This window comes from Centroberyx affinis, unplaced genomic scaffold, assembly GCF_046629955.1.
Source record: "Centroberyx affinis isolate AG114_WGS23_722 - 3 ecotype Tasmania unplaced genomic scaffold, CSIRO-AGI_Caff_v1 ptg003631l_1, whole genome shotgun sequence".
Taxonomy (NCBI): Eukaryota; Metazoa; Chordata; class Actinopteri; order Beryciformes; family Berycidae; genus Centroberyx; species Centroberyx affinis.
In genome coordinates, this window is record NW_027281542.1 from 37,940 (window position 1) to 110,028 (window position 72,089).

At 38.9% G+C, this 72,089-nt stretch overlaps 2 protein-coding genes and 1 pseudogene across 2 annotated transcripts; all 3 read right to left on the reverse strand.

Annotated features, from left to right (window-relative positions):
- Nucleotides 1-2,406: 2,406 nt before the first annotated feature.
- Nucleotides 2,407-13,108, reverse strand: LOC139661847 (E3 ubiquitin-protein ligase rififylin-like; annotated as a pseudogene).
- A 12,166-nt stretch (nucleotides 13,109-25,274) lies between these two features.
- Nucleotides 25,275-36,912, reverse strand: LOC139661846 (linker for activation of T-cells family member 2). The gene is made up of 12 exons (XM_071540413.1): nucleotides 36,702-36,912; nucleotides 34,056-34,160; nucleotides 32,351-32,393; nucleotides 31,727-31,770; nucleotides 31,540-31,573; nucleotides 30,444-30,478; nucleotides 30,257-30,298; nucleotides 30,100-30,130; nucleotides 28,735-28,793; nucleotides 28,489-28,542; nucleotides 28,278-28,337; nucleotides 25,275-25,586 (listed from the first exon to the last, which is right to left on the reverse strand). The coding sequence occupies exons 2-12, from the start codon at nucleotides 34,156-34,158 to the stop codon at nucleotides 25,546-25,548; spliced, it is 546 nt and encodes a 181-aa protein (XP_071396514.1). The 5' UTR covers nucleotides 34,159-34,160; nucleotides 36,702-36,912; the 3' UTR covers nucleotides 25,275-25,545.
- An 8,353-nt stretch (nucleotides 36,913-45,265) lies between these two features.
- LOC139661844 (myosin regulatory light chain 2B, cardiac muscle isoform-like) lies at nucleotides 45,266-51,897 on the reverse strand. Its single transcript, XM_071540412.1, has 7 exons — nucleotides 51,863-51,897; nucleotides 49,984-50,073; nucleotides 48,664-48,739; nucleotides 47,270-47,374; nucleotides 46,800-46,878; nucleotides 46,457-46,505; nucleotides 45,266-45,470 (listed from the first exon to the last, which is right to left on the reverse strand). The coding sequence occupies exons 1-7, from the start codon at nucleotides 51,863-51,865 to the stop codon at nucleotides 45,366-45,368; spliced, it is 507 nt and encodes a 168-aa protein (XP_071396513.1). The 5' UTR covers nucleotides 51,866-51,897; the 3' UTR covers nucleotides 45,266-45,365.
- Between the last annotated feature and the right edge of the window lie 20,192 nt (nucleotides 51,898-72,089).

Below are 72,089 nucleotides of genomic sequence, written 5' to 3' on the forward strand. Positions count from 1 at the left end.
AACTACTTTATATACAGTTAGCTAGTTTAGTCCAGTGGTTCCCAACCTAGGGGTCGGGCCCCTCCAAAGGGTCACCAGATAAATCTGAGGGGTTGTGAGATGATTAATGGGAGAGGAAAGAAGAAAAAACAAAGTTCTGATACACAAATCTGTTTTCAGTTTTTGGACTTTTTCTCTAATCTTGGATTTTTGCTGAAATATTGGATCATTTGAACATTTATTGACATGAAACCATGTGAGGTTTAGAGGGAAAAATCACTATTTGGTGGAGCTGTTAACAACTCATAGACATCTGAAATGTGACCCGACTACACACTGCTTTTTGTAAGACGTCAAAAGCCAAAAAGGTTGGAAACCACTGGTTTAATCTTTAACAATGTGTTGTATTTTAAAAGCTTGTTATATTATCCATTGTGTCAAATCTCCATCTGAAAAGTAACTAAAGCTGTCAAATAAATGTAGTGGAGTAGAAAGTACTACAGTAGTAGTAGCACAGTACTTGGGTAAATGTACTTAGTTACTTTCCACCACTGCACTACGCTCTGCCAAGGAGCGGCGCCTGGTGCTGCCACCACAAGGCCCTAAGTCTATATCCGGACTCTTCTTCTGTGGTTCCTCGGTGGTGGAACTAGTTACCAAACTCCATTCGATCCGCAGAGTCCCTCTCAATCTTTATGAAAAGGCTAAAGACCCAGCTCTTTAGCGAACACCTTCTCACCTGATGGACTGTGTAATTACAGAGACTGCTGTCATAACCAAAAACCATCCAACGCCTTGTTAATGATAGATGCCAGAGTAGAATGGCAAGACTGGTTCAAGCCAACAGCAAATACCATCTCATTACAACAGTGGTGTGCAGAAGGGCATCTCACAACCACAACTAGCCTAGTCCAATTCCACTCCTGGCAGCAAAAAGATGAAGCTACAGTGGTCACATGATCACCAAAACTAGACCACTGAAGAGTGGAATAACATCGTCTGGTCCGATGAATCCTGGTTTCTGTTGTGACGTGCTAACAGGTTAACATGAATCCTGGTTTCTGATGAGGTTAACAACATGAATCCTGGTTTCTGTTGTGACATGCTAACAGGTTAACATGAATCCTGGTTTCTGTTGTGACATGCTAACAGGTTAACATGAATCCTGGTTTCTGATGAGCTTAACAACATGAATCCTGGTTTCTGTTGTGACATGCTAACAGGTTAACATGAATCCTGGTTTCTGATGAGCTTAACAACATGAATCCTGGTTTCTGATGACGTTAACAACATGAATCCTGGTTTCTGTTGTGACATGCTAACAGGTTAACATGAATCTTGGTTTCTGATGAGGTTAACAACATGAATCCTTGTTTCTGATGTGACATGCTAACAGGTTAACATGAATCCTGGTTTCTGATGAGGTTAACAACATGAATCCTGGTTTCCGATGTGACATGCTAACAGGTTAACAATCCAGGTTTCTGATGAGGTTAACAACATGAATCCTGGTTTCTGATGTGACATGCTAACAGGTTAACATGAATCCTGGTTTCTGTTGTGACATGCTAACAGGTTAACATGAATCCTGGTTTCTGATGAGGTTAACAACATGAATCCTGGTTTCTGATGTGACATGCTAACAGGTTAACAATCCTGGTTTCTGATGAGGTTAACAACATGAATCCTGGTTTCTGATGAGGTTAACAACATGAATCCTGGTTTCTGATGAGGTTAACAACATGAATCCTGGTTTCTGATGAGGTTAACAACATGAATCCTGGTTTCTGATGTGACATGCTGATGGCAGGTTGACAACATGAATCCATCCTCCCTGGTGTCAACAGTACAAACTACTGGTGGTGTAACAGTGTGGCAATTTATTCTATGCTCAGTCACATTATGCCCTTTAGTACCAATGGAGCATCATTTCAACACCACAGCGAACCTAAACATTTTTGCTGATCAGCTGGATCCATTCATGGCCATGGTCTAACCTTTTCAAATAAATCCATCCAGCACACACATTCAGTTCAACTATCCCAAGTGTCTTTGTTAAGCAGAATCGGGAGATATGCATGATCTAAACTAGATGTCATAACTACTACATAATGTAGGTGCATTTCCCCCATTGTGGGCAATTGTATGCTCCTGCACAACCTATTAAACAAAATGGACTAGACTGGATCCGCTTGAGTACTATGCAAGCATGAATTTCATATCATAAATTTAGAAAATTAAAGACTTCTATTTGGTTTATGTCCATAATTTCCTGACAGAAGACGCGATTGAGTAAACTGACCCAAATATCTACCCCAAACACCAAAATACAAGAAATCACGTTATACTTTGCAAATGTCTTCAGTTTTTATATTGACTTGAAACAGTATTTGACAGGATTTGAAAATAGTATCTCACAGAACAAAAAATGTCTCAAAATCAGTGCATGAGGAGAGAGAGATCATTATTTCTCTTCTTCAGTCACATTTTGTGCAGAAATCATTTGATAACTAACAAGATGCTGCAAAGCTTATCAATAAATAATTAATTCAAATCATGACTGTTTAAGCCCCAATCTAGATTTTTTTGTGAATCAATTAGGGGTATGTACACACATTATTGAAGAGCAAGACTTATTGATGGAAAATCTCTTTGAGACTTTCAGATCCCAGTTTGACTCAAAATACAGGTCAATTTTGCTCTAATATCAATACAAATGTAAAAAAAATTACAACTTTTAGAACTTGTTTAGCTGCTGTATACTGTATGTCTTTGTATCAACAAATAAATGTATTACCAAGAGTGAAAAAAAATGTAATTCAATAAATGGAAAATCTTGAACAAAGGCAGTTTTCTAAAGTAATGTACTGGAACTGCAACCCTGGAGAGAAAAGACAATTTACGTTTTCCACATTTTGAAAATGCTAAAAAGGTGTATGATGCTGTGAAATAAATAGAATTGTGGGGTTAAATCATTACTAATTAGTACTGTAGCAATGTTCCAGCAATTATACTGTGGTTGTACTAGAGCTGCAACGATTAATCGATTAATCGATTAGTTGTCAACTATTAAATTAATCACCAACTATTTTGATAATCGATTAATCGGTTTGAGTAATTTTTTAAGAAAAATAAGTCAAAATTCTCTGATTCCAGCTTCTTAAATGTGAATATTTTCTGGTTTCTTTCCTCCTCTATGACAGTAAACTGAATATCTTTGGGTTGTGGACAAAACAAGACATTTGAGGACGTCATCTTGGGCTTTGGGAAACACTGATCCACATTTTTCACCATTTTCTGACATTTTATAGACCAAACAACTAATCGATTAATCGAGAAAATAATCAACAGATTAATCGACAATGAAAATAATCGTTAGTTGCAGCCCTAGGTTGTACAATCGTTTAATGATGATATGTAAAGAACACATTTACATAAAACCATTTTACTAACACCCCATTTAGAGCACAGTGTCACTGTGTCCACTGAGGCCTTACACATCTGTACCAGTACAGAAATCAAAAAGTAATCTACCCATGCATCTAAGTAGAGACACAACGATGGCAACATAAATGATATGGTGCCGACTAAAATGCCACTAAAACAGAATGATCATTTTGCAACCATTAAATGTAACATGATGTTTATCTTCAAATGTTGATGTTAGCATTCCAAAAACTGCTGTAACAAAACAGAATATCAGATATTGTTGATGATGAGGTTTTCTTGCTCAGCAAGCCGGTAAGAGAAACTGAGTATTGGCATGTGAGTGTTTGCTTGAGTCCCGAAAAAAAAAAAAAGGAAACCATCTCTGAGTGACGGTGGTGTCAATGTTTCTTTCTTTATTGTGTCCAAAGGGTCGGTGTTGTTGTGCATCAGGACCTGAAGACATGTACGGCCCTGACTACGTACTGCCTGCAGATGGGCATTCATTCATGCGCTTGCCGCACCTACTGCAGGTGACCATGTGACCGCATTCCAGCAGTACGCAGTCGATAGGGGAGTCCATGCAAATCCGACACAGGTTCTCGTCCAGCTTCTTTGCTGCAGCGGTGTCTGAAATCGGGAAAGAAAGAACTCCGTTTAGGTCAATCCCGCTCGTCGAGTTGGGAGGCTATATGTTTAAGGTATGATTTTTATGTAAAAAGCATGAGCGTGCGATAGACAAAAGAGACAGAAGAGTACCTTCCTAAGAAAATCCTTAATTATTTCCCACATTCACATACAAACCAGTTCCTCATCACTACCTACTTGCATAAATTAGTCAGGGTTCCTACACGGTTTTCATTTTAAAATTCCATATTTTTCCCAGACCCTATGTTCTTGACCGGATTTGATTTTGGTGGGTATTTGATATAATGCATGCTGACAGCGGCTGGGTAATAAGAGCGTCCCTCTATCTGAACATTATTCTTCACATCAACAAAAACTGTGGACTCAAAGTGGCTCTACAACAACATAAAAGCTAGAATTATGTGTGTATCGGACCTGAACCGCAACATTTTCCAGACTTTTCCAGACATTTTTTCAAATTCCCAAACTATTCAAGATCTGGAAATGATCAAATTCATTTTTAATACTTTTCCAGACTTTCCAGACCTGTGTAGGAACCCTGATTAGTGGATGCACAGACCATGTGGTCGACAGGCGAGTTAAATTTGCAATGGAAATAAACAAGAAAACTTCAATTGTAGGCATTAGGTTAGTTATATGCGCATTGTTGCTTTTATTACTTTATAAGTATGTATCCATGTAGATGTTGTTACAATTCTACTATTTTGTACTATTTATGATTTATAAGTAGCAAATTTTCAGTTACAATTGTTCATTATCACAACCTTTCAAATTTAACTGATCTAATTACAGACACTTTATTTGAATTGAGGTGAAGGCAAATTAGCTTTGTGCATGCTCTGGAATGTGATTAGTTAAATCTGAATACCATTACATCCCCCAGTTAGAAGAAGTGTGCACACTTGCACAGCTAAGGTGTCATCCTTTGTTTTTACCTTGATTTTACTGGTTACTGTATCCAAGTTAAAGTAAAAAAAAGTCTGATTTAATTGGTTTTCATTTTACACCTAAGGTAATAAAAAAAAAATAGGAGCATCTGAAAGTGTGTGGATTTTTGATATGCGCTGTATATGCATTGTCAACTATCCAGTTGATATTAAGTTCAATATGGGCATTTACTGCTTTATTATAAGCATGTCTGTTATCACACTAGCTGTATGGCTACAGAATAGTTCACTCAATTCTATGGTGCTTGGCTGTGATACTATTTCTATGTAGGTATACCATCTAACTAAATTATATAAACTTTATCTTGGATCATGCACTTTATTTATTCATTTATTTTTCCCAACTGAATTTTATTCTGTGACGACCATCAAAAATTATGGGTAATGCAAAATATGAGTTATTAATACACAGTGTATGCATCATTTACTGTATATTCCAGTTGACAGATGTGGGCTGGAATGCCACAGTTTGACCTGCAAATCCATAATATTACAAGCAGAGGCCAACAGTGCCCCCCGGTGACAGAAGAGAAAGGATCATTCACAGAAATGTGGATAAAGTGTCGTAGCTGTGATGTTTTTATTAAAGGAATAATTCACCCAAAAATGAAAATGAAAGGGACATCTAAAAAGTTAATGTATTGATGAGGAACACAGATGTGAACTTTTCCTGGCACCAAGATGCCCCTACATATACAAAATATAATGTGGGACGGTTACAGACTCTACCTGACTCCACCTTACCTCTGGTTTTTATTTATATGTAGACAGAAATGTATTATCGACACCAGATCTTGACACTGGAGCTATAGAAACAAATGTTATCTGTGATATCAAATGTGATATGTCACATACGTTTATATTTTTTTCAGCATATGTGTCACGCTATGCCCAATAGGTCTCCACGGAATGACTCTCAACAGTCACTGACTAGAAACAGATGCAAATAAAATGGAAATTGATATTGTCATTATCAGATATGCCATAATAGACATTACAGATTCAGTTTCATTCCAAATTGAGATGGCAACAATCTAGGCTCCTCTCTCCTTTCCATTATTCCTGCTGGTGTCTGCAAACAGTCAGCAGAGTTACAGATTTTCAGGACTCATTTTCCTCTCTGCAGAAGAAACCATTGCTGCCATTCATTTATGATTAAATTATTAAAAACAATTTCACATAGCGAGATAATCCATCACAGTAAACAAGTTTCTGTTTTTACCGTTACTCCATTGTGCCCGAGTTGAGTATTTTCATATCAGCGCAGCATTACGTTACACTCTGTTACTGTCATTCAAACTTTATTGTCACATCCATGTCTTTTTGTTTAGGTCGTCTTTAGTAGCCGGGACAGCAGTTAATTTCAAGCTGGTTTGACACCGTAAAGTTTGTATTTTTACAAACAACCAAAATTATTGGGGAAATGTAAGCTAGACCAGTGATTCTCAACCTTTTCCATATCAAGGACCCCTAATTTAGTCCACATTAGGGCAACGGACCCCCATTTGATGAGATTTTGTCTCTTGACCTAAATCTGAGAATACGTTTTTTTGTTAGATATGATTTTGTCCAGAATGCCATGACTATCTGTATTGTAGGTAGAGAGATAACAGAGAAACTATGATCAAAATAGTCATTCTTCTACATTCTCTAATTGTGTTAACTTCTTGTAAATTAAATAATGCTAAAGTTTAACAATTCAGCAATTTGCTGGGGACCCCCTGGAACCCCCTCAAGGACCCCTGGTGGCCCCTGGACCCCACGTTGAGAACCACTGAGCTAGACAAAGACGTAGTAAATGGGCTACAAAGATTGCTGACACAAGGATAACACTGCCTGTGAGATATCATTGAAATAATTAGCTAATTTAAGATAGCGAACTATTCACAAAATAGTAACATTTGTGATGAGGGAATCATTTGTATATTTTTGAAAGACTGGTAACCTGGTTGGTAACATTCTCTTATTATGGATATCTGGCGTTGGATATCCAATGAATATCTTCATATGGGAGCAGTTGACTCTTGTAAGATGTTTTAAATCTAAGAAACTCTTTGTCTCTATATTTGTTTGCTAATTCAGTGTTATATATCCATAAACTACACTTGACTAGGCAGACTTTTTTAAGGCTGATACTGATAGCCGATAGCCAGTATTTCATGCTGCTATTCAATATCTTTAAAAATTCAATATCAATATCTTAAAATTTTCATGCCAAAAAATTACAAGTATTCAGTGTCTCCCCAGAAAAGCCTCTAAAACAGCATTTAGACAAAATCTTATAGTCATGATTTACTCAAAAGCTATTTGTTCATTTGTGCAACACAAAGATGAGGTCCCAGACAACTATATTTTTTGACATATATTATTCCATAATATATGTAGCACATTAAAATGAAAAAAGGTTTTTGAGCACCTTTTTTTTTTACATTCAGGTCAATAGAGAGGGGCTGCAAGGTCAATGGAAAGTGGAAAGCTCTGGAAAGGTGCTACGCCTGATATCTGTTTAGACGGTGTGAAAGTATCAGGTGCTTTACAAAGCTGACAACAGTTCAACTTTTTAGTGGCGACTACATGACATGGGGGCTTTTTTGTGAGCCAACCAATCACAACAAAGAAGAAGCGGGGTTTCACAGTACGTAGGCCGCTGACAGTTAAGGACGACTCAGCAGAATTAAAATGGATAAAGCACAGTTACAAATGTTGGTATTAGTTCAGTCAGAGAAAGAATTCCGGATCATTTATAGCACAAATGGAGCGGTGGAGGGAGTTTTTGCATTGACTTGGGTCAACGGCAGCAGTGGCATGAATGATCAGCAGATTATAAGGACCGCCTCACTGACATGTTTGAATGTGATTGGTGATTGAGAGTCAGCTGATACTGATCAGCTGATAGCATGCACGACCTCTGTGTTCTGCCTGAACTGACGCGATGCTCCACGTTAAGAGCCAGTTTTGTTTTCGTTTTCAAGACCAATGATGCCACCTAGGTGAAAGGTTGGCAAGACAATATAGGAGCAAATTGCTCGTGGTGCCCCAGCCAATTTATTGAATGAGGTGTGCAAGCAGTAGCTGGAAGGTGCCGTCGAGACACAGTTCCCAACCGCAATAAAGAAAGTAATAGAACATAAACGAAACAAGTGTAAAGAAAGGAGTAATCAGAGAAAAGAACACCATCCAACTCCCAATACTTAGAGACAAGCTCGAGGGGATGGGGGTGGATCCCTCCTTTGTTTCCTGGATCACAGATAACCTGACAGGACGACCACAGTTTGTCAGGCTGGGGAACTGTGTCTCTGGGACAGTACGACTCTGAGTCCTGCCACATCCAGAAATACTCGGATGATACTGCTATTGTGGCGTGTATCGGGAATGGGCAGGAAGGGGAGTACAGGAACCTGACGAAGACCTTCAGCGACTGGAGCGATAAGAACTGCCTCTTACTGAACACCTCCAAGACCAGGGAGATGGTGGTGGATTTTCACAGGTCTAAGCCCTCTTCAGCCAGTCAACATTCAAGGGGTGGACATTGAGGTGGTGCACACTTATAAATACTTCGGTGTGCATCTGGACAACAAGCTGGACTGGTCACTGAACACAGATGCCTTCTACCGAAAGGGGCAGAGACGGCTCTTTTTCCTAAGGAGGCTTAGGTCCTTTGACGTCTGCAGTAAAATGCTGCACATGTTTTATCAGTCGGTGGTGGCAAGTGACCTCTTTTACGCTGCGGTCTGCTGGTGAGGCAGCGTGAAAGACAAGGACACTAGGCGGCTGCACAAGCTGGTGAAAAAGGCTGGCTCAGTGCTTGGCGGGAGGTTGGACTCGCTGGGGACTGTGGTGGAAAGATGCACACAGAGTAAGGTGCAGGCCGTCCTGGACAAGGTCAGTCATCCCCTCCACAACACCCTGGCAGGCCAGAGAAGCAGCTGCAGCGGACGGCTCATCCCGCTGTGCTGCAGGACTGAACGGTTCAGGAGATCCTTTGTCCCCACAGCCATCAGACTTTACAACACCTCAGTCAATGGCAAGGGATCATGACCTTGGCTGCTGTACTTTTTATTGGCACCTTTTATTCATTTATTTATTTCTATGACTCTTTGCTTTTGAGTAATTTTGGTTTTTAACCCTGTGCATGCTGCATTACCTTCTTTTATTGTGTATTGTCTCTAATCTATAGTTATACTGTATGTTAATACAGATTGTGTGAGCTACTGGACACCTGAATTTCCCCAAGGGGATGAATAAAGTATTTATCTATCTATCTCTATTTTTATTTGAGTTTTGCTCCTTTGATTTAATTTGACTTGTAAAGGCCTGTTTTATTTTTATGAATGTATATGAGTTATACTTTGTTTGGAACAAGCCAAGCCAAACCAACAAGAACACATCAAGACCAACAAACTGTGAGTACCTGCGCGTTGGAACTTTACAGCGTATAGTGGCTGGTTGTAGATAAAAGAAGCCACCACACGCCATTTGTTATTCTGTGTTGAAAATGGAGAAAGTATCAGTAATAAAGTTGGTAGTAGTTGGTACTCTGATCATAAAGCGTCAGGATGTGGGAGATTATAAAAGTCGGACAGTTGGACATCAGTATAGTTTGGTGACAGTGGCAGCTGATCCTTGAGGCAGCACATTTTCTACAAAAAATGTAAATGGTGTGAGTGCGTTAATTCTTCTTTCAGAATGGTATTCTGCAGCAAAGTACCGTAGAATAAAGGGCAGAGTTAGCTTCAGGGGTTCCAAAGGAAACTATGCAGAGCCAGTAACCTCACCACAGAGCCTCACACAAGAAGAGGATGAAATGTAATGTTCCTTTTTCACATTTTGCAAAAGTCAGGATGGAGGCATTGTGAAATATATTCAATGAGCAGTTCTGAACGCTGAACTTCAAAATTTAAAAAGATGCTAAAAACGAAACTGAACTATGGGTAGAGGAGGCAATGCAGCTACTAATAATGATGCATGAGACAAAAAGTACAGTACGCATTCTCAAATCCAGAATGACACAAAAACCAACCTTCGCCTTGGTTCTGGAGGTCTTTGTAGTCGTTGTAGAGGCGGGTGACTCTCTCCATTAGCTCCCACTTCTCGCAGCAGCCCTTGAAGTTCACAAAGTTGCGGGCGAGGATTTCTTTGAGCTGGCGGACGCTCAGGCCCTCGATGTCCTCCACCCGGCTCAGGTCCGACAGGGAGGCCCTTCTGCCCGGCATCAGCCCCTCGTCGCTGTCTGAAGACTGTCAGGACAGGACAAGGAATACGAGGGATTTGGGAAGCATCCACTTCAATTTTAAATTTGAGTTAGGTCAGTGGTTCTCAAACTTTTTGAACCAAGTACCACCTCTGATCAAAGCAAACCATCCAAGTACCAATGAGCGGTATGAGCGCATATGTATGCAAAAGAGATGGACATCTCAATGGGATTCACCTGGTTAAGTTAAGGAGAAATAGCCTAAATAAAAATAAAATGTGTCATTCGCGTAGGCAGTGCCAACATAAGTATGTGGTGGTGTGCAGACTGAAACAGTAAAATTGAAAATATGAAAACATTTTAAGTCTATTCAAAATTTTTGATTATGCTGGTAAATCACAAATTAAGAAATTATAAACACTGTGATGGTTTCACAGGGTTCATCGAGTCATCTGGCGTACCACCTGGCAGTGTTCCACGTACCACTGATGGTACTCATACCACAGTTTGAGAACCACTGAGTTAGGTTAAGCTTTAAAGCCTAGCACAAGAGGGGTACATAGTTTATATTTCTGTTCAAGTTGAATGAACTTGGTTTGTTTTTGCTGCCAAATAAAACCCACGGACAGAACCAGAAGGCTGCCTTGCATTCCCAAGTGCTTTGTAATCACAAGTGCTCAATAAATAAATTTCATATTAGAAAAAGTATTTGTATGCAATTTAAATGAGCAAACCATACTTTGTATATTGGATTTTAAAAACTTTGATTTTTGGTTTGTAGTTTGTCTTTAACATTTTCTGACACTGAACGTCCCTTTGAGGCTCATTCCACTTGACATTGATCCAATCAAGTTAGCGACTTTTATGCGACATTTACCTCCCTGTCCTCTTCGTCATTGTCGTCCTCTTCCTCCTCCTCCTCGTCCTCCTCCTCCTCCTCGTCCTCTTCGTTTTCACCTTCATCCGAGACCTGCGGGGATTTGTCCTGCGCTTGGGCCTCGAGTCCCGACTCGTCGGTCTCTCCTGGCTGGGAGTCGGGGCTGGTCGTCTCCCCGGCGGGCGGGAACTCCGGGGAGATCGGACGGTCGTCGCCGCTGTTGCTCGGGGTGTGCTGATCCAGGACCAGATCCACCAGCTCCTCCTTCTCACGACACGTTTGCGTAGGCACCTCGTGAAGGTGGAGGTAGTCGCGAAGTTCCCGCACCTAAAGCGTTTGGAGAGTCATGTCAAGAATCTAAGGCCACATCCACACTAACTCATTTTTGTTTAAGTAAGAATTCTGAGATTAAAGTTAGAACTCCGAATTCTGACTTGAATCTCCGAATTCTGACTTGAATCACAGAATTCTGAGTTTAAAGTCAGAATTCTGAGATTAAAGTTAGAACTCAGAATTCTGACTTGAATCTCCGAATTCTGACTTGAATCACAGAATTCTGACTTGAATCTCCGAATTCTGACTCGAATCACAGAATTCTGACTTGAATCACAGAATTCTGACTTGAATCACAGAATTCTGAGTATAAAGTCAGAATTCTGAGGATAATCTTATCTCAGAATCTCCGAATTCTGACTTGAATCTCCGAATTCTGACTTGAATCACAGAATTCTGACTTGAATCACAGAATTCTGCGGTTAAAGTCAGAATTCCGAGGATAATCTTATCTCCGAATCTTCGAATTCTGACTTTAAACTCAGAACTCAAATACATTTTTCCACATGTGACCCTAATCCTCTTCCGTATATCTTGAGACAGACAACTCGGATCTATTTGAAATCTGACTGGACGACAAAGAAGTAGGGAGGCGGCCCACCTTGAGCCTCATCAGCTGCGTGCGGTTAAACAGTGTGCCATGGAAGCGCCGGCAGGTATGGCAGAGACGGGGGTGTGGCGGCTCCAGCTGCACCGAGCAGCGGCCGCAGAAGTTCTTCTTGCAGTCCACACACACATGCTGCACCCCAGGCAAGCACAGAACACCACGGGTTATGATAAATATTGCATACTAACGCGGTACATTTTAGAAAAAAGTAGGACACGGGCGCACAATAGCAGTAAGTGCTCGCTCAAGGGGTAAGACATTTTTAGTTAACTCAACAAATAAAATGATGAAATGGGGGGAAAGAAAAAGGTACTCCTAGTTATCGGGGACATGCTTTGCCCCCTCATTTTAAAAATTTCACAGGGATTTTATGAACATTCAAGTAATTCCAGTAATTTCTGATCTTATGGCAGCTAAAATTCACCTGTCAAGACCCATTTGTACAAAAAGACCTTCTGATCATTTGGCTTGCATGTTTAATACTGAACATATATATTTTAGATATTTATATTATTTGACAGTGTTTGCTCCACTACGCTCTACACTCATGTCATGTAGACTCATGTTCCTTATAAAGGTCGTCTCAGATTAGCCGGTTTATTTTTTTTGGTTTATTGTTACTTTGATTCTATTCTATTCGTGCAATTCATGCAAGTCATCTTTCTTTCCCAGTACATTTTTTGTAAAGATAAAACATTGTTTGTCTGTCAAATCTAATGGTGTGGTACATTAAACTATAAGGGGTTTATTAGCAAAATAAAATGAGCTCAGGTCTCACTCAGTTACATTACAACTTTAAAAGATGAGGTTGCATTGCTTCTCATTACAGAAATGCCTTGTTTTCAAGCTGGTACATACACTGGCAAGCTGGTTTTTTTTTTGCAAATAAAAAAAAATCTCAAGGATTATTATAGATAGGTCACAGTGCAGACAGTTACAAGGATGATTACTATGGGAGAATTTAAGTTAATTTTAAAGGATTGAGAAAATAATACTCTTGGTCAGTGTAATTGCTCCTAAATTTTCACTGAAATCGTTTTAGAAAATTGTACCTGTTTATGCATCATAACTGGATTTTTGTCCTTGACCTTGTATCGCATATTAACTGGATACTCTCTCGTTTGTAGTGTGTGACAGTTGTATTTGTCTGTTTGCATTGTTTGTGTCTATTGTTGTAACAATGTTTATGCTGCTCTCTTGGCCAGGTCACTCTTGCAAAAGAGATTTTAATCTCAATGAGACTTTTACCTGCTTAAATATCTTTTGAAAGCAGCTCCGAAAATGTGGTTTAATCATTGAGTTCTTCTGAAAATCCACCTGTTAATTATTAAAGACACGGTGTATTCTCAATTATGGAATTATTGAAGTTCGCACACTGTTCTCTGCTTGCCAATTTTTATTTATCGCAGTCTGTTTAAAGATTTGTCAGTCTGTTCAAAAGATGACCATGATTTATTCTCCCTTGCCCTGTTCAAACAAGTGTTGAATGAGCATCATATTCATGTTAGATGCAAAAAAAAAAAAAAATGTTTTGTGGTTGTTTATATTTGATTTAAATTTCAGTGGCATTTCTGGTCTGGTGTTTCTTACCTTCCGTGCTCGGGTGTCAAAATGGCCTCCACAAGCCTTACACAAATGTGTGGGGCAGGTCAAGGAGGGACTGAAGCCCAGATTTGTGCCGGCTTGGTGCCATGAGCTGCCGTTTTCTTCCACTGTGGCGGTGGGGTTCAGACGGGACCAGCTACAACCAGATGCTCATATGCTCCTGCCTGCGCGCACACACACACACACACACACACATACACACACACACACAGGCTTGTTTCATTTCACTTCTCAGACTGCAAGACTTAGATAACATTACATTAGAGGTTCAGGTTATTTACTGAGACAGTGAAAGAGAATTATATACATCATGTGGTTTAGTCACAGCATATTACTATATTCACTATTCCAACATTCTCCACATAATTCCTGCTTTCAAGAGGTTGCAAGGGCTCAGCCATAATGATCTCAAATTTTCCTTGACTCTATAAATAGAAAAGCACACTGTCCCCATGTCACACTATGGATGGAAATGGAAATGAAATGAACCATTTCTTCATGAATTTAAGTCATTTGTTACTATAACATGTTCAGGATATACAATGCAAAAATGACAACAAAGTAAATAATGGATTGAGTGTGAATACATTTAAAATGTGTGATGTAAAATTCCAAAGAATAGATTGGCCCTTGTTGTGCTTATACACAGGACCAAGGACTAGGGCTGAACAATTAATCGAAATTTTATTGAAATCGCAATATGGCCTACTGCAATTTTCAAATCGCAGGAAGCGCAATATTTGTTAAAGGTGAAATGTGTGTCAAAATAGCATTTTAAATGAAATATTGTGGTGCTGCAGAGATGTCCTGGCCTACACATCATATTCTACAGACTTAAGAAAACATCTTTGTTTGGTACAGATCCCCGCAAAAATCACACCATAATCATTTTAATACGTTTTTCAATGAAAATGAGAATAATGATGTAAAAATTATCATTCCCTCTAATATCGCCAATCATATCGCAATTGCAATATCAGTCAAAGATAATCGCAATTAGATATTTGTTCAAAATCGTTCAGCCCTATTTGGAAGTAGAGCCTAACCAGCCACTCAGCTTTATTGTCAAGGGCCCTTTAGCCAAGGTAACAGACCAAGCAGACCAGGGATCTGGTTTTGAAGCATTTCATTCATGAAATGGATTATGGGCTATTCATATCGACTCTGAAACCATTGACATTCCTTGTGAAATTCTTATATAGCAGGGGTAGGGCTGGCCGATATGGACCAAAAATCATATCTCGGTATTTTTAGGCTGAATAGCGATACACAATATGTATCTCGGTATTTTCTACGAAGTGGGCTAAATGTTCAGTTGTAAGTCAAAGCCACATGTGAGATGTCACAAGCACTTTTATTAAAACAAGACTGTGATCAAAATAAAATGCAAAGACAGGGTTTCCTTCCCTGTTTTAGAACAGTCTGGTAAGTTCAGAAAATGACATCACTTTATTGTAATGCAGCCTTTAAAACCAGGAAAAGACACTTATGCCATATCACGATATTACGATATCCAAAATCTAAGACGATATCTAGTCTCATATCACGATATTGATATAATATTGATATATCGCCCAGCCCTAAGCAGGGGGCACTATGACATGATAATAACATCATTTTCCCAGCCATTTGAGCCGAATCAAACTTTATAGTGTTTCATGACAAACCCAGAGAAGCACAACAAAAGTGACAATTCTTTCTTATCTTGCACTAAATGCTGTGGAGTCAACTTTGTAAGCTGCATGTTGGGCAGGGAAAATGGGAACCTATCGGCTTTGTTAAGAAGCAGGTCTAGAAAAGGAGACCGCAACAAACCCGGTCTGCAGCGCTCTCTCTACACCTCCCAGGTTCAGCCTCCCAAAATGCACATATCCAATTTCATACTGAAATTGACCTACATGCAGCGTGCCAAATACTGAGCAGCATGCCTTGAAATATAAGTTATCATAAACCTGTGAGTCGCATATTTCCTTTGCTTTCATGTTGAACTATTATTAATTTGTCTCCGTTACTGGTCAGATGGTTTCTAGGGGACTAGGGGAAGTTTGCGTTGAATTTTGTGTTGTTAGTGCTATTCATTCCCATGCTCTTCATGTTATTAGTGCTATTCATGTTCCTGCTGTACTTTACTGTTATTCATTCCTTCATTCCTATGGGCTGGCAGTTGTCTAGAGCAGTGTTTCCCAACCCAGTCCTCAAGGACCCCTTTTCCTGCAAGTATTGGTTCCAGCTCTACTCTTGCGCACCTGATCCAGTTAAGGTCTTAATGCTGATTGGTAGAGACAGATCTACCTGAACAGAGCAGCATGAAAGTGTGTAGGCCCCATTGGGATCAGGTGTGCAAGAGTAAAGATGAAATAAAAACTTGCAGGACAGGAGGTCCTTGAGGACTGGGTTGGGAACCACTGGTCTAGAGCAGTGATTTTCTCAACCTTTTTCATACCAAGGACCCCTAATCTAGTCCACATTAGGGCCACGGACCCCCATTTGATGAGATTTTGTCTCTCAGACCCAAATCTGAGAATATTTTTATTGTTAAAATATGATTTTGTCCAGAATTCCATGACTGTCTGTAATGTACGTAGAGATATAACAGAGAAACTATGATCAAAATAGTCATTCTTCGACATTTTATAATTGTGTTAACTTCTTGTAAATGAAATAATGCTTATGTTTTGCTGGGGACCCCCTCGAACCCCCTCAAGGACCCCTGGTGGTCCCCGGACCCCACGTTGAGAACCACTGCTCTAGAGGTTAACAAAGGAGGCTTGTGACCAGAGGGTCACCAGAATGCTTTGTGCACTATCTCGAGCTGTCACATTCTTCAAAATGAAGAAATTAATTCCAGCCACTGGCACAAAAAGGATGTGATGTATTATTGGTTGGAACAGCCACTGGTACGCCAAGTAAGCACTAAAATTAAGTTGTTTTCCAGGATGTTGAAGTAAAGCGATTTTGATATAAAAATACAAGAAAATAAAAATGTTGGAAATTGTTGGCATTTATTGTTAAATAGGTTTACCTTATGATATGGAGAATTGGCTAACAAGGTGAAAAGGTCATTCTTAAGTGTGACTTTTACAATGTCATCAAAGAGACTATTTTTCACATATATCTGTTATGTACAAAATCAGTAAGGAAGCCAACACATGAGTCTTCGAGCACCCACTTCTTGCGGCATGGTATGCGCTCATGACTTCCTCTAAGGCAGTGGTTCTCAACGTGGGGTCCGGGGACCACCAGGGGTCCTTGAGGGGCTTCCAGGGGGTCCCCAGCAAGTTGATGAATTGTTAAACTTCAGCATTATTTCCTTTACAAGAAGTTAACTCATTTAGAGAATGTAGAAGAATGACTGTTTTGATCATAGTTTCTCTGTTATCTCTCTACCTACAATACAGATAGTCTTGGGGTTCTGGACAAAATCATAAAAATATTCTCAGATTTGGGTCAGAGAGACAAAATCTCATCAAATGTGGGTCCATGGCTCTAATGTGGACTAAATTAGGGGTTCTTGGTATGAAAAAGGTTGAGAATCACTGCTCTAAGGGTTTGAATGAGTCGCATCAAGAATCAAGACACAAGCAATATCGCTTAGCCACAACTCTAGCTCAATTGATGGAGGTCTGGAGAAATTCTCGTCATAAAACGTGGACTGAGACCTTGCTGAGCCAAAGGCAGCACTGACTGGCTCGGAATTTGAAATACGATTCTTGCACAACCCCACAGAAACTGCACTTGTGGTTTGTTTTTCTGTCCAGGTATAACAAGTTTCCATCACTCGTTCATACAAATTATGCTAGCAATGATAGCCAAGTCAACTTTATTGTTATTGTATTGTTATTGTAGCGCAGTGGTTCTTAACGTGGGGTCCTGGGACCACCAGGGGTCCTTGAGAGGGTACCAGGGGGTCCCCAGCAAATTGATAAATTGTTAAACTTCAACAGTAATTTGTTTACAAGAAGTTAACACAATTAAAAGAATGTAGAAGAATGACTGTTTTGATCATAGTTTCACTGTTATCTCTCTACCTACAATACAGATAGTCATGGAATTCTGGACAAACTCATATCTAACAATAAAAATATTCTCAGATTTGGGTCTGAGAAACAAAATCATATCAAATGGGGGTCTGTGGGGGTCTCTAATGTGGACTAAATTAAGGGTCCTTCATATGAAAAAGGTTGAGAATCACTGTTGTAGCGATCCAACTATTAGGGAAATAACTGTCCACACCAGGGATTAATCAATGCAATAGTCTTCATTGAATGAATAATGTGAATTAATAATTCAGATAGTTTCTTTTCTGGGAATTATCGACCCAAGTTGGCTTCTTGCAGCCACTGGCCGTCAACAGCCAACTGTATTTCCACGCTTGCTTGTTTCCCTACTGATGTGATTTTGTTCTACGAACAATAGTTCCACTTGGCAAATGCAAAACGGGTGAGAAATTGATTACAGCCATTCAAAGCGTGCCAGTTCTCAACAACTTTTATCAAAAAACAATGCGTGAAAAGTTGCATCCATTATTGCGGTCAGTGGTAAGGTTGAAACTAATTTTATTGAGTTTATTCTGATTTTGGATTAAAGTTTACTAGTGATTGCTAGCTAATGTTAGCTATGACAATTTAGGCCTATACAAACGACAGATTATGACAATATGGCAATAGCCTACTAGAGCAGCAAAGATAGGCCTATATGATTTGCCTGTTCAAAACTTTTTAGCTGCACAAGTCCACAACATACTGCAATCAGAACCTCTAGCATTGCAGGCCCATCTACCAGGCAAATTAATATGCTAATTAATTACAGGGATACCTTGAGGCCGTTTGCACTGTATTGGGGCCCAGCAGGTTCCAGAGGAGCCCCTCCTCGGAGAGAAGCCCAGATACCCTGGCAACGCCCCTGTTAACCTCGGCTCGAGCCTGTGCAGCGCGTCCCCTAAACTCCCGAGTCGTTCATTGTTTCACCTCCGCCCGGTTTACTCACCTTTTCGACGGCATGCAGGAGACATTTTTTGAAAAGACCGGTCGTTCGGTGATGCGCTAGCGACCTTACCTGCCTGACTGGTAGCATTTCCTCTCTGTAACAACCATCCCGGTCTTCCCGCTTCAATGTCGCCTCAAAACCGAATCGCACGGACAAACGGGAGAGGTCGAAGCCAGTATTTCGTTGCAGGTTTGGTCCACATCTGTCAATACGAGTCTGCTCCACTGACACCGTAGCTGTACTCTCTCCCTACGTTCCCAGCAGTGCGGTCAGCGGGCAACTGCACATGCGCGGAGCTACAACCGTATTTCCGTTCACAGACACAAGGCAATGTCAAAGCAGCGGCATAATATAAATAGTGGGATTTTGGAAGATGGAAAATGGAAGAAGCAGAGTCCGAACTAACTGAAATATAGCTGAGCAATGATTAAAAAAAAAAAAAAACCGTCAAAACGTTCCACCACAGCGTATGAATTAATAAGCATAATGTGGACAAGATAGGAAACATGGTTGTGCATAGCCTCTGCTCCAGTGTAACCTCTGTTGTTTTTAGGGTGGAGAAATACAGATTTATGAAGCTGAATGAGATTGTTGGCAACGAGGAGACCGTCAGCAGATTGGAAAAGAAAAAAAAAATCCAAAATTTTGAATTTTGTCATAATTGATGCACATAGTAACTAATTGCTCCTCCTTTTAATAATAATAATAATAATAATGCATTTTATTTGGAAGCGCTTTACATAGTACTCAAAGACACTTTACAACAGCTAGGGGAAAATAAATAAATATATAAAATACATAAAAACATTGATACTAAAGTGATGATAATAAATGAAGATGATAAAATCATGACAAAGAGTGTGCATTTCAGTTCTGGAGAGGCAGTGGGAGTTCTGTCCCTGAAGCTGCAGTGCTTGGTCCTGGTGATGGGGGGTCAGGAGGTTGGCATCGGCTGATCTGAGGTCAGGTGGCGGGTGGGGTTGTGGCGATGGAGAAGGTTTGTCAGGTATGAGGGGGTGAGATTATTGAGAGCTTTGTATGTGATGAGGAGGATCTTTAAGTGGATTCGGTGCTGTATTGGGAGCTAGTGAGGGTGTTGTAGGATGGGTATTATGTGTTCTCTGGAGTGGGAGTGGGTGAGCAACCGGGCAGGTGAGTTCTGAACGTATTGTAGATTGTAGTAACATCATTCTTGCAGTAAGTAGCCTACAGTGTTTGAAGAGACCAAACAGTTTAAAACATGGTTCCCAACGGTCATGGAATTCCTTGAATATCATCAGTATACCAGGGAAAGTCAGGGAATTTGATCAATTCTCTGGGGAAGTCAGACTTGTTTAACAGATTCATTACATTAGATGGTTTTCAGTCCAACTGGAGTGGAAACCAGACTGGAACAAGCAAATAGTAAACATGTTGTCCCCCACCAGTGATCAAGGGCATCACTTTGTGTTGAAAAGTGGTGGGGACATATGGGCTCAGATGAAAAAATATTTTTTAAACAGTCTTCAACATATGCGATTTTAGGCAATGTAATGGGGGATCAGTATGAGGTCAGAGTAGATAATTACTTCTTCTATATTTACATTGCATTGTAAGTTTTCTTATTGTGCAAATAAACCTTTCTGAAAGCGTTTTCATTTGTTAGTTAACATTTCTTGGTGCAAGCTATTTTTCAGAACATTTTTTAAAAATTATGCTTTTAAAAAGTGATGGGGACAAAATCGGCCATTTCAAAAAGTGGTGGGGACATGTCCCCAGCATCCCCAGTGTAAATGACACCTATGCCAGTGATGTAGTTCCACCCTTGAGTCAGTCAGTGATTGCTGAGTGTACTTGAAATATGAGTGAAATTGTATAAGCATTTTGGTATGGGACAATGAAAGGACAGATTGACCATATATTTCTGTTGCCTACTCTCCTCAGAATTAAGCTTACAAGTTATATCTTGAAATGTAGTAACTGTAATTGTCCTGTTTTTACTCAATACAGTACAAAATATAAGAACTACAATACGCAATAAATACAATCCGTACATTACACAATGTACACTACAATACAATTTATAATACAATATACAATATAACATACAACACCAGGAGCGTGAGTGTTATGAATACTATAAATGCTAAATGATAAGTGATATATGGTATTGCACAGTAGGTAAGTGGTAATATGATATAAGTAGTCAACACTGACAGCACAGTGGTAGTGCAGTGATGATGCAATAACAGTACAACAGTCCAACAACTGGACAATAACTACAGTGTCTTGTGGTTAGAGGTTTGCCCAAAAATTCTCCATTGACTCTCACTTCAACACATCAACCCAGTCTGATGTCTCCAAGTGTGTAGCGTGTGTAGACTATTATGTTACCTATGATAACTTTAACTGTATTGCTTTACCACTGAGTCCCCATTCATTGTCCCCCACATTGTATGATAACTTTAACTGTATGACCTGCTTTACCACTGAGTCCCCATTCATTGTCAATGCCGCCCCCTAGCGGCACAAAGTCAACATTACAGTGTGACTAACTAACTAACGAACAAACTAACGGACGGAGACCGATCCATAGTCCCCTCTTTGGTGGGGGACAAAAACAAACCACGTGCTTTGTCAGTGAAAAGCATGCTGTGTCATCACCAACACTGACGAGACTTACAAGGTAACCGAGTATTCTCCGTTACCTAACAATTAAATGATCTTTGGTTCTTCAAGTGGCCTTCTATGGATCGGCCTCCTAGAAATACAACTTGTAACTTTTGATACAGTAAGTGCTCTATACAGGCCTAACAATGGTTATGGAATTCCTGGAATATCATTCATTTTGAGTGGTGTACTCCAGCCAGACAGTCAAGGAATTTTTCTAAAGTCTCAGGGAAGTTAGGGAATATTTTTTGCAAACAGGTCACTTTACAGGAATCTAGCAGAATGTACTATATTTCCCAACTTGCTTCACACATTCATTGTATTAGACGGTTTTCAGTCTGGAGTGGAAACCAGACTGAGCTAACAAGGAAAGGAAAACAGTTTTAGGCCATGGAATCGCTCCAACTTAGTTATGCAGGAATTAGTACGGAATTCCATGTTTTTGGGCCTGATATCATGACGAGATAATGTGCACATCCAAGAAGAGGGGGGTGGGTGGGGTTCATCAGGGTTGGTAGCTAAAGCAACGTCAAGGTCATTATTTCATTGCAAGCAGATAAGCTATCATTAGCCTGTAGAAACATGAAACATGCAACTTTTATTGTCTAAATCAAGCATTAATATAACCACTGTCAAACTTTATCCGCTAGGACGAGATTATCTAGCTGCATAAATGAAGAAGACAACATAATATCACGTCTCTCAACCAAAAGATGAAAAGATGATTTAAGCGCGTTGGTGAACCACAATGACCATAATTCATTGCACCTATGATGCATGATGATTCCATAAATGCAAGATACATCGTTAAAAGTGTTTTCGGGTGCATTTTTCCTTTAAGTGCACTTAAAGGAATAGTTCACCCAAAAATGAAAATTCTGTCATCATCTGCTCACCCTCATTCCAAATGAAACACAGGTGAAATTTGTTAGTCCATGTAACACACAGGGAGGTTGCCAGCACAACTTGGTAGCAGCCTTCTCCAAAACAACTGAAGTCAATGGGGACCTGTTCTTTAGAGTTCCAAAACAAAAACAGCCAAACAATCACACTGTGAATAGAAAGACCTATACACCATTATTTGTTGCAAATCAATCAGCTGTAGTTAAGATTTGCACTAAATGATGGTGTAAATATACTGTAGGTCTTTTTGGAACTCTGAAGAACTGGTCCCCACTGACTTCAGTTGTTTTGGAGAAGGCTGCTATGGAGTTGTGCTGGCAGCCTCCCTGTGTGTTATATGGACAAACTTCACCTGTGTTTCAACTGGCATGAGGGTGAGTAGATGATGACAGAATTTTCATTTTTGGGTGAACTATTCCTTTAATGTTGAGCTGTTTTGGGATAGCGCCTTTGGCTTTGAACCAGCCGTACAAATCCCCAGGCAGTTATTTACTCTCCAAAAAGATTTCCAACGGGGCAGAAAAGAGTTTCCATTTCTGCTGTGTTTGCTGCTGCTGACGCTGCTTTTGACTCTTTCAGAGCAATTTACCTCTCTGGAAAGACCAGCGGTATGCTAAGACATTTACACCATGGTAATAGAGTAATATTGTGGCTTGTGGTGGTCTATTAAAAAGCAATATATGAGCACCCTCATGTAGTTTAAAGAAAGATATTGCTGTTGGATATGGAGGTGGGTCACGGTGCAAGTTTATAAGGTGATTCAGAGCAAAAACATAGATCTTACTGAACAATGATAATCAGGACCCGGCCTCATGATTCGTTTATTCGTTTATTTGTTTATTCAGATCCCCATTAGCTGCCACTAACATAGCAGCTACTCTTCCTGGGGTCCACACACACAACAAAACATAACATATATAACAAGACATATAACACATGTAACAAGTCTCAGTAAAAACATACTCAAGAAATAAAAAGAAATCAAAAAAATCAAAAAAATCACAACACATCAAATTGCATTCCATTGTGTTTGATCAGGTCGGTTAATTAACGTTAGGGTTATTGTTAATATGTTTGTATGGCCCTATATGTTACAGAACTACACACTGCATCTGTTCTGGGTTTTGGTTTAAGATGATTCATACATTTCTATTTCTGAAACAAAGGAAAATCAATTTCCTATGACATTAGCTAATTTGGGGATTTGTATAGTGGGTTCAAAGCCATTACTGTGTTAAAAATATACCGTACCCATGGTACTGTAAGGCACTTTGGATCAAAGCGTCCACCAAATTGTATTTACATGTGTGTATCATTAGTACAGTCAGATATTGGAACACCTTGCTGCATAAATTTACATATTAATGAGGAAAAACCTGATTTTCTAGTAGTTTTGAAACTAATAGATCTATGCTCCTTAAAGGTTTAAGATATAGAATTCATATTAATACCAGTCATGTGTTATGTGAAGACAAGTGTGTGGACGTAGAAATATTTACTAATTAATGCATTAATTAGCTCAAAGACCTTAGCATAATTGGTTATGTTTATCTCAAGTGCCTCTTCCTTCATCATGCAATGGCAGGTTTCTTTGTGCTGCATGTCCACTCTTAGATTAATACAGAACAGGGTTTGTAGTGTAATATACATCTGCTTTACTAAGCAACACAACAGGGTTTAATAGTACAGGAGGCATCAGCTGGACTTCATCTCCCTTAACTATTCATTTCCTGGTGTCCTTTTTCTTACCCTGTCCATTTATAGTTTGGGAATTTTCGCTATGTTCAGCCAGAAATGGGCTGGTTTTGACAGCTGTGTTTCTTTATTTGGTCTGTTAAATTGTTCTTTCATTTAATTCCAGGTTTTAAAAAGTCTTAAAGGTGTTAAATCAGCTAATATCTTGCATCTGTCAGGAAATCAGGAGGCATAAACTGGCTGCAGATGGCAGGTCTGCTGGCTCCACTCTGCAGCAAGACAGCGCCCCCTGCTGCCAGCTAATTCCCCATCCATTAGTAACGTGACTCGTTAACCAGAAGCCAGTATCTCCAAAAACTGCTACACTAGCAGCGCAGTCAAGTCTGGATCTACTTAGAAGGATGCAAACCATTATCAGTGGCAAAAAAAAAAAAGGCAAATACGAGCTGTTTTGCCACTATCTGGGGTTGGGTTGGGGTTGAAAATTGCACCAAGTGGAAAGAAAAATAAGATGGGTTTTTTTTTTACTGGAGAATTAAAGGTAGACATGTAAATATCATGCTGAAGGTTAAACTACACATACAGCTGTCATCTTGTCTCCCTATTAACAACTATGTAATGCTATTGGGCAGAGGTGGGGACTCAAGTCACATGACTTGGACTTGAGTCACAGTTTGAGTTGCTTGAGACTTGATGCATGAAGAGAAGACTTGAGACTTGACTTGACTTGGGTTCTGGTGACTTGGGACTTGACTCTGACTTGTACTTTGATGACTTGAAAAGGTTTCTAAAGTCTTGACTTGAGATCTTGTGTTTGTGTAAATGACTTAGATTGAAAGTGATGAGATTTGTTCCAGCAGACGACTGAATTTAAATTCTGTTTTCTGAATTTGTATGGAATGATTGAATTTATTGAAGTTGAAACTGATTCTATAAATCAAACTCATGATGCTCTTACCAAGTTTTTATCCTATTAAAACTAAAAACAACTGCCTTGAACTGGTGTTTTACATTAAGACTTGAGACTGACTTGGGACTTGAGCAAAGTTGACTTGGTCACACCTCTGCTATGGAGTAAAATAAACAGATGGAATGTACCCAGCTTAGTGTAAACGTGTCATGCTTAATTAAAAACTCCAAGCCAATAATTCCCCTTATAGGCCTGATCAAACGCAACACTTACACTTACATTTCTTTTTTTAATTAAATATTCAACTTTGAGAGCTTTTTCAGTATTTGTAAAGTGAGGAACATTTTATTTCTATTTTGTTCATGAGGAAAAAATAGCTTAAAAATATGTATTAATCAGGATAAGTGTGTTCCATATTTTACATGAGTAAAATTTGGATCAGGTCAGTAAATCAGAATTTTCCATTTTGACTTGCAAAGCATTTACACCAGAACAAACAAAAAAACACTCTTAAAAAGTATGTTTTTATTAAGTAGAGCTTATTACAAGCATCTACAGTACATTTTAGAATGCATGTAAATGTTTTATAGTTTTGTGCCACTAGATGGCAGCATCAAAGTTCACAGGCAAAATCCAGGCATGTGCATGTTTTGCCCACAGTTGTCCAGATAATCTTTGGCACATTATATATAGCAGGTACATACATGACTAGTACTTTCAGTTTTGCACAAACAGTGTTTAATAAACTCTTTCCACTCATATCCTCTGGTGCGGTCAGTGGTGTCCACATCAGGCAGCGGCTCCATCAGCGTTCACATAATCTGGCTCATCTGTCAGAGACGGGCAGATGTTTAGTTACTAGTTGTGTGTTCACTGTGCTGTATTTCCATAGTAAAAGTATTTGTATCTCTTGCTGAGCTCATTCAAATGTATTTAACGAGAGCCAACATGATTAACAGATATTTCAAAGGAAAACTTAAGTCTGCTGCATTGTATAGAGACAGGCTCCCACATCTTATTTCCCAAAATGTAGGTCTTAATCTTTCAACTATTCATTTTTTAGCCATTACTAGTCATATAAGAGGTGTGGAAAGTAATATCAGAGGTGGAAAGTAACTAAGTACATTTACTTGAATACTGTACTTAAGTACAATTTTGAGGTACTTGTACTTTACTTGAGTATTTCCATTTTATGCTACTTTATACTTCTACTCCACTACATTTCAGAGGGAAATATTGTACTTTTTACTCCACTACCTTTATTTGAAAACTTAAATTACTAGTTACTTTGCAGATTCAGATTATTAATACAAAATATAATCAACTAATAAATTGTGATGTATTATTATAGATTACTGTAAGCTACCCAGCAGTATATAAAGTAGTGGAAATCAGCCCCACCTTTTCCAGCTGCAACATTAAAGTGATGCTTACACATGAATGCATCAATAATTATAATTCAATAATATAATATATACTGTATTATTCTGAAATGGGCCATTCTGCATAATGAGTACTTTTACTTTTGTTGCTTTAAGTACATTTTGATGCTAATACTTTTGTACTTTTACTTAAGTAACATTTTGAATGCAGGACTTTTACTTGTAACAGAGTATTTTTATACTGTGGTATTTCTACTTTCACTTAAGTAAAAGATCTGAGTACTTCTTCCACCACTGAGTAATATACAACTACTTCAACAATTTTGAAAAGCAAGAGTAGTACTGGCTGGGTGTAAAAAAACAATGAGGAGCTATAGACAAGGGTGGAAGTAACAAATTACATTTACTCTTGCTGCTCTAATTGAGTAGCTTTTTTGTGTACTTCTACTTTTTTGAGGTCAGTAATTTTACAAATCCTTAAGTAGGCTATGTTTTGACTGAAGTATTCTACTTCCCTACATTTTAAATCACATTCAGAGTAGCCTACACATTTTGTTGTTTCTCTATAAGCATTGCATCAGAAACTACACAGTTGCATTGCATACATGTATCAAGCCAATGTATCAAACTTGTACAAGCATGTGGAGGAAATGTGAACTATCTGTAACATTCAATGCTCAAATTGATCAATCTAGCAGTTAGCATTATTCCAGCTACAGTATTATTGGTTTGTTTTAGCCTGGTTGTCGCTAGCTAGTTTCCTACCTTGCTAGCTTGTTGGATAGTAGCAAAAGAAAATCAATAATAATGTGAATAGGCCCTTCTCACAAGCATGGCTGCCGTAGGCCTACTTCCGCAGGGTAAAGCTCAGTTCTCACCATTGCCAGCAATGTTAAAAAGCCAACTTTCTGTCACTCATAACATAACATACCTACCATACATACATACATACCAACACCTGTATAACACAATACAGGTGTTGCCATTGACATATCTTTCCGTTTCTGTTGTCAGACGACTGCACAAATAACTGTGATCGCGGTCAAAACATGCTAACTGGCTAACCAAGGCTAACGGTACTTTCTGTACCGTTAGCATTTTGTGACCCTCGATCAAATCACTGTTGCGCAGTCGTCTGACAACAGAAACAGAAAGATGTGTCAGTGAAAACACCTGTATTGTGTTATGCATTATGTTGAAACACAAAATAGGTGATCACAGTCGGAGTTATGGGCGACAGAATGTTCGCTTTTCTATGGCAGCCATGTTTGTGAAAAAGGGCCTATAGGCATTTATACCGTATTTCCTCTAATATTGGCCCGGGCCTTTATTTACCTCAACTGCAGAGGCTACCAGGCCTTTATTGGAAGCAGGCTTATATTAGAGACAGGCCTTTATTTCTAATTCCCTCTGTTTGATAAGTATATTTGCTCATATTTTAGTACGAAGCCTCCTTGTTTTCTGATCTGCTTCTGTTTGGGTTCGTTAGGTAGCCGTTTTTTTGTTACTGCAATGCATTACGATAATTACGGTAATCGACGGCGGCATGCTCCAGAGACTTCCGCCAGGAGTTTACCAGTATCCACCGTTGTTTTTAGCTGCGACCAGCAGCTCTATAGCTCGCTCTGTCAGTCGGTCGGTTGGTCCACAAAAATTTCCCCAGCCTTTGGCGGCCTATAGCCGCACAGTACGTGGTCGCAGCTATGGCGAATTCACGCTTGTTTCCTTTGTTTTTTTCCCCGGCCTGTATTTGGGCCCGGCCTTTATTTGTTCGTGTCGACCACGGCCCCGGCCATTATCGGAGACCCGGCCTTTAATTGACTACCGGCCACTATTAGAGGAAATACGGTATACATATATACATATGGACATATATGGACATTTTGTAAAAAAAAAAAAAAAAAGTCTTGAAAAGTGTCATGTGCTTTGCTTCCTTGTGTTTTATTTTGTTGCATACTGTATTACATCATTTTGTTCTGTGATTGATTGTTGATCAGTTAGATCTAGGTAGGCTCATTCTCTGTAAAGTTCTTTGAGACCTGCTTTGATGAAGGGCTGTATGAATAAACTTGACTTGAAACACCTTTCAAGTATTGAACACAACTAGATGGTAAGGTTAATGCTATTTATGGCACTTACCATCTTCTTCCTGCTTCACCACTTGGTCCAGGAAATCAGAGTTCTCATAATCATCATCATCTATTTGGTGACACAGCAGTTTGAAGTAAGTCAAGCTGTTATTCTGTCCACACTTTTTATCAGCATGGTAGAAGTGATGTGAAATATAACCATAACTTAATTGAAATTGATACAACAAATGATAATACAAATTCTCTAAAATTGAACATACCATTATTGATTGATAAGGATGTAATAACGTTCTCATAGACACTTGGATCAGCATCTACAAAAAAAATAACATGATTCTTACAATGCATGTAAAAAACAGTATATTTGCCAATAGCACAGCTATCAAATCCAAATTGTGTGTGGGAAGATTGCTGATCGACATATTTTCACTTCTTTCTGCTGTTTTATTTTACCTCATTTCACAAAGGGTAAGAAACAGAGCAAGAATAATAGTAAAATTACTCACCAGTTATCTCTGTTTCAATCTCTACAATATTTTCATACACTAACATTGGGAGAGGAGCTCTGCAAAACAATACAGACATGGCATGCATCACAGTCTTTGGAAAGTAACATGTATTAGGGATCATTGTACAATATGTAGATAGAAATACACTCGGTGGCCACATTATTAGGTACATCTGACTAAAACCAGGTACGACCATATGCCTCCAGAACTGCCTGAATTCTTCAAGGTCTGGATTCAACAAGATGTTGGAAACATTGCACGGGGATCTCCATAGCTCTGACTCACACTGACTCCATAGTGTCACTCAGTTCCTGCACATTTTTCAGCAGCACATTTTTCAGCAGCACATTCATGCTGCGAACATCCTGCGCCACGTCATCCTAAAGGTCTCTACTGGGTTCAGATCTGGACTGAACTAAAGTTCCTATCATGTTCCTGGAACCATCTTTAGACTGCTGGAAGTTTCCATTTGAAAAAGGCTAGACTGTAGCCATGAAGGTACAGTAGGCAGCTGGTCAGCAACAATGTTTAAGGGGCCTCTTGTGAGCCAAGAAAACATTCCCACACCAGTACACCACCACCAGCTTGTGCTGTTGACACCGGGCAGGATGGATCCATGGATTCATGTTGTCAACGTGTTGACATGTCACATCAGAAACCAGGATTCATGTTGTTAACCCGTTAGCATGTCACATCAGAAACCAGGATTCATGACATCAGAAACCAGAATTCATGTTAACTTGTTAGCATGTCACATCAGAAACCAGGATTCATATTAACCCGTTAGCATGTCACATCAGAAACCAGGATTCATGACATCAGAAACCAGGATTCATGTTAACCCGTTAGCATGTCACATCAGAAACCAGGATTCATGACATCAGAAACCAGGATTCATGTTGTTAACCCGTTAGCATGTCACATCAGAAACCAGGTTCATGACATCAGAAACCAGGATTCATGTTAACCCGTTAGCATGTCACATCAGAAACCAGGATTCACACCTGCACACCACTGTTGTACCGGGATGGCATTTGCTGTTAGATTGAACTAGTCCTGCCATTCAACTCTGCTCTGACCTTTGACCTCTCTCAGCTCCATTCAGCTGTTTCTCAGAGGTGAACTTGTGCGTGTGGCACCAACCATCATACCGTGTTCAAAAGGGCACCTCTCCACCCTGTCTGCATGCTTTATATACCCAATCACAGCCATGTAACGCCGAAGGATTGAACTGTTTGAGTCAACAGAGAGGTATACCTAATAAAGTGACCACCAAGTGTACATTAACGTATTCTGTGACATATATATATATATTTTTTTTATTTATGAAAATGTGGTTATCACAGGATCTGAAACACTTACACGTATGTTGGTTCAAGACTCCCCATTTGAGCTGCATCAACATAATTGGTCACAGTTTACACCAAGGGCATTTCTAGTAATAATGTAGTAATTATATAATGATAAATATTTGAAATAATCTTCTGTATTAATGTAATTAATTTGATGTATTACTTACCATCTGTGAAATTTTGATACCTCGGTTGCTCCTCATTCACATCTGTAATAAATATAGCAATGTTAAAATGAAACCTTTTTCCATGGGTCTAAGTAGGCTACCAATGTGTCCAAATCTCTGGCATTATAATGAGCTTCCATGTTTTGTGTTTAAACTTAAAAGCTTTGAAAAACATGAAAAAGCTTACCTTGTGCAATTTGTCCAGGCTCCACTGGAGCTTCACTGGAAAATGTAGGGTTAGTTTACTGTAGACTGCAAATTCAATGCTTTGACTTCACTTTAGGTTAAATTATTTATTCTACATACTGAAGTTGTGTATGACCCCCATAGAGAAAGAGTCCCTCAATAACATGTTGTTAGAATTCGGGTTAGGCTGTTACAATTAGGGGTAGACTGATATATTAGTTTGCTGATATGTGGGGTCGACATTGTCATTTAATTCAAAACGGGATCTGATCCAGTCTGATATCATGATATGATGCAGTTTGACTGATTACATATTTATAGTAGAATTGATCAATAGTATACTGGTTGTCTATGGAAAGCCCTTAACCTGAATTGATTCTAATGAGACATTTTCATCAGATTCCACACAAATATGCATAAATATTTCTTTTCTTCTGGCTTCAATGGAGAGTTTTAGTGTCCCATGGTCTAAATGCTGTTTCAGAGGCTTTTCCTCCCTGACAAGATTACAATTCTGGGGAAACACTAAATACTTTTTTGGCATGAAAATGGTCAAATATAAAGGTTGAATATTGGCACAAAATATCGCCAGCTTCAATCCAAAGATATCAGTATCAGCCTTAAAAACCCATACCAGTCAAACCCTAATTATAATGCATCTATGAATGTGATCAGGTTAGGTTTGTAATCACTGCATCGCACAAATTGTGTGCTCCTGTGGTAGGTTAAACCAGTGGTTCTCAATGTGGGGTCCGGGGACCACCAGGGGTCCTTGAGGGGGTCCCCAGCAAATTGATGAATTGTTAAAATTTACCATTATGTCATTTAAAAGAAGTTAACACAATTAGAGAATGTAGAAGAAAAGACTGTTTTGAACATAGTTTGACTGTTATCTCTCTACCTACAATACAGATAGTCATGGGATTATGGACAAAATCATATCTAACAATAAAAATATTCTCAGATTTCCCCTAATGTGGACTAAATTAAGGGTCCTTTATATGAAAAAGGTTGAGAATCACTGGGTTAGACAACTATCAGTATTAATGTTGCATTGACCAGAAGGAATTGGCTGATGTATATCATGATGTACATACATTGTGGTTGGAGGTATCTGATTGGGCCTGGTGACTGGAACAAAAAAAACACAGGAAAAACAAGTGTCACCGTTGTCTAAACACAAAGATGCATTTGTGGATTGATTTATCATCACAAGCACATTCTAACTTGTCTTGAGTAATAATTGCAAACAAGCTGAGGCTGAATTACGTTGATTTACTTTACCTGTTTTTGACCGCATCACAGCGAATCTGCTTCCCCCACGTTGGCTGTCAAGATAGAGTTTTGTTTTCATAATTAAAAAAAAAAAATCAATAAATCACTTCATTGAAATACAAACTAGTGCTGTCAAGTTATTTCTTGCAATTAATTTCAAGGCCTTAATGCATTATAAAAATAAATGTATTAATCCCACCTCACCATTGACCATATCCCCAAGCCTACATCCAGTAATATGGAGCTAAACTTTACTCTAAAGTATTGCAACCATACTCTGAGGAATTGTAACTGCAAGTCAGTAATTGTAACTGAACTCATACAAATTGTAACTGAAAGACAGTAACTAACTGTATTCAAAAATATTGTAACTGAAAGAAAACAATTTGTGAAAACAAAGTGCCCATCTTAAGTCACATAGGTGTTTTTGGATTCTGGAGCATAAACAATATGATACATGTGGCTTTTTTTATTTTTATTTTACAGCAAGTCATACAATGCTGAGATGTTATTTAATAAAAAAAAAAAACCTCTTGATTCATTCCAATAACCACTGTGTCTGTGTACTGAACATCTCTTTTCAACATATCTTACATCCAGTGACTACAAACATTATATACTATAAATACTCACAATGTCTGAGGATCGTATATTTGATTTTCTTCATGTATGATCTCTGCAAGAAAGGAAAAGCAGTGAAATTGTAGCATATGACCCTCTCACTTAATATAACACTATTACCGTAATTACAACTGTGCAGCCCAGAAAGAATTTCACCGCAGACAAATTCCGATAGATTTTAAAGGTGCCATGTGTATGATTTAAAAATCAATAAATCAGTGCATTATTCATTTTGAGACATTAGTACAATTATTGTAGACAAACACGACCATCTCTGAGAAGATTGGCGACCTCTACTGGCCTCTGCACTGCATTTCACATTGCATGCCACCAAAATCACTTCCAACATATGTGGTCGTAATTTGGAGAAAGGCTACCGCTAACAATACCAGTGGCGTGAGATAGAGGCTACCAACACATAGCACCTTTAAAGGGAAACTCCACCAGCCTGGTCTCCTGAAATTGTGTGAAATGACACACACACAATTCTACGAACCAGTAATCCCTTAAAATAACCTTACATTTCCATGAATTCATGCAAAATCCCCTTAAAATTAATTAAGGGAGTTATTAATGGAGGAGACCCCATCAAAACCTCCTTAAACCCCCCTTAATTTTTGACTCCTTACTTACCAATTTAATGTAAAATTCAGGGAGACAGGAACTTTCCATTAATAACTCATTAATAACCTGTAAACCATGCACAAAAGGCATGAAAAATCCCTTAATTACTAGTGTCTCCACGAATCAAACCATGGAGAAATCCCTTATACACACATGATACTAACCACTAAATTCTTAATGGATAATTAATGTTTATGTAATGGAGAAATTAAGGACATTTAAGGGATAAAATTAAGGGGTTTGGTTTCATAGTGCAATGTCTTAAACTGCGTGCTCTGTGCACAGAATGTGAGAGAAAGGATTAGAGGACTAGAAACGACTAGAAAGAAGCAGTAGTTTGACAATGAAATGGTGTGGAGGTCGGGGGATGGATGGGTGGATTTTAAAATGGCGGCTCTAGAAAAAGCCCTCGCTCTTTGATTCTGAGGGACTGACGCCTAAACCTGATGTTTGCACTGATGCTTTAGATAGCTGAATAATGTTATGCTATAAAAGTCCTAGGAATAGACCCCGGAATGCAAGGTGATCATGATAACAAAATCCACTTACTTTCAAATATTCCTTTATTCTAGGTGCGAGTATTTTTGTTTCCAATTACAAGTACATCCTAGATGATGTCATATAACTGGGCATTATAATCAACCTGTCTTCTAAAAAGGAGGTGGGTTTGCAGTTTGGCATAAGTGATGTTATGAACATTATGTTCCTCCACCATGAAAGGATTATGTGGCAACAGCATGAAATCGACGCAACATCTCCATGTGTTCGTCACGTTGTTAAGCTTAGACAAGTGAAAACTTCAGTTAGGCAGGTTAGGCGACTGATACAATTAGGTCAGGGTTAGGTTTCAGTTTAGGGTTAAGGAAACCCACTTCTCTCACCCTTTCACTCTCACATTACTTGTATATAAAAACACTGTGCTCATTTCAGAAAAACTCTGTGAGACCAGGCTGAAAAATCGGAACAAAACACAAATACAGCGTCAAAAGTTGCCCACTCAACATCGGCCTGCACCCTCCAATCAAAGCGGTGTAAAACCAGAGCCACATTAGAGTCAGATTTGGATCATGTTATCTAACACAAATGCACTTACTGGATTTCCTTTTGCACCACAGACATAGAAGAGACAGCATACTAAGAGACGCCACCGACACAAGCGTCAGGACTGCATCTAGCAGACTGGAGTTGCCTATCATACCTAAAAGACATAAATATATTGTTAGATATGATTTTGTCCAGAATCCAATGACTATCAGTATTGTAGGTAGAGAGATAACAGAGAAACTATGATCAAAACAGTCATTCTTCTACATTCTCTAATTGTGTTAACTTCTTGTAAATGAAATAAAGGTGAAGTTTAACAATTTATAAGTTTGCTGGGGACCCCCTGGAACCCCCTCAAGGACCCCTGGTGGTCCCCAGACCCCATGTTGAGAACCACTGTTATACAAGTTATACAGATTACACAAGTCTGCAGTCAAATACCACCTCTTCACCTACAGTGGCCCTCGCATGCCTGAAGTAGCTGGTGTTTTCCTGTAAACAACACAAGGCTAACCACAGGATGTGTTTGGCTAAAATGCAACTGAAAGCCTGGCTGAAGTCACATTTCGTCTGATTATCTGAATCTTGCAGGTATACTGCCAATTAGCAAGCAATTTTATCATATTGCAACAACACAGTATGAATGATGCTTTGATACAGCGAGCCCAGAGAGCTGATTATTTGTACAAAAGCTAGCATGCTAGCATGTCGTTGGGTGTGTAGTAGTTAATAAATCAGCTTTAACTTGGGAATTTTTGTCAGCCATATGTGATTAACAGATGCAGACCTCATATCTATTACATCACTAACCTCTGGATAACTTATTGTCAGCCATTTGTCTCAGTCTTATGGTATTTCAGTGTATCTCCATCTGGATTCAGCTGGAGCTACACAGCTTGGACACACATGGTCAGCTAACTTTAGCAAACCAGCTTCCAATTGTCATGTTTCTGCTTCTGTATAGAACATTTCCCCATAGAGTTCAATAGGAAAATTGGTAACAATTTACAATAAGGGTCACTAAGTTAAGACTTAGTTCATGCTTAATAAGCATTAACTAACCCTTAATTAACAGTTAACTAATGTGTAATTTACTAATGGTGTTCATGTTAACTAAGGTATTAATTTATACATTATTTAATAGTTTATAAAGATGACTATTAAATAATGTATAAATTAATACCTTAGTTAACATGAACACCATTAGTAAATGATTACCAGACACATTAGTTAACTGTTAATTAAGGGTTAGGGTTAGTTAGTCAGTGTATCTCCATCTGGATTCAGCTGGAGCTACACAGCTTGGACACACATGGTCAGCTAACTTTAGCAAACCAACTTCAAATTAACATGTTTCTGCTACTGTACAGAGCATTTTCCCCATAGAGTTCAATAGGAAAATTAGTGGGGAAACAGCCTATTAAACTACTGTATGTACAAAAGGATCTTTACCTATTTGGCTGAAAATGGCTTCAAATCAAAGTGGCCAGACATTTTGCACGCCTAATGCACGCATCATTACGGAGCCAAAATGTCAATGTGTTCAAATACATAAAGACCTCAATGTATCAATGAGGTGATTTGGATCGGTTGGAAAAGACAAAGACAGAATGTAAAATGTAAACGTCCGCCATTTACACTATCTAGTACCACGTCTGCTTACTAACCCTTAACTTAGTGACCCTTATTGTAAAGTGTTACCATATATTCAGAAAAACGAGATATGCCGTAGTTCCATTTTTGTGAGAAGACTGAAACCACCCCTTCCTAAAAAGTGTAACACAATGATCTAAATGATGAATGAGCAAAATCACAATTTCACCATTTCTTAATGCATGTTCTCACAAACGCCAGCTCCAGTTCAACTGTGTTTCATTAGAGCTCTTCAAAAACATGTATCCTCTTCAATTTGTATTTGCGCGGTGCTGAATGATTCATCTTGCAACTTAAATATCACTCATTTCCTTGTTTATTTCAACACTTTCAATGAACTTTGCAATGAATATTTCTTATTCATTGCATGCTTAGACACAAATGCTATTTAGACTGTTGAGCTATGAATGAACTTTAAATGTGCAGCAAATCAAATTTGTGTGTCCTACTGATTCTTTTTGTCCACTTGAAAAAATAAAAATATAAAAAAATATAAAATAATTTTGTGTCCATGCTATTCCAACTGTTAAGAAGCGGGTTAGGGTTAGGGTTAGGAAGTGGCTTGTTGATATAGATCTCACTTTGTTTCAGACATCTTATCTATAACCTGCTTTAAATTGATCAGAAGGTCCTATTTTTATTGTACTGTTTATATCATGTTGATGCCATTTATACTTTATCCACTGGCTTGTTATATGAAACCATTCAGCTCACCCACCTTATCAAAAATCTTGAAATTGCCTTAAAAAACCTAGACGGAGTAAATACGTAAAGGTTTTCAGATTAAACAGTTACTGAGCCTCTAAAAGCTGCTGAATTTCACTTTGACGGCATTTCTAGTTCTTCAACTTTTCTAAAACTTTTCCTCTCCATCCACTTCAGTGGGGGGAGAGAGCGCTAGAAACAGAACCATGATTTGTACCTAAGCTCATACGGTTTGCGATAAAGAATAATCTCCTATAGTTTTGAAACCGCTATCTCTCTATGCGATGCTCTAACCTAGATTTAGTTGTTTCGAAGTTCTAATAAGTGGCTGTGTTACCTTCAGTGAAGCCTGTCAGGCCGCCTCCATTCCTCAGCGGTCTCAGAGAATAACAGCAGCACAGGGGCGAGCTTGTGCTTCCTCTTTCAAGCTGAACGGCTCACCACATCCGTCCCTCTCGAGACAGAGGCGACCTCCATAAAACACACACACATCTACATCTGTGGCATGGGGTGGACAGAAAATGCATTGTTCTGTTTTGTTGCTATTCCACATTTTGTGCTGCTATGTTGTTTGCTCTTGTTGGAAGTTACTGGCTTCTCCGTTGCCCTCACCAGCTGGCCGATCTACAAGCTGTGGCAGTTTGTGGCCATTGTTCCTCTTTTCGCGGTTGTGGCTAAGGCTTGACTGATAGGGGTTTTTGAAGGCCGATACTGATGCTAACATATATTAAAGTCACTGATAACCAGTAGTGAGCATCTTAAAATCCCCAAAAATGACAATATTCAGTGTATTCTCCCAGAATTTTATTCTTGCCAGAGTGGAAAAGCCTCTCAAACAGCTTTTAGAGCATCACAGGACACTAAAACTCTCCACTGACACCCAGACTGATGAAATCCCTTTAGGTTTAGCTGCTCTTTAAGGTAGGGAAACTACTACCTATGAATGAAGGCTTCATTTAAAAGCTTTACTTGTCACATGCTCATCCAAAATGTGCAGTGAAATGCAGTGTGGCCTAAACCCTCAAGGCTATGCTAAATGCAAATTAAGATGAAATATAATAAATACAATCTAGTCTAAATGCAACAAAATATACAGATAGAGAATAGAGATTTTTTTTTCCAAAAGATAAGAAACAGAGAATATCAAATTTGAATAAAGAACAAAAATATAAGATGAAATATAATAAGAGCAAGGAACTGTGAAAAGAAATAGAAATAAGAGTGGAGTGCAAATTGCAATACGCTGAAGTATGCAGTAAGAAATACTCGTGCAATAGTGTCAATGTGCAAAAATGTCAAAGAGTTCAATAGAATGAATACATAAGAAAGGAAAGCTGAGTCATATCAGGTTTGTGTAGCTGTGGTCAGGGTGGAACCAGAGGACACAATGAAGACACAACAACACATCCTGTCCACGGTCTCCTGCTGCATTCATTCATCGTATTTCCGGTTGAAGCAGAATATCGGGGGCACATAAAGCGGGACGGACTGTTTCAAAGTGTTCAAGAGTTCAATAAGATGAGATGAGATGAGATGAGATGAGATGAGATGAGATAAGATGAGATAAGATGAGATGAGATGAGATGAGATGAGATGAAATGAGATGAGATGAGATGAGATGAGATGAGATGAGATGAGATGAGATGAGATGAGACGAGATGAGATGAGATGAAATGAGATGAAATGAGATAAGATGAGATGAGATGAGATGAGATGAGATGAGATGAGACGAGATGAGATGAGATGAAATGAGATGAAATGAGATAAGATGAGATGAGATGAGATGAGATGAGATAAGATGAGATAAGATGAGATGAGATAAGATAAGAAAAGATGAGATGAGATGAGATGAGATGAGATGAGATGAGATGAGATGAGATGAAATGAGATAAGATGAGATGAGATTAAATGAAATGAGATAAAATGAGATGAGATAAGATAAGATAAGATAAGAAAAGATGAGATGAGATGAGATAAGATGAGATAAAATGAGATGAGATGAGATGAGATAAAATGAGATGAGATGAGATTAAATGAAATGAGATAAAATGAGGTGAGATAAGATGAGATGAGATGAGATAGCACTTTATTGATCCCCTTGGGGAAATTCCACTACCACAGCAGCAACTGGCAGACAGTGGCAAGGAAGTCAAGCATAATTCAAAAGTACAGAAAAGTATACAGCAGAAATAGGTACTAAGATAAAAGATTAAAAAAAGGTAATGTACATAATAAACTACAGTATTTACAACAACAGTGACAGTGCAAATAGATGTAAATAAATGCAATAAATGCAAATAATAACAATACTAATACTAATAATACTACTACCAATAATAATAATAATAATTATAATTGCTGAATTCCGGATACGTCTATGATAATGCTTGTTAACACTTTGTGCATGCAGTTGGAGTTGAAGTTGTCACATGATGGAATGGTATTATCGGTGTTATTATATAGGAATTTATATGTACGCCTGCTGGTGGGCATGAAGTAACCACCAAAGATGAGCCGTTTTCAGTAATGGGATTTTGATATTAAAATATATTGATATTGATGGTTGTAGATTATATGTAGACGTTCCTGACAGGGCGAAATGCATCTAGTGATGGATTGTTGGTGCTTTACATTTTGTTAGGACACGTTCTAGTGAAAGCTTTGCAGAGCTGGGGTATTGCTTGCCGTATTGCCTTATTGTCTTTTCTGTCTTGCACAAGTTCCCTTTTCATCTTAAGCAAGACCTGCATTGGCCGGGCAAAACTGACAAAAGTATTTCAGCTTAACTCCCTTAACTTTTACCATTAATTTAATGCGTATTTCCCATTTAATGCATGTTTTTTTTCTTGATGTTGAAAGTACAAATTTTGTAAAAATTTTGAGCATTTATATTTAAGTGTACGTTATGATCTGGCGAAGTAGCTAACAACAAAAAAAAAAAGTCATTTTTCTATTTCATTTTGACTTTCTGAATTAATGTCAGACAGTCAGGAGGAATGGGCAGTGATGATGGGCTGCAGCACATGAAAAATTATAAAAAATTGCCATAATTCTCACCCAAACATGAACTTAATATTTATTTGATATTTACCGTTTTACTAGTTTTAGCACAGACAGATGCAATATAACCATAACTAGGACCAAAACAGTGATTGATGTCCAGCCAAAATCAGGACAAACCAAAACCACAACAGCTACAAACCTTCGCACTGGGTAACACTGCGTTCTGCACATCCACTACACACACACACACACACACACACAAACCAAACAAGCCACAGTGGAAAGATTTATACCACTCTGTATGGTATTTTGGAGGTGTGTAGTTAAGTGTAGTTCAAATGCAACTGAACTTCCTGTGGTGTGAGGAAGTTAGTAGTTTGATAAATTCCAGTTTTAGGGAATCTTCCCCAATACTGAGCAGCACAGCACAGACATCATGACCTCATCATGTAAAGTGTGTTATTCATCCTGATTTAAAGCATATTTTCTCTTGATTCCAATCCAAACCTATTTCACTAAAGTGTCTTTTACTTTGTATTACTGAAATTAAACTTGGTGCATGTGTTCAACTATTTTATTAGAGGAAAATTTGAATGAGATCAATGAAGGGATAGTACCACATGCATACATACACTCTTCTCTGGATTTGCTGACACTTATTATGAAACGATGTCTCTTTGCCTTGAAGAAAACAATGCAGCTGAAACATTTGTGCATAATAGTTTAGTTAGTTAGTTAGTTTATTTTTATTTCTGTGTCATGCCAAACATCTGGCCCATCCCACATGAGATTACAGGACACCACCATTTTACAAAACATACATCTTCCGGTGATACATATAAGAGGAATAAATAAATACATAAATAAAATAAATTACCACATTATAAAGTACCACTATATTCTTTCAAATAACATATTTGAAATGATAGGTTTTAAATGAACAATACACTGAAAAGAACTGCTACAAACTTACAGTTTATCTTGATAAAGAGCTTTTTTTCTCATCTCCCAGGCTTTCTCCAGGTAACGAGCTAATCTAAATGTTTCATAAACGAACAGCCAACTCAATCTTTGTGCATCATCCATATTTACAAAATCAATATCTGCTTTTATCTTACTAAACAAAGGGCAATAGAAAACAAAGTGAAACTCATTTTCTATATCAGTCAAACAGCACATTGAACAAATCCGCTTTTCTTCTTCCAGACTGACATACCGCCCAGTTTCAACCATAAATGGTAAAATACCAGATCTCAGCTGGGCACATAAGACTTTTTGCCTTTTGGATAAATTATATACAACATAATAACTGTTTCACATATGTTATAAGTGAAATTACATGGTTTGACATGTAATTTCATAATAATTACATTGTATCAACATGTAATATGACAGACCTCAGTCAGATGGAAAGGTTTTGTCAGTGGTTGAGTTCTAGTGTTCTGTATCTTTTCTCATTAAAAGCAGTATTTAATCCAGACCAACACATCAACTGGAAATTAGATTCTCTTCTTTCACTTAAAGGTAGAACCAAAACAAAGAGTGGCAGATGAAAAATGACAAAAGGCAGCATAATTGTAAAGGATCAATGCATGCAGCATCGTGTCTGTATTGTATTTAGAGGATTGGGACCAGCTACACTATTGGAAAACATGGAATATGCAACGAAATACACTGGCCAAAATCAGGGGGGAATACTGGACTAGGATAAACCAACTCAAATTTGAACTGAAAATTTAACTTAAAACTGAGATGTCATCAAGATGTAAAATCTGGAGCTAGTACATGATTTTGAGGGGATATAAAAAGTCTTTTAATTTTTAAAACCAAATGGGCTTTACTGTGTAGTAGTTTCTGAACCAGAAAATTCATCATTATGCCCAGAAAATGTTAGTACTTTCTTAAACAAGCAAGGCAAGCCTAGTTTAGCCAGACCACAAACGCAGCCATTTGACCCCATGACCTTCTGTCCATAAATGGTACTGGACCCTCTTTTCATGTAGGTTCCAGAAGATACTAAGTCCCTGTGAGATGTTTTCAGGCTCTTGGGCACACACACTGCTCATGGGACTTGGGCAGTCCTGTGCCCTAAAACAGCTGCTGTGCCATAAAAGGGGGAAGAAACTAACGCAGATTCTGATTCAGATTAGCTTGGTGACGAAAGCTGATTTAGATCCATTTCTATACTTTGACCAACATTTGATCCAGCAAAAAAAAAGCCTTTATTAACATGAATAATTCCTCATTACATCCTGGCCACCCATGTAGGGATGTCTACTTTCTTTAAAAAAAAAGAAGCCAATATTAACATGGCATTAGCCCTGAATGATCCCCCTCACTACATTTTGGCCATGCATGGAGGGATTCCTACCACCATTTCTCAATACAGTGCCCAAAAAGAGTTATAAGGACTACCATAAGGAATGAATGGTAAAAGTTAAGGGAGTTAAGCTGAAATACTTTTGGCAGTTTTGCCCGGCCAATGCAGGTCTTGCTTAAGATGAAAAGGGAACTTGTGCAAGACAGAGAAAAGACAGGGCAATAAGGCAAGCAACACCCCAGCTCTACAAAGCTTTTACTAGTAGCAAACTAAAGTGTCCTAACAAAATGTAAAGCACCAACAATCGATCAATAGATGCATTTTGCCTACATCCAATTTTAGAACTGCACTAGCCAAAGGTGACCATCAAAGCACAGAGGTCCTCAGACATGCTATGCTGCCCAGTTCCTCCCTGCTGAAACTGCATTGGCAAACCGTCCCACAAGGGGAAGCAGTCAGAGTTTGGGGGTTCTGGTTTCTTGTTTGGGTTTTTGTGACCTTTTTGACCCCTGTTGTGTTCGCAAGGAACATCATTTCTCTCAAACCGCCCCTCAAAAAGTCTCATTGTTTCACAAGTCAAAAAGACACATACCGAACACTGGCTATGTTTTCGTGCAGGGAGAATTCCCCTCTTAACCTGGTTAGTCAAGTCAAACCTGGGTTTGGTTTGACCATGTAATCATCAGAACTGAGTTAGAATACTTCTTACTGCTTAGTCTGTCTTCAAATTTAGATGCCCAAGACAAATCCAATGTTGTCATGGTTCATGAAGTTGCTTGGTGGGCCAATAAATCCAGTTTAGCTGCACGGTTTGTTTATAAGATTTAGATATTAGTTTATTAGAAGAGACCGTATGACACCTTCAGAGTTGATATTGCCCACTAGTGGTGAAAAGTAACCTCCCAAAATAATAACATGAATGGCTCCTACAGCACTGACACAGTGTTCCTCTGCTGTGTAGACATAAATATTACATGAACACCTGTGAGTTGACCCAAGTATTAAAATAAAGTTCACAAATGTCAGGTCAAGTCAAGTCAAGTTTATCTGTATAGCCCTTAATCACTGTTACAGTCTCAAAGGGCTTGTTTAAGCTCAGGTCCTGGCAGCAGTTTCCCATAAATCAGATCCAATTTGTAAGCTGTCAGCACAGCAGCCTGGAGCAGCCTAAAATGCAAATGCAACACTCTCAAATGCTGTCTCCATGCTGTGTGTGTGTGTGTGTGTGTGTGTGTGTTTGTTGTCTGTATCAGTGGTTCTCAATGTGGGGTCCGGGGACCACCAGGGATCCTTGAGGGGGTTCCAGGGGGTCCCCAGCAAATGGATGAATTGTTAAACTTCACCATTATTTCATTTACAAGAAGTTAACACAACTAGAGAATGCAGAAGAATGACTGTTTTGATCATAGTTTCACTGTTATCTCTAACCACAGATAGTCCTGGAATTCTGGATCAAAATTATATCTAATATATCTGGACAAATCATATCTAACAATAAAAAATATTCTCAGATTTGGGTCCGAGAGACAAAATCTCATCAAATGGGTATCCATGGTCCTAATGTGGACTAAATTAGGGGTCCTTGATGTGAAAAAGGTTGAGAATCACTGGTCTATATAATACACAAGTAGATGTGAAAAGTTAATTCCCAAAATGCGCTAAAAGTATTATTTTTCCAAACAAGTTACTGTTGAAAGATCAACTGACTGCTGTTTTGAATTTTAGAATTGAAATATTTCAGTTTACAAAATGGCCCTCCATGAATTATCCCCTCCAACTGGCCTTTCTAATGTTAAAATTATTAGAATTTGCTTTGATTTTTTGCTGATATTTTTGTTTTCAAACAATACTCATACAATGATCATCACAAGTATTTTAAGAGCAGCACATTCATTGTTTTGCTACATAATTTAATTGCCTTGCATGAACAATTTCAAACTGTCAGCGTTTTTGAGGATAGTTTCAGCTACTGCCCTTTTGTGAAATGGTTAGCCAATTTCTGTCAGGAACATCACCAGACACTTGACATCTTGTTGTCAGGTTCTACTTCCATGTTTTGAACTTCCATGTGCATAGTAGGCTACACACAAATTTCAATTTTTAGCTAATGTTTTAAGTTTTTAACCATGACCAAAGCCTTTCCCTAACCTTAACCAAGCTGATTTAGTTGCCTAACCATAACCTTAACCCTAACCTTAACTTTATTTGCCTTAATGTAACCATAACCTTAACAGTAATCTTAACCAAAGTCGTTTACTTGCCTAAACTTCACCGTTAGCCAACCTTTAGTAGAAAATGCCATGTCCAATTCATGTTATTGTCACAGAATCCAATTTGTGGTGGAGGAATGCAATCTAGCATGTAATCTGCATTTCATGAAATAGCCTACATGAAAATGATTGCTGTAGCCTACTGTGGCTATAGACCCATTCAGTAACATCATAACTAAAAGTGAATAGTCTTATAAGGGAGATTTGGCTCCAAATTTAGGTTACTGTGACATAACTGGGTCATCTTTAGTTTCTACTCTAAAAACACTGTGAGTTGTATAGCTTGAGAAGATCAGCTCAGTTAACCTGAACAAATTTGTTGTTGGCTTTGTGAGCTTGTTAATTAGCCAGCAGGCTAATTTAGCAAACCAGCTGATGTCAATGTTAACATGCAACTAGCCACTAGGCTACCAACCCTAGCTTCTAATACGTTAGCTAGTGTGCTAATCAGATGTGTTGACAGTGATGGTTAGCTGACCAGATAATATGGTTAGCTAGCTAACAAGCTGACATTATCTAAACACGAAATCAATCAGATGTATCAGTGATTGAATAATCAGTTCCTAGTCAAAAGATAGCACAGAAATGATTCAGTTCTGCTGAGATGGCCAAGTTGTCTATATTTAGAAAAACACATATTTTATATTTTCACAGCCATTGTTGGCCAAGAGCTGAAGACCTCCAATATGGCTGCCAGAGGGTGTGTTATGTCACTTGAAAGCCCGGTAGTCCAAGTTGCTGAAACTGTAGACAGGTAATACAGTATATTATGACCGACTCCATTGAGAGATAGACGTTCTGTCAATATGAGAATAACTACAGGCACAAATTATGTAATGCCAAAGACAAAATTAGAGCTTGGTAAAAGAGCATTCTCTTATCAGGCTTGTCAAAGGTGGAATAAACTACCTGACACCACTAGGGTAATGGCTATGAATAGGCCTAATTTTAAAAAATATCTTAAGTTAATGTATGTGAGACAATATAAATATGTAGTTAATGATGATATAGTTCATTGTATATAAGGTGGGTTCCCTGCTGTATACAGGATATCAATTGTTGTACTTTGTTGTTTTACATTTTTTATTTTTTTTATGTGTGTGTTGCACTATGTATGGGGCTAATTGTGTTTTTTAAGTGTTTTAACTGTACAAATATTGTTTGTTTCTGTTTGTATCTATTAAAGTGATGGTTTTATGTTGAGGACTTATGGAAGAATAGCCCAGTTGGGCTAAAAGAGATCCTAATAAAAAATCAAATCAAAATGCAGTAGCAATGCACACACACTGGACTTTTATGAAACCTTTATTGTGAGGGCTGTGGGTGGAGCAAGGGGATATGTAATGTGTGGTTGATGATGTGACAGTCTCATGATTGACAGGTGATTTGATGGTTGTGATTGGCTGCTTTATTCCTGCTCCTTGTCCTCTCCGTGGGTGATAACATAACACAGGTTCTTGTAATCCAGGTTGCCAGCAACATCCAGGGGGAAGTTCGTAAACATTTGGTTTACCTAGAACAGGGAAGTAAAAAGCTCAGATCAGTAGATACAGACGTCTAAGCATGTGCTTGATCACACAATTTTAAAATTTCAAATATACAGTACAGTGCAAAAGTCTTAGGCACCCTACATTTTTTATATAAATTTTTTACAAGTCTTAGATGTGTCAGTAGACTGCTGTTTATTGTAATTTTTTGATATTCAGAAACTTTTAATTTCATTAGTTTTGAAAGCATCTTTGCTTTATGGAGTTCTTTGACATATGTCTAAGACTTTTGCACAGTACTGTATATGATGACATATTGATATGCGCTGTGCTCAGCTCCTTGGTTAACTCGAGTAAATATTCAATTCAATTCAATTCAATTCAAGTCTCGCCAGTCTCTCTGGAGCAACATAAAAACATTAAAAAAAAAACATAGTGCAGACACTGACACAGTAAGAGACACACTTTCAAGACAGTTTTAGACATAAAATACAAAAACAAAATAAGTACATAAGAATAAGAATAGAAAAGAATTAGAATTAAAGTCCTGTATAAAGAGTGCAAGTCATCATTGTTAGCATTAAGTCATAATATTACATAGTCATCAAATATGATGAAAATATGATGATCAGCAAGGGGATGGTAACAATCTAAAATGTTTACATATCATGAATGAGGGCAGCTGTTCAAACTACAATGAGGCTCTTAATGAATGTTACTTCATGTCTTCCACTGCTTTACTAATCATTGTGTGTTTGTTAGTTTGACAACAGCATGCTGAAGACGTTTGTCTGACAAAATATAAATCGTGTTATAAAATGTATTGTCTGGCGTTATTTGATTCAGCTTTACTGGACCCTGATGCAGGCTGGAGTATCAGAGGTAAGACTGTTAGAAGAAGTAACAGACCCCAGGTGATGGATGGTCTAATGACAGGACATATAGTGAGTGGATGTCACAAACTGAATCTCAAAGAAACATTGCCCACTAAACCGGGAGGGACATGCATTACCTCATCCTCAGTGAACTTGTCTGCCTGAGACATGAGGTGATATTTGATGCTGTGGAGGGGGAAAATTATAATTTGTTACTTATTCTTTGACCTTGATGGATGGTCATTTCCTCTTAGATTCAAGTAAAACTTGATTCATCAATGATAAAATACATACAGGATGTCAACTATTAGATAGACCAAAAGTGAACTTTCACTGAATTCTTACTCACGTCTAAAATTGGAGGGACTGACCACAAGACAAAAATGTGTGCTTAACATGTAAAACAAATACCACAAAATGGTAGATATGTAATAGATATGACAACTCTCATTTAGGGTAAAGAAATTTGAAAAAGCTTACTCTTCTCCTCTCAGGACGCCTTTTCCCTCAGGGTCAAAAATCTTGAAAGCATTGAGAATGGTTTCCTCCGGGTCAGTACCTAAGCGATGAGGGAGGAGAGAGAGAGAGAGAGAGAGAGAGAGAGAGAGGGAGAGAGAGAGAGAGAGAGAGAGAGAGAGAGAGATTTACACAATTTTCTTCAGATTTATGTCAGCCCAAAAAGGTGAGTAAACTCTATTTCTGCAAATAAAGGTGGGTAATGTCAGTTTAGGTGGGTTCACCCAGAATGTAATTTTAGAAATATGAATATAATCATGATATAACAATATATATAATGATATAATTCAGTTCCCCTTTATAGATTGTGGTGATTCTGAGGTATAGGAAGCTGTTTTGTGTAATACTTATAACATTTCATCATGCCACTAACAGTTCCTTGATGAATGCAGCCCTAGTGCAAGTCCCCATTGATCCCAGATGTCCTGACTAACCTTTCAGCTTCTCGCCAAACATAGCCAGGAAGATGGTGAAGTTGATGGGGCCGGAAGCCTCCTTCATCATCTCGTCCAGCTCATCGTTGCCAACGTTGAGACGACCTGAACACAGACCAGTCAGGCAGAGTGGTCACCACAGGATTAGGAAAACGCTTTGCTGCTATACTGAGAATATCATGCCAGGAATATTTATTGAGGAAAGATCCATCCATGGTTCTCAACCACGTGCCATGGAAGCCCAGCAGTCTTCAGATTTTCATTCCAACTTCCAAACACTACAGCAGCTGATCTCCTTGGTTAACACACCTTCAACCAGAAAGGAAGAACTATAGAATAGTGTTTGGTTAGAATGAAAATCTGTCGAATATTGGGTCTTGATGGCACATGACTGGAGACCACTACACGACCATTCGTAGTATCTCTTCCTTTCCAGCAGTGGTCTCCAGTCATGGGTCCTTTCTCAACTTGAGTTCTTGTGTGCTCCACGATGCGTTTGATGTAATACGTAACGGCCAAAATCCAAATCCAAAACAAATGAACGGAAGGACGGAGGACAGATAAAGATCCTAGAAGTGTACCCATTCACTGAGGATGTATGGTGATGTGACTGATGAGAACAAATGGGAAGCCCCAAGATTCACTGCAAGAACAACGCATCATGTCCAAACAGCACAACAGTCTTTGGTACAGAGCTGGTTGAATCAGCTGGGGAAATGAACAGCTGTGTGTCTTGATCGCACAACGTCGAACACATGGTCCATCTCAAACCGTTCTCACGTTGTAGAGAATTATCAAGTTTGCATTCTTGGATTTAATATTTACTATCGAGAGCCACGTGGATGCAGGTTTTCATTCCAACCAAACACTCCCAACAGCTGATTGGAGGTATGCTAATGGGTGAAATGAGCTGCTGTAGTGAACCTGCAGACTCTTAGACTCTTATAGTTATTTATTTGGAGTGACTAAAGCCGCTTTTCCACCGCATGGTACTGGCTCAACTCGCCTCGCCTCGCCTCACCTCTAATCGTTTTTGGTAGTACTGCTTAGTTTTCCACTGCAGATAGTACCCCCTCAGTGTGCCCCCCCCCCCCCACCTGGTACCTGGTACTTGCCCAATGGAAAACCAAAAAAGGCAAGTAGAGTCGAGTCGAGTTGAGCCGGTTCCATGCGGTGGAAGAGCGGCTTAAGCCACCACGGGGTACCGGCTGCTACTAGAAAGTGTCGATAATACCTGTGAGTGTTTGGTTGGAATGAAAATCTGCAGACGCTTCCATGACACAGGACTGGACACCATTGGTTTAAAGGGAACATTGGCCACGGTAACATTTTGAGTCTCTGCAAGTCCTTTACTGGACTGAGTTGTAGTATAACCTACAGTAGAGGCAACTCACCCAGAGCAGCATATGTGTCTCTCAGATCACCCTTGTCAATGAAGCCATCTCTGTTCTGGTCCATGATCGTGAAAGCCTGTGGAGAGAGAAACACAGAGATAGCATATTTCAGCCAGGACTCCCGGGTTGAGCATGTAGCGAGCATATGTGTGAGAAGTGGCTCCCGAACCTAATTTTATTTTCTACCCTATTTTTTTCCATTATTGAGTTCAGTTAGTCTTCTTCTGATTATCTCCACTAGTTAGGAACACCTTTACACCACAAAATGGCATCAAAGAAACATCTACGAGGGTATAAAGCGGTGGAAAGGGAAGACGATGCCGAGGACGAAGCAATGGCTGCGCTAGCTAATGTTAGGCCGAGTGCTGAGCTACCAGCGGATCTCGATAAACTCCGCTCCGTGCTTCTTTCCGAACTCGAGCATATTTCAGCCATTCCTTGTTTGATAACCTAAAAAAAACCCTCATCTATTGCTATGTTCAAATTGTCTTTGGTGACTTAAAGGGTCTATGTGGAATTTCCGGTCCAATGCTGGCCTCTACTGTTCAGCGTTGTCATTGCAACAACACTCCATAGAGCGAGACCATCATCAGCATGGTGGCGTCGATTGGACTGTTTCAGAATGAAAGGAATAGTTCACCCAAAAATGAATATTCAGTCATTATCTACTCACCCCCATGCCAGCTGAAACTCTGGTGAAGTTTGTCAGTCGATATATCACTCTTGGAGCTTGGTTTGGTAATGCGGAAGCTAAATACAATCGAGAAAGACTCAATTTGCGTTAAATAATGGATCAAATTTTGTTTTTTTCCACTCACAGAGCGATCGTACGGCGTCGGAAGACTTGGATTACGCTTCACGAACTGTATGGAGTCATTTTCGGGTTATTTTTCTCTAAAGAGCGGTCCTCAAAGACTTCAGCTGTTTTGGAGAAGGCTGCTATGGACTTCACCAGAGTTTCAACCACTTCCCCGGCGCATAAATGGGCCGGTCCGTTAAAATTTGAGCTGTTTGGAGGATCACATACATGCCGAATTTGCCAGAAGACCCTACAGATTAGTAATAAAGTCTCAAATGATGTTTTATGCCGATAAGTAAGGCAAATTTGCCCGGTTCTGTGTTTTTGAATGCAGAATTCTCCGCATGTGCGTGGGCCGTGGCTGTTCACTTTGTTTCACTCACTACCATTTTGGAACCTCTGCTGATATTTACTAGTCATATTATGCTTCAATAGAGCAGAAATATGGCCTTGATCTGACCAGATTAATTGTAATTCAAGATTGATAGTAATGTGATAGACTGAGCTGCCAGTCAACCCACCTCCTTGAACTCCTGGATCTGTGCCTGCTCAAACATGCTGAACACATTGGAGCCCGCCTCAGTTGTCTTCTTCTTTGCCTTCTTGGGTGCCTGAGGGGAAGAGGAAATCTTTTATTTAAGAGCTGTAAATAAATGATGGCTGGTTAATTAGTGTGGCCCTTGTGAAAACCACCTTTATCTATTATTATAAAAGGTTTTGTACATCTAATGTGTAGCCAATAGAGTATTTTTCTTTTTTTTAATTTATCCTTTATGTAATCAGGTAGTCTGATTGACACCTGAGTACAAAAACGAAGAAAATGGCAAAGACAATACACAATAAATGTCAGTCAAACACAAAATATATATACATCATAGAAAATGTGAGATATATTTCAAAACTGCAGTTCTATTCATAAGGTGCATAGTATCAGAACTAACCAGTCCTGTGATGTGGAAGCATCATTACTGGTATACATGCCGTGGACAAGGAAACATTCACCATGGTCTTTTAATAATATTAATGAAGTCCATTTTCCTCAAATAAACCATCATAAATTAATGTGGAACTTTGGAAGCTCTCTAATAAATCTGCTCATCCACCTCTTCCACTGCTGCTGGACAGGGATTAACTTAACTTACTGATTTTTACTGAAAACAGCATGTCAGCAAATTTGAAAATTGATTTTCCACTTGGTATTTATGCCTTATGCTTTAGCATTCATCGATAAAGTACAACATCTGTATATTTTGCGATCATTTTTAGTGTCGCAATCTACTTGAGGCCAGGATGTGTATAAGCTTAGGCCCAAAGTGTCAGGTGTTTTATGGTTAGGTTTATTTTGTTCACACGGATGTCTTGAGGGTAACAGACTATATGGCATCATTTCACTAATTATTTATCTCTAATGAATCTCAATTATAACAGCTTTTTGAAAGAATACCTGGGAGTCATGTAAGGCACCAAACAGCGCCGCTTATTTCATAAAAATCTAATATTTTCACTGAAAAAACTGAAAGATTGGTTCCTAATATGTTCTATTTACTCAAAGAAATGTTTCTACTCTTTATGCTATGCAATCAATTACAATTAATTAAATCCAAAGCAAATTATTTGTGTTGATTAAACACATTTCAATTACATGGAACCAATGTACACAATTTTTTTAAGTAAATCCAAATATTTTTTTTTTTCAATGTAGCCCTGATTCACAAATGTTTCTAAATGAGAGTGTACTTTCAGATACACATACTGTATATTATGGAAGCCAATTTTCGCCAGTGTGATGAAAAAAAAAAGATCCTGTCAGTCATTATAATGAGAAACTTTCTCAAAATAATGACTTAGTATCTCAAAATAATGAGTTAGATTCTTTTTCTTTTTTTTTTTTTTGAGAAAGTTTCTCATTATTTTGAGATACTAAGTCATTATTTTGAGATAGGCTACTAACTCATTATTTTGAGAAAGTTTCTCATTATTTTGAGAAAGTTTCTCATTATTTTGAGAAAGTTTCTCATTATTTTGAGAAAGTTTCTCATTATTTTGAGATACTAAGTCATTATTTTGAGAAAGTTTCTCATTATAATGACTTACAGGACTGTTTTTTTCATCACACTGGTGATAATGGGCTTCCATAGTATATACACAACCACTCTGGGAGCTCATTTTGGTCACGATCAAAAGACATGACGCCAATTTCATCCTCTATATAATGTGAGCCAACGTGAAAGTGACAACCACATTCTCCCTCACTGCCCTTCCATTTAGCATCCTTAGACCGCAGAGCCGAGAGCGGAGACCCCAAGACGCGTTTAAACGGCGAGGAGGTCAAGAGGACAGACAAATAAAAGAGGTGTGAAGGAGGAGGAGGAGGAGGAGGAAGGAGGAGAGCGGCCTTACCATGACGAGGAGCTTCTCGGCGCGTCTCTGTTCACAGATTTCCTGAGAGGACAATAAAAAGTCCCCCTCTGCGGTTATATAGCAGCACAGTTGGCCACCTCGGCCACCTGAGCTAAGTTTAGACAATAGGGGGGCGGAGCGATCGCCAAGGCATTCCTGCCATATAGAGACTTAGCACTTGCCACCCACCTCCACCGTCTATTGTTACCCGTCCCACCGACCCGGGGCGGTAGCCGTCGCCGCCCGGGGTCACGGTCAAACGCTCATACCTGAAAGCATTGTCCAGGCTAGTTATAGCTCACGGCGGGTACGTGTCGATGCCTCACACTTGACAAAGCCAGTACTTAGCTCCAGCTTACCACATTACCACCATAATGAAATGACACCCTCGAGTGTTTTGGAGATGCCTGGAGCGGCGGTGTGACCTCTGTGGGCAAATAAGCGGGCGTAATGTGGGTGTTGTTTTACGTTATTTGGCAGATTCAGACTCGTATGTGTAACGTTTTTCTCAAAATTTTACAGAAAACCCCACTTTGTTAGCAGAACACCTCTCAGTGGAACAAATCACTGCATGTAACAAAAATCATGACATCTGGGCCCCCTTCCTGAAAACTCAGAATCTGCCAATGAACTAAGACCTTAATTATAAACCTGTGGAGACTGCCTGTCTGTCTGTCTGTCTATCTGTCTGTCTGTCATTTTATCCTCACTAACACTATGTAGGGGCGGGTGGGGCTTTTTTGGTTTTTGTTTGTTTCTTTTGTTTTTTTTATATATGCACTTTATCTTGGTTCTGGAGTGTTGACACTGTGTGGTGGTCTGTAAATAATAAAAAAAAAAAAAAAAAAAAAAAGAAAAAGTTAGGTGGGTTGCCCCGCACTGTAGCAAGTTAAAAAAACAACAACTAAATTCATAAATCACAAATATAAAAAGAGCACATTTGTACACATGAAGCAAGGCAAAGTACAAATATATATATATATAAAAGAAGAATGTGCTAACTTGGGATTTTACAGAATGAGTCAATATTGTTGTTACATCATCAGTAAAAAACAAAACAAAACAATGCTACAGTCCTTATAAAGTAGTGATTGCCGATTAATGTAATATTTGGTAACACTTTACAATAAGGGTCACTAAGTTAAGTGTTAGTTAATTCTTAATAAGGGTTAGTTAATGCTTATTAAGCTTTAACTAACCCTTAACTTAGTGACCCTTATTGTAAAGTGTTACCTAATATTTTGATTTAATTACATTGTCCTGCAATTTATTACATTAACAGGTAGACTATTATTACATTTTTAACTCATTTATTACATTAGTTATTACATTATCAGTTGCTACAAGTTTGAAGCTTGTTGAAGGACGCTCTCTAACTCGCTTTTTTTTATTTTAAAAAACTTTTATATGGAAAAAGATAATATTTCTGTTATTTTTTCCTCATTAAAGCTGTGTTCGGTTGTTTGGCTAAAAAAAAAAAGTACAAAAATATAAAGATTAAAAAGAGATTAAAAATCAAAGATGAATGATGGACAAGAATAGAGCAACTTTTCCGATACATAAAGTCAATATGAGCCTTTATGCTGTAAAGTGGCTTGTATTGAACCCTGGCCGGTTGGAGAGTGTGTGGCACTTTATTTATATGTTTTCTGGAAAACAGGTGAGCATTGTGCTTCTGTCAGACAGCCGTAACTCTTCCACAGCCAGACAACCTTGGAGAGACGCCTGTTTTAGATGACTGATAGGCGTGCAGGCGTGTTTTTATATGCATATACACCATGTATGTGTATGTGCTTAGATTAGATTAGATGAGACTTGAACCATTCCTGTGGGGAAACTGGGCATGCATGTGTGTGTGAGGGTATCATTGCTTATATATATATATATAAAGTCTAGTCAATTTTTAGTTCTATTGCACCTTTAAGAGGAGAAATGTGTAAACGCTGAGGCACTTTGCTACAAAGCGCTTCAGGAACAGGAAAAAAAAACAACAGAAGAAGAAACAAAAAGAGGTCATTGGCCAACCTTGCATAGTTGCAATAACGCAGATGCTTTGACTTGTGCCAACAGTGTGACACAGGCGTAAAACACACCAGCAGTGTCAAGAACGCAATGCTTCTGTCCCCCCCCCCCCCCAACACACACACACACACACACCCCACCCCAACCCCCAGCAGCCACAAGCCCTGTCAGTCATTCGCACTCGTATCTTCTTCTTCATGTTGTCTTTGTTCGCTGTCCCGCTGGGTATACAGGCACTGACAGCTTTACATAGAGTTTGACGTCAAGGCACCACACGCCTTCCTTTCATGATGAAGATGGATACAAACACATAGCTGTTTTGTATTATGACTTTTATTTACTTTCTTTTTTTAGAGTATTTTATTTTGGTTTTTCAAAAAAGTATACAAAACACACAGCCACACAATGACAATACAAAAGCGTTCACAGTACATTACAGACAAATGAGAGATAGGTTAGTCTTAACCACAGTAGAATGTTCTTTTATAACACTAGGTGGTGAGAATAGAGACCATGCAGATGATCATTCAATCATGTGATATGGGAGATTCATGTAGTTGATAAAAGGTTGCCATATTTTATAGAAAAGATGTATCTTATTCCTTAGTGAGTAGGTTATCTTTTCCAGAGGCATGCAGCTGTTCACTCCTGAGAGCCACAATCCAACTAGCAATGGGAGATCTGACTTCCATTTCACTGCAATACATTTTTTTGGCAATGGCCAGTAGGATTTCTGTAAGCTTGATGGAATAACTATTTGTAAGATTAGAATTTGAGAGGTTGCCCAAAAGGCATGTCTCAGGATCCATTGGAAAAGTAACATGAATTAGAAATGGATAAAGCATCACAGATCTCCTGCCAGAAACCTTGTAGTTTACTACACTGCCAAGTGGAATGAAGGAAAGTGCGCTCTACTAGACCACATCTAAAACCAAGGGGTGAGAGGTCGGGGTTAAATCCATGTAGCTTGGAGGGGGTGAGATAAATCTGTTGCAAAAAATTAAACTTAATCAATCTATATCTTGAATTTAGTGTACATGTAACACCACTGCTACATAGGTCCTCCCACAGTTCTGGATCAATCTCTGTACCTAAATCCCTCTCCCACCTAAGTCTAGATCTTTCCAGTTCACAGATTGACAGAAAAGGTAACAGGGCATCATAAACCTTAGAGATGGTTCTAACCATTGGTTGACCGACTTTTATTCACTTTCTTATAAACATATTGAAATGACCTAATCTTTCCTCCATTCTCCTCAGTGTCAGGAGTGCGTATTCCTCTTTCGTTCAACTAAATAGGTGCCAATTTACAGTAATTCACATGTATGTGGTGAAAATCAAATTTTTCAGTAACACTTTGGATTATGGAACACATATTAACTATTAATGTGTTGCCTATTAACATGCATATTAGAAGTGTATTGGTTCATTATCAGTCATTACAAACCACTTATTAGCACCTTATTCTGCACTATTGTATTCTGCAAGTAGAAACTATGGGTTTTGCCTCAATAGCCTCCTAATTAGTGTTTATAGGAGCTTATATGATATGGGTTTATCAAGACAGATACCAATATTTTTGGACTGAAGCTGCTGATAGATGATATTCTGTGCCTATATTCAATATATTTAAATCTGGTAATTTCATGCCACAAATTAGAATACTTACCATGGGACACTAAAACTCTCCATTGAAACCCAGAATAATAACACTACTATAATATACATGACGCAGTTTGATTGCATAGTATTTGAGTATGCATGTATATTATTGTAGTTTTATTATTCTGGGTTCCAATGGAGAGTTTTAGTGTCCCATGCCACAAATTAGAATACTTAGACACTAAAACTCTCCATTGAAACCCACAATAATAAAACTACTATGCATACTCAAATACTACATAATCAAACTGTATCATATCCATCAAATCAGACCGCACCAGACCAACTGCTTCATGTCCCATCACTACAACATCATCGATAACCCAAAGAAATGTTCAATTAATACTAGACTAAATCAATCTTGAATCCATTTAAAGCTGCTTTGTGAAAGTTTGAAGGACTTCATTACCCAGAAATCAGTAAACAGTAAACTAAATGGAAACTAAAACTAAAATCTGGACTAGTGCAGCTTTAAACAATGTCATAGAATAAATTTCGATGGCTGTTAAACACATTCAACTCATAACTCATCTGCATGATTATGAACACAATACACAACACAGGTTTCAAGGATTCACCAGGTTTCACTCCTTCTAGTGAATGTTATCAATACTGTAAAAATCTCTATAAACATTCAGATAATTGAAAGTACACTTAAAATCTTTATTTGGTGGAAGAACAAAGCAAGCCATTTACAATCAGTCAGAATATTGTGTTACATTACAACCACTGAAACTATGCACTAAATCAATGTTATCTTTCTTACTGCCAGTTAATGGAATGAAAATCAAAAACTGGGTGCCCAAAAAAGAGAAAACAAAAAGAAAGATGAAGGAGAAACAATATACATGAGCAATATACAGTTACAGAGCATACAGTGCATTGCATTTAACCATTATACACATATAGTATATTTCCTGTATGTACACAATAAATAAATATAATAAATACAATATCCACAGGCTGAAATTCTCCTGTTGTGTTGAACTGATTCATCAACTTTCTGTTTTTCATCCGGCTTTAAAAAAGGCAACTATCAAGCAATGATAGAAAGATTTTTATGCCATCATGCTCACAAATTCATAAGAACTACTGACAAATACGTTTAACATATTTTTATAGAATAACTTAAGAAGCTTCAGAACTTTTAAATGCTACCAGGAATTAAATTTGAAACCAATTTAAAAACAAAAATAAAGAATAAGATCTCCTAACCCTAACCCTAACAACTGGATTTAAGACATTTTAATACTTTTTAAGAAAAAAAAAACCTGTGGATACCCTGTGTTTATATACAGTATATATGTAAATATGGGCTTTTCATTTGGGCATATAGAGACAGTAACTATCATCTTCCTATTATATTTCATATTATCAGCTGCCTTGCACTTTGATACAGATACCAGTAGATGGCAGTCTGCTCTCAGCATAAAATTCTGGGGCGTCCTGGTGGCTCAGTGTTTCTGTTTTTTTTTTTGTTTTTTTTTTACATAAAAATGGCCACATTTAAATACTGACTCACACACATACAGAATGCAAAGGCTGGCTTTCCTCGCCTCCCTGCTCCTGTTTCCCCATCCAATGCTGACGACTTCTAACAGGCCAGACGTTCCTTAATTAAAATTTCATCCCGCATGTGAAATTTTTAAATCAAGCACTAACCCTCCAGAGAGGCCTTATATGATTAAAGAAGACGATGAGGACAAGTGGGGAGTCCTGGATAGATTTGTGGGTGGAGAGAAAAACACTAATTGGACTCCCTCAGGACACTGGCTAGGGATGGAGGGGTAGGCGAAGCGGCATAGGAAAGGCGGGATGGGGTATAGGTAGGATGCTGAAGGGAAGAGAAGGAGGGATAGGAAGGATGGAAGGTAGGATAGGGAGAGAAATGCTGGGAGGTAGAGCCACACTGGCGGGTTTAGAAAGACAAACAGAGTGTCAGCTACACTGGTCTCTATGGACCAATACCAACACATATAGGTCTAAAAGCGGGCTCCAGGGACACCCAAGGGTTCCTGAGGGGGTCCCCCAACGATACAAGGAATAGTTTAATTCCACTAAAATGTAATCCACAAGAAACTGTCCCAATTAGAGAAAGTGTTTGCCCCAGAATTGTATTCTTGTCAGGATGGGAAACGCCTCTGAAACATCATTTAGACCATCACGGGACACTCTCCACTGAAACCCAGATAAACCCAAAGGTTAACCCAAACATGACTGGATGATCTCTGGTATTTCATAAAAGGCCAATATTGGCCTGAATTACAGTGAATCACACCCTTTCAAAACGTCTTGTTTCTATTGCCTTGGGGCCTGAAATGAAAATCAAGTGGATTTTTTAGGAAACAAAACAACAAATAAGAAATCAAGACAACATTTCAAAAAACTACAAAGCCATGAATTAGAAAACAAAACAACATTTCAACATTTTCCAAAGGCAAAGACTGACTGGTTCAATAAAACCTAAGAGAAGCTCACCCTCACCCAGATGCATTGTGGACCTTGGCAGAGGGAAGGGGCCATTGGATTTATATTTGGAGATGGCATGGTAGGTGTCTGGATCCATAATAATAATACTAATAATAACTTAGATTTATATAGCGCCTTTCAAGAGACCCAAGGATGCTTTACACAGTGAGGCAGACAAAACAAATAAAACAAGAACAGAGAATAATAACAGCAATAGTTGCCGGGGATGAGAGAGTTAACTAGAGGCCATAGACCTTGGTTAACCTTGTTTGCCGGGAGAGAGTTCCAGAGGGTGGGGGGCTGCCACACTGAAGGCTCTGTCCCCAAAAGATCTCAGGCTGGTGTCGGGGGGTGGAGAGCAGACCCCTGTCTGAGGACCGCAGATTCCGGGACCATAGTTCCATAGTTTGGGGGGCAAAATTGATTTTAAATACACACAGCTAATAATTTATTCCAATTCGGAGAAGACTCTTAACTCACCTCCTGTACAGACAGACATTAGCTATTTGACATGCAATGGCCTTGTGACCTCTTATGATGGTTAGCCCGCTAGGCCTAAGTGGGCTAGTTGTTCTCAAATAATTTGTAAATAACAATAATCATCATCATCCTACAGGTAGGAGGAAACACTAAGAGGGCCAATCACAGTTCTTGCGGTCACCCTATGCGTAGTTACAGCGACACTTCAGTGCAGAGACAAAGCAGAAACAGTATTATACACAGAGACAGGGCACTCTATCAGTTTTGAATGGGAAAACAACAACGTAACATGTGTCATCAACATAAAGAAAATCCACCAATCATATTGTCAGGTTTATGCAACGGCAGAACTATTATATGTAATTTACGACAACTCGTGCAAGTTGGGGGCAACATCAACCGTCTCTGCCAGCAACCGTTTTATTAATACATTTGAAAAAATTTAATAACATGATATTCTCAGATATATAACCGTCAGCGCCCTACTATGAACTGTATGATGACATGACTGTTGACAGGTAATAAAATGACAAAATGTATGTATGGGACTGCTGTAAACCAGATTTATCTTGAATGTCATAATCTTACTGTTTGGTGAAGCAGTGGATGGAGCTGTGTACAAGCATCAGTAAGTGGGAAAAAAAGAAGTTTTTCTGTAACAACAGTGTCCTTTGGAGCTAATTTTTAACACTCCATGTTGTTAACAATTCATCAGTGTTCCTACATATGGAATTCAAATGATTGTATGTATGTCAGAACTTTAGATACAGACGACTCCCCATTCAAAGAGGTAGGAGTCTTGTCTTGTTAGTCACAAACTTACTGCCCCGGTTATCAAGATGAAGGGACTTTAAGTCAGTGGTTCTCAACGTGGGGTCCGGGGACCACCAGGGGTCCCTGAGGGGGTCCCAGGGGGTCCCCCAGCAAACTGATGAATTGTTAAACTTCAGCATTATTTAATTCACAAGAAGTTAACACAATTAGAGAATGTGGAAGAATGACTGTTTTGATCATAGTTTCTCTGTTATCTCTCTACCTACAATACAGATAGTCATGGAATTCTGGATCAAAATTATATCCAACAATAATATTACCAGATTTACATCCGAGAGACAAAATTTCATCAAATGGGGGTCTGTGGTTGTAATATGTTCTAAATTAGGGTCCTTGATATGAAAAAGGTTGAGAATCGCTGCTTTAAGTCATTTAAAATGGGTCTAATGATGCCACTGCGTCACATCCATAACTCCAATTTTTCCACAATATATGGTTAATGAAAGTACAAATATTTTCAAAACGATTTGATTTTATATTCAAGCAATCCTCCATAAAATCAGCTGTTCCTGTAGGTTTTAGCAGCAGGTTTCCTAGTGCAGTCAGTACTTGCGTCAGTATAAAAAGACAACAGACAAAAGATCTCTGGGTACACTGACGCTGTTGAAAGGTACAGATTAGAATTAATTAGAATTAGACATCTTTATTAATCCCCAGTGGGATTAACCAAATCAACTCATACAGACAAACAAACAAACAATATAGACATTGCATTCACAGTACACACCAAGTAAATAACACCATAAAAAGCCATTTGAGACATGATTAACAGCTGAAAGGTGCCATGGATGGAAAATCCGACCGCTGCTGGAACAAAAGACCTTCTGAGTCGTTCAGTAGAACACTGAGGCATCACTAGTCGCTCACTGAAAGAGCTTCTGAGTCCATTAAAAACACTGTGTAATGGATGGCCTTCAAAATACAGAACCGTTTTTAGCTTGGCCCTTGTTCTCTTTTCTACAGTGACCTCAAGTGAGTCTGGGGTAAGGCCAATCACTGAGCCAGCCTTTCTGATCATCTTATTGATCCTGTTTTTATCATCTGCAGTGATGCTGCACAGCATAAAAGAGGACACTAGCTAAGATTCCCTGATAAAAAACATGAGGAAACGTCTTGCTAACATCAAAGGATCTAAGCTTCCTCAAGAAGAAAAGTCTTGACTGAGCCTTCTTGAATACAACCTCAGTATTGTTTTTCCAGTTTAATTTACTGTCCAGGTAGACACCAAGATATCTGTAAGACCAGACGATTTCTATCTGCTGACCCTTAAAGGAACAGTTCACCCAAAAATGAAAATTCTGTCATCATCTCCTCCCCCTCATGCCAGTTGAAACACAGGTGAAGTTTGTCCATATAACACACAGGGAGGTTGCCAGCACAACATGGTAGCAGCCAACTGAAGTCAGTGGGGACCAGTTCTTCAGAGTTCCAAAAAGACCTACAGTATATTTACACCATCATTTAGTGCAAATCTTAACTACAGCTGATTGATTTGCAACAAATAATGGTGTATAGGTCTTTCTATTCACAGTGTTTGTTTGTCTGTTTTTGTTTTGGAACTCTAAAGAACAGGTCCCCATTGACTTCAGTTGTTTTGGAGAAGGCTGCTACCAAGTTGTGCTGGCAACCTCCCTGTGTGTTATATGGACTAACAAATTTCACCTGTGTTTCATTTGGCATGAGGGTGAGTAGATGATGAGAGAATTTTAATTTTTGGGTGAACTATTCCTTTAATTATCACTGGGAAGTCCTCCTCCTTCTTCCTTCTGAAATCAATAATTAACTCTTTGGTCTTCCCAACATTCAGTTTTAAAAAAGTTTGCATCACACCAGCTGACAAATGATTGGACCTCTCTTTTGTAGGCCAGGTCATTGCCTTGGTTAAGTAAACCCACGAGGGCAGTGGGTTCCCTGTCCTCCAAAACTTTTGGAGGACAGGGAAGTAAAAAGAAAGCAAAGGCCTTAAATATATCTTGGAAGACCATAATCGAGAAATGGATTAAGTACGGCACAACGAGGATGTTGCTTATCTCAGGCAATCCCTCCAGGATGGATGACAGTGCAAGGAGGAAACTCATCACAGGGCAACAATTTCCTGTGTTCTCCACAGTTCTGGGCTGTGGGGCAGCGTGGCAAGAAGGAAGCCACTTCTAACAAGAACCAGAACATCCAGTCCCGTCTGAATTATGCAAAAAAGACACTCTGGATCTCCCGTCCCCATGTGGAAAAAGGTCTTGAGGTCTGACAAGATTGAGGTAGAACTTTTTTGGCCTCAATTCCAAACGATATGTTCACAGCCCATCACCCTACTGACAAACACGGTGCAACATCGCGCTATGGGGGCTGTTTGTTTCTCTTCAGCAGGGACAGAGGATAGAGGGGAAGATGAAGAGTTCCAACAGATTCTGGAGGAAAAACCTGCTGCCCTCTGCAAAAAAAAAAAAAAAAAAACAAAACCTGAAGCTAGGGAAGAATTTCACCTTTCAACACGACAATGACCCGAAGCGCACAGCCAAATCTACAGTGGAATGGCTGAAAAAAACACAAAGGAAGATCAATGTCCCGGAATGGCCCGGTCTAGAGCCCTGACCTCCGGGACCGGGGACTGACCTAAAGAGAGCTATTTGTAGCCGATTCACTCGCAATTGTAGTGGACTCGAACTCTACTGCAATGATGAATGGGGAAAAAATTGCAAAATCTAGGTATGCTGAGTGGGTAGAGACCAAAGGCTTATCCAGACAGAGTAACGGCTGTTATCAAAAGCAAAAAGTGTTTCCACCAAGTATTCATTTAGGAGTGTGAAGACTTATGCAACCAAGGCATTACATTTTTTTTCATTTTTAATAATTTCTAAAAAGGTATTGGTAACACTTTACAATAAGGGTACACTAAGTTAAGGGTTAGTTAATGCTTAAAGCATTAACTAACCCTTAATTAACAGTTAACTAATGTGTAATTTACTAATGGTGTTCATGTTAACTAAGGTATTAATTTATACATTATTTAATAGTTTATAAAGATGACTACTTACCATTAGTAAATGATTACCAGACATATTAGTTAACTGTTAATTAAGGGTTATTTAATGCTTATTAAGCATTAACTAACCCTTAATTAATGTACCCTTATTGTAAAGTGTTACCAAGGTATTTGCTTTTCATTTAGATATTGTTTGTTATAATGTGTGAAAAAGTCACACCAACATTTTTTTAAAGGGTTTCTAGATCCACTGTATCGGCAAACTGATATATTTGTATAAAACAAATGTATAGTAATGATTATTCTAAGGATTCACTCATCACTGTTATCCCCCCAACTAGACAGTTCTACAATTCAAGACTAAATCAACAGCAACTTATGCCAACCCATCTGGGTCCCTGAGACTATCTGATCAGATGGGGGTCTGCGGACCAGAATCAGAATCAGAATCAGAATCAGCTTTATTGGCCAAGTATGTACACATACAAGGAATTTGACTCCGGTTTCTCGTTGCTCTCAATGTACTTACACAGAATAAATATACAGCTAAAAACAACAAGATGAACAGAGATAAACCTAAACATTTAACTACTATGTACAAATATGCATATATATATATATATATATATATATATATATATATATATATATATATATATATATATATATATATATATATATACACACATATATATATGTACACACACACATATATATAAATATACAGATATATATATATGTATATATATATATATATACATATACACACACACACATATATATATATATATACATATACATATATATATATGTAAAGTATATATATATATATACACATATGTAAACAACCCTAGGACAACAGTGCAATGGTGCAGAGTTCAAAGATGCTGGAATAAATATGGAGTTGATAAATATGGAGTTTGGTGTAACAGGTTACATTATATACATGAGTTACTACACTTTACATACATTATACACACATTATATACACAATCAGATATTTCAATCAGATAGACCAGGGGCGGTTTTACCATTAGGCAAAGGTAGGCAACTGCCTTGGGCCCCAGCAGCCAGAGGGCCCCCAAAAAAGACAAGAATAGAAATATAACCTTATTTTTAATCAATATAAAAGAAATGTACTTATTGAAAAACACCCCTCTTTTTGTTACAATAAATTATTTCAATCTTGAGTCATGGTCACCCACCCTAATCAGTCAGGCTATAGTGGGTTATTCCACTTCTGGTGCGATTAGTCCTACTGTTTTGTTACTATTTCGCCACTTTAGCTCATTTTTCTTGCCACTGCATCAGTAGCTGAGAGAGAAGTAACACCCAAAACAAAAAAAGCAAGCTACACAAATGTTGCAGAAAAACAACAAAAAGTGCCCTTGCATGCATAGTTTTCTCAGCCCCAACTTGATGGTAATATGTAGAAAGGATGGATTAAAAAGGGAGAGGGGTTGGGATTCAGGGGCCCCATGCTTGCCTTTGCTTAGGGCCCCAAAATCACTAAGTCCGCCCCTGCTGCGGACCTAATGTGCGTCTATTTCGGGGTCCATGATGGGAAAATGTTGAGAAACTTTGATCTACGGGGGCCCCCCTGGCCCCTCAGTATAGCCCATATCCACAGTTTGTGTCTGAAAACTACAGCTTGTCTTCTGCAGTCATTCTGTAGTCATTCTGAATACAATTTGTGGTCTGCTGGGGAGGGAACAGACAGATAATTTATGCATCATTCCAGTGGGACTGAAGACTCTGGGCTTAACGAATCAGCATCAGCTGTAAAGTATATCAAATCTATTGATTTTCATGTGGCTCAAATAGTTGGAGTACATCAGCTCTTGTTTTCCAGTTCTGCAGTTGACCAGAGGTCCTCAGGTTCTTAATAGGTTCTTCAGATGTTCCACCTCAGGGTATTTTTATCCTCTTTCCCTCCCCCCAAATGATTTAGTAGATAATGCCTGTCTGAAGGAAGGATTATAAATCCCGCCGGTTCAGAGGCATCTGAATTTCACTTGTAAGCTATGGATGTCAAAATGCAGTTCCATGCGTCAGATGAGTATGGAAAAAGAAGTGCGCTCGCTCTCCCTCTGTTCAGCTCAGCAGTGGGTGAATGGCTTTTCAAGCTGTCAGAAGCCTCTTCTTACCCCCATGCAGCTTTGCTTTCCACAGCATTCCCCTGCTTTACATTTTTAAAGGAAACATGTATTCAAACGTACTGTATAGGAAACAAATATGTACATGGTTTTAGATGTCTGCTAGTTCACTGAGCTTGACTTTGAGCCCTGCCAGTTTACTGATGAAACAATAAAGGCCCATGACACTGGATCTGCATAATTACATTTAATATTTTTTTTGAAAACTGTCTGAGTGTTTTGACTTAGACTGTATTCAACATAAGTCACTTCTTATTAAGAAAGTAAACTTTTGTGCAATTGGACTTTTGGCTCTAAAATATTTCGTTTCAAAAATAAATCCACCGGGACGACTTACCCATGTGACAACTATAGCCCCGCTCTCCCCTACAGAACTACCGCCAACTCCAGGAGATGTTCGACCACTTGTTGTGAAAGGAAGGCCATCAGCATCGTTGAGGACCCCAGTCGTCCTGCTCACAGTCTGTTCCCCAGCTCTGCCATCTGGAAAGTACTATCAAAGCAACCGGAACCCGTACCAGCTGCTTCAGAGACACTTTTTACCCTCAGGTGATCACAATCGTCAGAAGTGGTCTCACATTCCGACACGTGTGCACGCACTACAGCTGTCCCATGCTGGTGTTTGACGCTTTTTTTTTTACTGTCCTTTTAATCATGTCTTTTACGCATCCATTCCCTTGTTTATATTCTCCTTAATAATGTAATGCGGTGATTCTCAACCTTTTTCATATCAAGGACCCCTAATTTAGTCCACATTAGAGCCACGGACCCCCCATTTGATGAGATTTTGTCTCTCGGACCCAAATCTGAGAATATTTTTTTATTGTTTGATATGATTTTGTCCAGAATCTGTATTGTAGGTAGAGAGATAACAGTGAAACTATGATCAAAACAGTTCTTCTTCTACATTCTCTAATTGTGTTAACTTCTTGTAAATGGAATAATGGTGAGGTTTCATAATTTCATAATTCGTCAGTTTTGTTGGAGACCCCCTGGAACCCCCTAAAGGACCCTTGGTGGTCCCCAGACCCCATGCTGAGAACCACTGATGTAATGCACCCAGCACTTTATTCATTTAATATATATTTGCATTCATTTTTAAGGGGAGAAAGCCAAGACACAAGCTTTTCATTGTATTGAAAAGTACAGGTGTATTTTCTTTTTCTAATGGACATGGCAATGAAGTTGAACTTGATTTAGGTCTAACTGACCCCGGGCCCCCTGAACTGCTGCTGTAACATTTAGGTCTACCTACGAAGGTACAGTTCCCAGCCTGCAGGGGCGCTGCTCCCCCAGGTTCAAGTTCAAGTCTGTAGCCTGAGAACAATGAACCTGAATGGGTTTACACACATGGGTTTAGACCAGTGATTCTCAACCTTTTTCATATCAAGGACCCCTAATTTAGTCCACAATTTAGACCCCCATTTGATGAGATTTTGTGTCTCAGACCCAACTCTGAGAATATTTTTATTGTTAGATATGATTTTGTCCAGAATTCCATGACTATCTGTATTGTAGGTAGAGAGAGAACAGTCCTTCTTCTACATTCTCTAGTTGTGTTCACTTGTAAATGAAATAATGGTGAAGTTTAACAATTCATCCATTTGCTGGGGACCCCCTGGAACCCCTCAAGGACCCCTGGTGGTCCCCGGACCCCACGTTGAGAACCACTGGTTTAGACTGTAGAAAACAGTTTTACACATAATTTACATAGTCAGATAGTTTACTAATAAGCACAATAGCCTAACTTGGTCTATTTAATTTATTGCGTTTGCCTGTCTAGCCTTTAAGGAAATGAACTGGGAAAAATATAAATCCAGTTTAAAATGTGTAGAAAAGCATTTTGCTCATACACATACAACAGGACTATAAAAACAAACCATACAGTGATGTATTTGCTGTTATTAACCTACATTCCTATGTTAAGATAAACTTTTATTCTGTAATTTGCTAGCTGTCATGAGCATATTCTGACGAGTAATAGCACAAATCTTAATCTAGACTGAATTTCAGTAAGTTGTCGCTCACTCAGAACTAAAAGCCAAAAAAAAGATTGTTTATTTAACTGAAAACGCACGAGCTATAAAACCAGCCCATTCAGTCGCGTGGGCATTTTCAGCAGAATAAACTGATGACTCGGCATAAATGATAGCAGGCCCTCGCGCTATTCAAAAGACACAGCATGAAATCCAAATCGATAGCCTAATAATTATAGCGAAAATGGTCAAATACAAGCAAAGTGAGGGAGTCTGCAATTTACCTATCTAAACCAATTTCACATTGGCTGGTGAAAAATACTTTTATTTCCGTGACATACACGGATAAAATAACAGCAATAACGATATAAAACACTGCCACACATCCAGAGAAAAAACGTGTTTTTCTTTTGTAACACCGGGGCTTACTTACTGTACCGCTCCGCTTCCCAGTGCAAAGTCCACCCCGCGTTTTCACTGATAGAGAAATCGCCTCCACCGTTCAATATTCTATAACAGGGCCCTTATTCACTATCAATAAGTCCGTTCCGCGCCGCGGTCGATAACCGGTAGCTGTGTTCGATTAAATCCGCTCCGGGTTTTCCTCCCCCCTCCTTCCTGCTGAACTCCAGCCCCCTCGCGCTCGCTCTATCAGCCTCAGTCCGTCTCAATATGTCTCAAGATGGCGGCCAATGCGGGATCGATGGTTCAATATTGGAAGCGCTTTGATTTACAGCAGTTGCAGGTCAGCCCTTTTCCTTCCACTTGCTACGCAGTGTTCATAGCCGACATGCGGGGAGTCGCGGCCGGGTCGCGGGCTCGCTCTGGAGCCCTCCAGGGCCGGCGTACCGGAGCTCTCTTTCGGAGCTCTCCTGCTCCCATTGATTAAAGCGCCAGTGTCGTTGATCGGAAATTGATCCTCTTTGTTCAATTGCCATTGATCAGACAACATGGCGGCGGGGGAAGCGGTCGCCATGGTAATTCAGACATCAAAGCCAGGATGGACGGATTTAGACAGAGTGGTGTTGGGAAAAGTTTTGCTTTCACCTCCTCGGCGCGAGGCTTTTAATACTGCTGAGACGTTTGTTGCAATAATTTGGTTTGGGGGAAATAAGTGTGTTAGTTGTGTGGAGCCCTCCCGGGTGGCGCTGTGGCGCTGGAAGGAGTTCAGTGCTCCAAGTCAGAGTTGGTGCTTCATCTCCAATAACCTTAATAGTCTTAAATGTGATGTTTGAGCCGAAATGCTGTATAAAACCTGAACTGCATTTATGCCTCTAAATAAAAACGAACACGCTGCTTTTGGGGGGAGAGTTTGCCCCTCCAGAACCCGCTCTGACCAGTGATTTTGTCTGTATTTTTGCTTATGATATAATGTTGATAATTCTCTCCTTAACCGCTGGCGCCTGCAATTGAAAATTGTGCGAACAGCTACCGGAGGGGAGTCTTGTACCGTTGAGTTGAAGTTGTCATGTTTTAAACTGAGTGCTTGCAGTTTATTATGCAGGTCAGTGTGTTTTATTTCTGTTTAGGAGCCAGATGGAATAAGAGCTGCCAGGCTCTGGGACGTTCACTAGGAAAATACCTCTTGACAAGCTGCTCACTTTTCATTTTTAAGAAGACATTAGACTGGCTGCTACTGACACGTTTTCTAGCGGTGCTTCTATTCCTGTGTAGCCGTCGTTCATGCCGCTGTACAGCCGCTATAAAGGACTATTTTCGCTCGGACACGGTGTGCTTCGATAGCTGTCACGCTAGTAAGTTGTACTTTGTTAATGTCCAGCCCGAGCAATGTTTCAGTATCATGTCTTTCAGTAATATCTTTTCCAGACCTTTGTGTTCTTTGCATTTTGGGAATCATCAGCTTCAATAAAGGGAATATGGTGCTATGGGAGATCACAGTCTGTACAGACAGTTGTTGTTCTTCCTGAATTGTGTGCAGATAGGAATCTTCACTTCTGTAAAACTCCATGGGATTGCATGTGTAAAGTGTTCATCACGAGGAGAGGATGTTCGCTCTTTAAGTTTGTAAAGGCCAAGTTTTAATTGCTTTAAAACAGTGGTTCTCAACCTTTTTCACCTCAAGGACCCCTAGTTTAGTCCACTTCAGGGCCACGGACCCCCGTTTGATGAGATTTTGTCTCTCTGACCCAAATCTGTGAATATTTTTTATTGTTAGATATGATTTTGTCCAGAATTCCATGACTATCTGTATTGTAAGTAGAGAGATAGTCATTCTTCTACATTCTCTAATTGTGTTAACTTCTTGTAAATGAAATAATGGTGAAATCTAACAATTCATCAATTTGCTGGGGACCCCCTGGAACCCCCTCAAGGACCCCTGGTGGTCCCCGGACCCCACATTGAGAACCACTGCTTTAAAATACAATAAGGCAGGCTCGGATCATTAGCATCCCAAAAATTGATCTTAAATTACCATTCCATTTATATTTGGTCCCATAGGATTCTATGAGTCTAGCCAAATCAATATTATGACCCCTCAGGTCTGTTGTAACCACCTGCTTATTATTTATTAAACATATTTAGGCTAAATGATATAGGTTGAGAATAAATTCAATAGTTCAATAAAGGTCAGGAGACAGGTACCCTCCCACCTCCAGTTTATGGCACTATTTGTCAAGTTTGATATGATTATTTACAAAAATAATAAAAAAAAATATGCGTAGAATTTTTAAAACTACACTTTCTAATTATTGTATGTGAGGCATCATTATAGCAACATTAAACTATCTATTCCTTTCCTTTGTTTCTGCTTTTCAAGCTGGTAAAGAACTCAAATATTTCACTGAAAATCGTGTGCGAATAGTTTGAGTCAAGTGATAAGTTTAATGTGTAATTTCTCTTGCACATTTCATATTTTCCATGCGCTCGTGTGATTGTATTTGCAGTCAGTAAAGTAAACATACGCTTAATTATGAATTAATTGTACAGATTTGAACTGAGGATGCTGATGCGTTGAAGCCTACCCAGTCTACCTTAGTGATATATAATGCCTAAGATTTAGTAAGATAAGAATTACACCTTATAATATTCTATTATAAGGAGTAATAATAGCTCTAGCCTACATATCAAAACTTAAACAAAAGCTTATTTATCCCTCTGTGCTCTGAAGGAAAGCCATGCAGGTCACATGCAAGTGTCTGGGAGTAATTGAATAGACTGCATCTGCCTATTCATCTTAACAAGCCATTATGTTTAGTATTGTGTCTTAAACTCTTATTTTTCTTACAGCAGATGCAATCTACCAGTGTTGTGCTGTAATTCCATTTATTTCCAATGCAAATCATTAGCCTACCGATTGGCATTACCTTGATACTAGTGGAGCGATCTGCCTTATTTCACGATATCATCGCACAATAATATCGTCAATGCAGGTGAGATGCAGGTTTTTTTTTTTCCCCAACATTTGTCTTAAGGAAAATGAAATTGAAAATGAAATATTAGACTAAACGACTGAGTTGGACATTTTTGCCGTGTAGTAATATGAATTATAAATCTAACATTAACATCCCAGATTACTGTCTATTTTTACTACAGCTCAGAGAGCCAAACCCCCCCCCCCCCCCCCCCCCCCCCACCTCCCTCATCCTCCTGCTCTCAGCCACTCTGAGGATGCACTGAACTCTTGACAACCATACATAGCCGCTGCATAAAGTATGCATGAGTATGGGCTGTGTTACGAGCCTTGCAATAATCATGGTGAGAGCCATCAGATGATATTAGTCCAGACAGCTGCACAGCAGAGACGGGGAGGAGAGGGGAAGGTATCTGAGGCTCGTCTGCCTCGTCTGGAGCCCTGATGTAAAGTCCGCTTACTCTTCGGGAGTCATCTCTTTCTTGCGCGCTCGACAAAAGGAACGACTCTTTTGATTAAATTTGTATGATTGAGTAATAGGGGCTGGCAGCCAAAAAAAAAAGAAAAAAAAAAAGATGGTGGCTGCCTTCCAAGTTGTCGCTGAGTTTACTGAAGTCCTGGGAGCGTTAGCAGGAGGTAGTGGAGCGGCTTTTGGCCAGGAGAAGAGTCAGCACAGCCATAGTTATGAATGGTGCATTGAGGGGGGGGGGGTTGGTTTGTGTTTCTGTAGAAATACCGCTGCATTTAAAAAGCATTTTTTGGTGTCTCACTTTAATACCATTTTTTTTCCCCCTTGCACTGTGATTTTAGCTTTTTTTTTTTGGTTGCAGTAATCTCTAAAAGACTGAACTCCTGGAGAGACTGAATGTTCAGTTTGAGAGGGGATACCAGAATTCGTCCTTGCTTTATGCTTCTCGAAACTACGGAAGAGGATTAGGGCCACATGTGAAAAATGTGTTTGAGTTCTGAGTTTAAAGTCAGAATTGTGAGATTCTGAGATTAAAGTCAGAATTCTGAGTTTAAAGTCAGAATTCTGAGTTTAAAGTCAGAATTGTGAGATTCTGAGATTAAAGTCAGAATTCTGAGATTCAAGTCAGAATTCCGAGATTCTGAGATTCAAGTCAGAATTCCGAGTTTAAAGTCAGAATTCAGAGATTCTGAGATTGAAGTCAGAATTCCGAGTTTAAAGTCAGAATTCCGAGATTCTGAGATTGAAGTCAGAATTCCGAGATTCTGAGATTGAAGTCAGAATTCCGAGTTTAAAGTCAGAATTGTGAGATTCTGAGATCAAAGTCAGAATTCCGAGATTAAAATCAGAATTGTGAGATTCTGAGATTAAAGTCAGAATTCTGAGATTAAAGTCAGAATTCCGAGTTTAAAGTCAGAATTGTGAGATTCTGAGATTAAAGTCAGAATTCCGAGATTAAAGTCAGAATTGTGAGATTCTGAGATTAAAGTCAGAATTCCGAGATTAAAGTCAGAATTCCGAGTTTAAAGTCAGAATTCCGAGATTCTGAGATTTAAATCAGAATTCCGAGATTAAAGTCAGAATTGTGAGATTCTGAGATTAAAGTCAGAATTCCGAGATTAAAGTCAGAATTCCAAGTTTAAAATCAGAATTCCGAGATTCTGAGATTACAATTACAGCATCGATTGCTCACTTAAACATGAAATACGTGCTATATATAAACCTAAGCACATGTAAATTTAGCATTATGGTCTGTTCATACTGGAGAAGGCATTACATGCTCTGAAATAGAAGGCATTAAAGTCAGAATTGTGAGATCAGAGTCAGAATTCTGAGTTTAAAGTCATAATTCAGAGATTCTGAGATTAAAATCACAATTCTAACTTGATGCTCAGAATTCTGACTTTAAACTCAAATAAATTTTTTCCGAGTCCCTAATCCTCTACTGTACCAAACCATTTATGCCAAGTCTGTTTGCAAAAAAACCCAAAAAGGTGCTCATTGGAATCAAATGTTAAATAATACAGAAAAGGAAGCCAAGGCACTCTTCTTTTATATGCAAACGTTAACAAAGCTTTTATTTTTCTATGGCTGCCCTGCATGTTTTGGCGTATATCTCGATGACAAAACATGTGGGGTAGGCACAGAAAATAAAGGCTTTGTTAACTTTTGCACAAAAGAGTGCCTTGACTTCCGTTTTTTTAAGAACTGAATATTGCTTTGGGTTAGCCTTTTTAACAGCAGTACAGTGGAGCTTGTCAGGCATCCTGAACCCGTCTCCTTAACTGCTGATGGCTGATTCCACCT

Excerpts from the sequence above, each read along its gene's own strand:
- LOC139661846 (XM_071540413.1), bottom strand. The coding sequence starts at position 34,158 with ATGATAGGCAACTCCAGTCTGCTAGATGCAGTCCTGACGCTTGTGTCG. Across the intron at positions 31,771-32,350 it reads ATATACGATCCTCAGACATT|CCAACGTGGGGGAAGCAGAT; the intron begins GTGAGTATTTAT and ends CTATCTTGACAG. Across the intron at positions 28,794-30,099 it reads AGTCTTGAACCAACATACGT|AGCTCCTCTCCCAATGTTAG; the intron begins GTAAGTGTTTCA and ends ATTGTTTTGCAG.
- LOC139661844 (XM_071540412.1), bottom strand. Across the intron at positions 48,740-49,983 it reads AGATCCAGGAGTTCAAGGAG|GCTTTCACGATCATGGACCA; the intron begins GTGGGTTGACTG and ends CTCTCTCCACAG. Across the intron at positions 47,375-48,663 it reads AGACACATATGCTGCTCTGG|GTCGTCTCAACGTTGGCAAC; the intron begins GTGAGTTGCCTC and ends GTCTGTGTTCAG.